Genomic DNA, 72,089 nt, shown 5'->3' with positions numbered 1-72,089 from the left:
GGGCGGGTACAGCCAGGGGGACAGGTTTATGCCTTACCTGTCAGTTATCCGCTGCAATATATCACATTCTTGTCAGTGAATGCGAACCCAAAGTGCGCCAATAGAGGCCACACGCTACACTAAAACACCAGCATACCTGTCCATATCATAGAAAAGGTAAATACGAAAACTACATCGTTTTCGTTATCCCTTACCCCTGTGTATATTTGATACTAATTCTAGTTACAATTTTTCCTTTAAAAAGGATGTTACAACAGCTGGTTACATCATATATATTTGGTTCTATTCCCCTAAAAACTATTACAACTGATTTTACTTTATGTCGGTATTTGCAACCAATGCATAAACATTATCTTAAACTAATCTACAACGGACGGTCTGTATTTGTCCAGATTTGAAAGAAGGAACTAACACAAACGTTATTGTCCGTCAGCTGACAGTTAGATTCCGATTAATAACAGACGGTCGGTTCCTCGTGATCCCCATATCGTCATATCTGTCTCTCAATATGTCTCCATCCTGCCGAAGTACAGACCTAACCAAACATAACCTCTCCGATTTCCTCCATATTGTGTCTCTCGCGTTCGGACGTAATACCTTACAAACAGGCTGTCTCTTAATGGGGGTTAGGGGATTTGATAGACTTGAAAAGAGATCGATTTAAAAAAATGAAAATGGATGGCACGGGGGTCGTGCGGACGCCCCAGGCTTAATGGCGGGTCGAGTAAAGGGGTGACATTCTTGCTGAAATGGCGGCGGGACATAGTTTGTCACTGTCCATTGCTGGCTCAATTAAATCGCCACCGGAACTATATGACAGTAGGGCTATACTTGACCACTGACTAGAGTTACTCTGCCATGAAATTGACATCGGAGACTTCTCACGTAGTTGACATTTTTTTTATAATACAAAATATTCATTAGTGATATATATCACATGGAGATAGGAATCGGGACACGCGATGCTTCATCATACAGTCACGTGTGTAAGAACGTCAGTATGAAATATGATATCCAACACTTTTTACTGGCTGACGAATGGTAGCCTACAGTATCGTGAAACGCAGTTTACCTATAGGCTATTGTTGATAACATCAGTCTGAGGTGAAATACACGTTTTGTCCATTATGTTATAAATAGACTTGACTAAGAGTGTATAGTCTTTGACGCAATGGCAGAAACCAGACTATTGTACACCCTTTTCATGTTTACACGTTGCCAACATAACTTCAGAATATAATAATTTAATTCTTCTGTTTTAGAAAGACTATTATCATTCACTCCAAGCCCTTATTTCACAACCCAGATGTATTTTGACCACACTTAGACGAGTCATGGTCTCAGCGAAGTTATCCCATCTAAAGTCTCATGTTCGAGGCAACTGGACACTTCCTGTAAATTCTTTCAAAACTAAGATCGCGGGAAGGAAGTAGTGGTAGGTTTAAAGCGACGACCATCTCTCCTCGTCCCGCCCACACCATGCTCTGGTCAAACATTACAAGCAGGTAAAAAGCTATCGCGGACTAGCGAACGTGTCTAAGCGATGGGAACGGTGTTTGTCCGTATCTCATTCTGGGGGCAGACAGAGGGCTAGGGGACGCTTGGGTTGAAATGTCATAAATGCTGTTGGGATTGGATAGTAGGAATCAATAACATGAAAGAGGAAGGTATTTCAACTGAAAAAGCTTAACTTCCACCTTTGTGTTTTTTTTAGTTAAAAAACAGTCATCCTCATTCCTTATCCTAAAAGCGTGACCCCATTCCGAGTTTTGAAGAACCACCCTTTTGTCACAAACCCTTAATCTATCAGCTATAAATTCGACCCCAATTCTCTTATCCCAGATATGCGAACGATGGGGTCATTGCCCTATGTCCCGCGTAAATATATGTCTATATCAATCAATCATGTAATATACAACAATAGTGACATGCAAATCTACCGGGAATTAACCGTGTCTCTGTTAATTCATGGCTGAAACAATGTTTCTTAACATTACGCAACAGGGATCTAAGAATAGCAGGATTGTGTCAACGGTTGATTTGTTTCCAATAAATCAAAAATATGATTCTATATTATTTCATAAGCTGTAAGGTCTCAGCAATCAATGCGTCGTGATTGCATAACCACCAGCAAGGACAGGTTGTCCCATTTCGTCAAAGGTATAATCCTGGTTTCATAGGGTTACAATGCGAAACCAACGACTACAACATTGCATTAGACACAGGTAAGGGTAAGTAATAAGTGTTTGTTGCAAATGATTTGTAACTAATGCCCTACGTCGTGACTTTACGTCTGTATATGTAGCCAGGGTACTGTGTATAGGAAGTAGAGCGCAAACCTACAGCTATGCTGAGTCACGTGATCGCGTTACATTCAACAGTATGTCGTTGTTATGTATGTAGAACTAAACTATTTGAAATATCCTTGTTACATTATGTTGTAACATACCACTTTGAACCCTATTACGTCACTTTAAAATATGTGCATTCTTACTTAGCCATGAAAATATACAAAAAGTCAAGATAAAACCCATGAATTAACGACATCTCTCAAAACATGAAACTATCACGTTTTCCTTATTCTAATGTTGTTAACACTGCTAAGACGCGGCAGTTTACACTGTAACCGGAATTAGAAAGTGGACCAAGGTCTTCGCACAATAGTACAATGTTCCTCAAAACAAAGAAAAGTCCAGAAATCCTTGGTACTAAATTAAGAAAATGACCTAAATGATGAAAATAACTGGCAAGAGAAGTAATTCCTAAGATTGCAATCGACAACAAACTTGCACTGCAAGCACAATGTTTGCAGGGGAAGAGACTTGCCATGCTTGCTACCTGGGAACATATTTGCCCTGAGTTGCTTCCGTGCAGGCATGTAACTTGCCCCATCTCTCATCGACCGGCCTCTTTCAAAACACTAGCTGTTCTTTTAGCCCCTGGCGCGTTACCCAACAATGACTTGGCGTGAATATAAAATAATAATGGTTTTAGGGTTTATTGCTGAGTAGCAGCTTGTGACGCAATGTGATGCAATGGTAGGTTTTGGTTACAGTACAAAGGTAATAGTTCCTTTGTGGATTGAAACTTTGATGTGAGGTACTAGCGCGAGACTGATGCTAATACTAAGCTAGGCAAGTGGGGACAAAGTGAAATGCCCCTCAACAGCAAGGAAACAGTCTAACCGTTGTCCTGCTAAGGATACCCCCCCCCCTTCCCCAAAGGAATTGAACCATGTGTATTTTAACTAAAGACAATGGTAGTAGCAAGCATTTGCTGCAACATATCTAAGTTAATTTTGACATTTTAAAACTTGCATTGATTGATTCAAATGAAACAGTGGTACGTAAAGGGTCTGTTCCTTAATACCTTCTCTACTGTGGTTTAATAAAGTTATGGGGAGAGATGAACGCTTCGACTAGGACGGTTCGAGCTGGTATTGTCGTGAGTCATCTACATTTCATACCGATTTCCTCGACACACATATTGTTATCTTTGGTCATGTGACCAAAACAGGCGCTAAAGATGTCATCTCAACACGTAACACTCAGGCCCATGTGGACATATGCACGTAGATACCTGTCTGCTATCTCAGTGTCAACACTGTAATTACACGTGTGATTTCATGTTGAAAAGCTGATCGTGTATATTAATAAAATGAAATAAGATCAGATGCAAATATTAATATATAGATTTCCTTAGTTTGAAACGCGATAAATTTTTATCAGTGTAATTGCATGGCATGAACATATATTTGTAATGTGTGAGAGAATGATATTCCACAAATAGGAAAAGTTTTTAAAAAAACCCCATCAATTTTAGCCGCAAATCCATCTTAGTCCTCTCCAGATTCACATCTGGCAATGCAAATTTGTTTATTTTGATAATAAACTGGTCGGCAACCAAATTGCAATTAGCCACTGGCGCCTCCAATTAACGCTCCCCAATGTACAAGTTAGTCCCCGATGCCAGCTGTCTCAGTCCATGCGTAAATTTACAACCTTCAATTACCTGAATATACATTGGAAATATCTCCCACCAGCTAACTCAACTCCTGACCTAGTCATTGTGCTACCGTAATACTCAAACGTAATCCAAGCCCACAGTAATTAGCTGTGGCGGCAATAAACTGCAACAGATGGCCGACATAGGTTATTGTGACTGCTCATGTTGTTTAGAGCACCGCTAAGAGAAGGTCGGGATGATTACGTTTGGCGGTAGAGTGCGCGCCCCTCACATGACACTTTGCAGTATCGAAATGTCATTGGGGACAAAAGACCAAAATATCCTTTTTATACCACAATACACAAAATTCGAATACCAATCGAACGCAGAATTACGTACAAATGCAAAATTATTCATTGATTATTTACGGAATGACTGACTGTAAACACATTCCTTGAACGTTCATCCCCTAAACTACCACTATTTGAACCTAATGCCGCCCGGGTCTAAATATCTTGCAGATAGAGGAGCAATTTGAATTTCTGCAATTTCAGTCTTATATTTGCTGTTCTGTTTGTGTATCCCGGAGATGTGTACATAACCCATATCGTCCGATAATATATGGAATATCATAGGCATACATTGCAAATACATTTCACTCGAAGTGCGAAAGCGGGATGCCATCGAGCGTGTCAATAACCCGACCTAAGGGGCCAATCCTATGTCAAATTACCCATGTGTTCTACGGAGGAACAGGATAATCAGCGTAGGTCATTACACTGTGACAGAGGAAATGGGAGCTCCCTAAGTAGCCAGTTCCTAGAGGTAGCTTTTCTGTTTCATTAGCCATTTCCTCCGCCACTTCTACGACTCGTTACGTGAACTCGAGGGCCACGGTATTGCCTAGATACCCCACACCAGTTCAGCTTGGCACGTGTGCAACTGTTTTAGTAATTGCTTCCAACTGTTAGGGATTTGGGATTTGACAGTGTCTTTACCTGTTGTCATGGTGATTCGTTAGCAAGTTGGGCTGATTACGTAGCGACATGACCTTTATCAATCGTTTATCTGTTGGACAAATCTGATGCAGCATTGATTGGCGATTGCCATGAGTTACGACGGTGCACAGAAGCTTAGACAATACAATGCCGACATGCATTCACTGTTTCGGACCCCTTCACGAGTCTAGGCTAATTGTCTTTGCTAGTTTTTAGCTTTGTGCTTTGGAACACATTTGCTATTATTCTACTCAAAACAAAATAACCCGAAGTCTTGAGATAAACTAGTCCATTTCTGACAACGGTACCATTGTCAAGAAGACGTTGGTTAATTTAATTAAAATGATAACCTACTTTTTTTCTCCCGTATTACCTCGAATGTAATGAGAATTCCACGTATAAATCTAAACTTAGGCTCACATGTCTTGAAATTACGACAGGTTAGATGAAGTCTACATTATGAACTTCTCTTTGCATCACTTTTACAGTTAGTAGAGTTAACTAAAATTATAGTTCCTTACCATTTCTGCTCTGAGTGTCTCCATGGCCTTGTCTATGGAGTTCTTCTGTCTCCCGTTGCCATTGGCATCGGTCGTCGTGGAGGGACTCTTGTCCCATTTCTCCTTCATAGCTTCTGCCGTCTCTACCCGAGACTTGTAGAATTGTCTGCAAGCGTTCGACAATTCTATTGACGCCGTGTACTTGTCAAAACCATCCTGGCTCGGGACTTGTAGCATAGTCTTTGTATCCAATGCAGTGACAGGCATTTTCACCACTTGTACAGTTCGTCAAACGTCTTATAAATATATGCGATCACTATTGTGCAACAATGATATGCTCCCTCCTCTTATAATTTCTCACATGGGCACAGCTATATCCAAAGTCCTATGCACGAATGATCACTTGTATCTCACAAGACTATGTGTATCACGGCTCTATCAAATTACATCCGTGCTCGTCAACAGCGTGAGTGCTTCTACAACCAGCATGTGTTGCGCTGTGCACTCATAGTGAGCTCGTTCTGAGGTACTCGGCGCTGATTGGTTGACGACGCGCGGTTTGTCGAGGGGCGGGGCTTAGTAAGTTTTGACAGGTGAACAACAATGCCACTTGCTAGGTCCCCAGCTTCAGGTGAAGAGCTTCGAGGCGACTTAATTAAGTCGCAACAGTTGTAAGCGGACGTGATCACAATGTATGTGGTCTGATTACAGTGATTTCCGCGAGAAACTGTAATTTCTGTGGCCTGTTACGATGTTCGGGATGTGACATGCTCTAAATCCAGCATCTAAACTGTCATGACTGTAAGCGTGGGTGCGGGGATTTATGAATTACATATTCTTTGAGAGGATTTATGTCGTTGCTTATCTCGAAAATATGTTTATGGCAAGAAATTAGCCCTCACATATAGGGAATGGGTATCTACCCACATACTCAGTAGCGTAGTGGCCAGTTCCGTTCAGATTTCAGATACTGACCTTACACTTTATGTCTTGTCATATTATCATATGGATAGCAGTTATCGGAATCCATCAAATCCACGATTAAATACAAAGTTCACATAGCATACACTATCGACAAAATAACGACATGGTTTTTTAAATCAATATTTAAAAAATTACATCATTTAAATAAATAATACTGCATGATGTGTAACAGAAACATGAAATATTTCCATCTTTGTGTATGAGCAAGAGTTGGCTAAATCGTGCCAGGTATTTCTATGGCCAGCAGTGTTGACAACAAGCGATTCGCGTCTCCGCTAACAACCCTGTGCGGGTTTTAACACAAAACAAGTCCGGCCTGCGACTCGCGTCAACCAAAACAACTAGAGTTACTTCCCCTATCCTACACTTGCCTCGCCGGCGTACATACAACAGCAGGTTAAAGGTCATATTGAATCGTGCGACGAATGTTTACGATGCTTTGAAAACAACTCGTGTACGTTTTCTTTACATTCTCAAATAAATGCATACGGTCTTTATGTGTTATGACAATATTTGCAGTGAGCTATATTTTCAGTAATGAAACTTGAACATGTATACGTGTTACATCACACATATCGGTGGTAAATAAACATTTGCTCTCATATCACAGCCATACAAACGTCATCATTCTTCTGGTATTCAGAAAGAGATAGGTCGGGAATCTCTCATCTTTGCCCGCTTTCCCTGTTGTGTTGCGATCTCAAATAATTCAGATTTTGTACTTCCTATATAATTTATTCGTTCTGTCATATGTTGGCATTTAAAATGATTTTCAGTGTCAATATCATCATTGCATTAAACCCATTAGATTAAATGATAGGTATCACAAATCAGTCGGCTCAGTTAACACTGAACCAACATCTGTCAGACATATGTTTTCCTTTCCAATTTCAAAATCTTGACACAGGTGAGTGAAAAACCTTTATTGGAGTTATTGAAAAAACAAATCTCCAAGACAATCAATTTCCTTGGATCTGTACAACTGTGAAATGTATGTTAATTATCCGTCATTATTCAACGTCATTAGCACATAACGTGTTAATGACAGTGAGTTGTGATTCTACGCCGGCGGTATCTTATCACTGTCTTGTAAACAACAAGGGTGTTGATTGCGTTTGTCATGACGAACGAGGTCCACGTGCTGTTTTGAAATCCACTATAGCGCCTCATCAACAGATGCTACACTGGCGCCTTGAAGCAGTGCTAATTACATGGAAGACACCTTTCCCAAAATCAATCAATCAAGAGCGCACCTATAGGTTTAATTATCATAGAAATTCAATGATGATTGTCATCTTTATTTCACATAAAAAATCTTTTTATTAAGATAGAGAACGTAGTGTAGCTTTTGTCGGTAATATTAAGACAGTAGTGATGATTCACTTTTTTTTCCAGTTTTCCAACGTTTCGGTGAACACAGTGGCAAAAATTATCAATCTAACTTCTAAATACAAAGCAAATATTATGTTTGCTTTGTGCAGGTTTTGTTGGGTTTATCAGTTAGGGTCAATTTCAGAATGCATACCGGGCTTGATACTTGTTTTATGGTATTATCATAATTTTAATGTTTCACCTTTTTGTATATTTTTATAAGACGTACCGTTTTGTTGATTATTATGCTTATTCCTTATTGTTGTCATTGCTTGTGATGTAAATGCTTACGTGATTTGGTGCTATTTTCTGTAATCTTTTAAGCAAAGAATCCAGATGAGATCTAAAATAAATAATCGCCATTCAAGCAGACTTGTACTGCTTTACAAATAATGACGGATTACATTCATAACATTGAAACATATTGTTAATATCAATATCACATTACATTGATATCGGCTAAGAGGTGATAACGACCAGTAATGATACGTAACGGCGTGACGCACGAGCATTGATAACTCACAGATGATTTCTTTATATATTATTGAGAATTATGAAATAAAAATAATCAGATTCCGGTATATCTTCAATTTCCGAGCAATCCATAATGCGTGTATGCTTACAGATAAACGTCCCCGAGCCCATAATAGGATCTTCTTCTCGATTTCACTGCAAGCCTGAAGCCACGTTACGCTGTCGCGTTATACTGTATTGCACTCAGTTGCCTAATCACACTATAGAACTGTCCCGAGGGGCCGGATTTCACCCCGGGGCTACAGTGTCATGTTTTGGGGGCCGTTAACCCTGATTTGAGGAATCAAGTCTTGTAAGCGTCATTGCTCTCAAGTACAATTTGTGCTTATTCTTTTTAATTATGTTGTTTAATTGGACTTAAATTGTAGACTTATGTAGATGATGGATTATGTTATCCTGCGATCAGTGACATGGGATCTGTGTTAACACAGACGTATTGAGATGCCTGAAACAGAGACACCATTTGTGCTTTGTTAACGTGCATGGAATATTCACTTGTATTGCCATATACCTACTTCTGGTAATTTGTCATTTGATGTTCACGCATGCGATATATATATATATATATATACTATTTAACTATTTAATTATGTATATAAGATAGGTACACGATAAATCGCAAAGAACGATGAAGGACGAATAAAATATTGTTCTATCATGACGTCATTTCTTGACATTCGAATATGCGCTCGCAACTTAAGGCCCGGGTTCGATTTCCCCACATGGGTAAAATGTGCAAAAGGCTCATTTCTGGTGTCTCAAGCTGAAATATTGCTCTAATATTCTTAACAACGGTGTAAAACCGGAGTGACTTTCGCACTACCACACTGCGTCGATGTCATATATGGCGCCTACCATGATAATAGTGCACATGTACTGCCAGTCAAAGGAAAGCACACGCTTGAAAATTGGAGTTGACCAGAAAATTACAAACGTTATGAAAACGTTACGAGACTGAAAACAGTCACCGAAACACTGCAAGCTTATTTACAAAACACAACTATGACACCCGTATCAAATACATCACCATGGAATAACCGATTCATCTTTGTCTCATTTTTAGCCACAGTTAAACATGGGTGATACGTTCCTGTGCCCGGCAGTTTATAATGACGAAAAAAGATAAGTGGCTATATTTTCCCTGCACGGGTACTTTGTAAATACGCCGCAAGAAATGTCCACAACAAACAAACTTCTTAAACAAATCCGATAATTCAATCCAAACATTTATGCTTACATCGAACATATTTATTCTGTGTATAAATCTGTAGGCTCGTTAAACCTACGACACGTCTTTGTTTTGATACTGTGAAATTTTGTCGGCCCAACCCATGTCAGCTCGCTGTCTTATAACACATATATTGATAGACATGCATAGAGATCCCGACTCCATTCTTGTAATTAACACGGCTTAGCGCTACCGTTTCTCCATGTTGATTGAATTAAAGGTCAATTCCGGCGATTATTAAGCGGATTAAGATTGACACGGCGCCGAGGTGAACAGATCCGTCTACAAGCTGATGATTGTCAAAGGCTGGTCAGTTTTGCCTTTCATTGTCGCCAAATTTTAACAATTTAGATTGAGCTTGTCGGAGTTGTGTCGACAGTGAAATCTAATCACGGCTTGTAATGGACTGCAATCACTCCACGTCACGCTATGATTGACACCTTCACCTCGGTGGCTGTATCGATGACTGGACATGACATTTGACCTAAAACTGAAAAAAACTTAATTACAAACAATCTACGAATTCTGTGCAGTCCGTACTATGAGAATAGTGAAATTTGTTTTAGCTATTTGAAAGAGGACGTAAATTCATGAAAAGTATGTACCTGTTAGTTAAGTACAACACGATTAAGGTTGCTGTGAGCGGTATTTCAGTTGTATCTCGGCGTGTCAGGACGATGTGGAAGAGAGGCGCCGTACTGACACAGGTCATATCATAGCATATCATAAGGAGAAATCCCTTAACACAGGTATGGTGTTTATAGGACGATGCTTGAATTCGAACCTCAGGGACGCAGCTACAGGATATAACGGAGCCTGAGACTGTTGTGTCGGAGACACTAAGAACTGGCATTTGGGAATCATTAATAACGAGATTAAATCTACTGGCTCATACCCAAATTTTCGAAATGTATTATCATTCAATAACAATAACAAACGTTTCTTTAATACAAATTTTGGACAAAGTTCTGTCAAATTATGCACCTCCGCCTCAGACTCGGATGTAGTGACCTGAACGGACATAAATTTGACAGATTCATGACTGACAGTCCAGGTTGTTCCTGTGATCACAACTATGAAGACCCGCTACACTACGTCTTTGTTGCAATTATGATCAAGTTAGAAGCCACGTATTATATTACATACAAGGATATGATGTTTATACAGTACTTTACGGATGTGAAGCCCCAACATCTGAAGCAAATCAAGAAATTCTTCTCTCTGTCCATACTTTCATCACAAATTCCGGTAGATTTAAACTTACACAATACACCAAACCCTCACATATAATATATATGCATCTTGTATACATTATGTAGTATTTTAGTTTACGTATAATCCCATCATTCTTACTATTAAATCCGGACACTCCTGATCATGCTTGATAACTGAGTACCAAGGTATTGTTTGTGTAAATATCATGTCAACATCTTGACCATATTTGTTACCTGATTTCTAATTTATGTAAGGAGAGGTATTCGAATAAGCGCTATTTTGTAACCGATCGCAATTTTCAGTTGAAATAAATATTTGTTTATAACCAGATGATTTAAATGTTATGATGATGTGAATATGTCAGTATTACCTGACAGGGGAGTTGGAATGAAGTACAGGAAGAGTAATTTTGGAAATCTATAGATACAAAAGTTATTCCGTGACCATTATTCGTCACTCCGGAATTTGTTATTTCGGATGATTTCACGTATCGTCCAGATTGACGGGGTTTCAGTCTATGTACAACGTTATGTATAGTTATGGAAATATACAGTAGGAGTTTGTTATCTGCAAAGTCGACTTTAAGAAGGAAAACGAATACAACAACGTTGCATTATCATCAGATAATGTGGTATGGTTTGAGACGAGAGACCTTTGCGTCTTTGCGTTGTAGTCGACATGATACAAATCCGCAAGGACAGAACAATTGTTCTCTTACACGTGGCTGATTGACCAAGTTTCAGTTGGGGTTATGGGTCAGTTGGTCACTGCCTTTCACGTCGGTAGTGACACTGACACCATCAACACCATTGTTATCGGTGACGACATCCTCGTTAGCCTAATATTAGAAGCGCCAACCCTATGGTTGGCCGACTTTAAGGTGTTGACCAGCGTGTAATGGCGATGGTCTGGGTGATAGCTGTTTTATGATCCCCAGTTCCGTCTATTGACGGGTAACAAGGCTTCCCAGAGGGGGATAGGCTGTCTGGGAGACTTGACACCCATTTAAAATGCCCTGGTTTCTTTTTCTGAATAACTTGAACATTTCTGAGATGACTGAAGGTTTTTAAGAAATTACTCTACCTGAACGGACGCAGTCTCAGTATTTTATTTTCGGAAAAGAAATACCTACTTTGCTTCACAGCTGGAATCTCGGAAGCACGCGAGAGATGAATCTCACACAGCGCCTTCAAAGGATCAGCGGTGTACGAGAATGGGAGTGGGGACAATAGGGAGCGTTATTGTCGGGGATGAGATAGCATATTCCGGCTGGGATGGGAGATGATACGGGATAAAGATTTTAACTGCTGCTGCTTCGGAATGTGTTGCGTCGATGCATGACTAAAGGCAGGATAATGAGAAGGAGAGCAGGAGTGACATATAATTGTAGAGGTTAACAGCAGTGGAACAACTTGCATTGCCGACCAAGGTTATGGTAAGACGATATAATTTACCTAACTGAGCTGCAATTGAAAATGACTGAATGTCAGCAGGTCATTTGGTGTACACTTCATTCAGCTGCTCAATTCAATGATAAAAATAATATAAAATGTTTTATTAATCAAAGAAAGGGGAAACATGTAATTTGGACCACCGACGATATGTCGAGTTACACATACTTCGAGACAAGCGGAGCGTCGGTATAAAAAAACAAAAGATACCCCGGGGCCGTGGAGAGGCTGAAAATAAAATGGATGAAAGTATTGGAAACTGAAAAAGTAATAAAAGACGAAAAAAAGTCTAAAACGATGTATCAGGTGAATGGAGTTTTATTTAACGAGGTTTCATTATACAAGAACCACGATCCATGTCTTGCACTGTCCTGACCTTCTATGACATAGAGATGTATTTCCAAATACGAACACGAGGAAAGGCACATTTCGATGTGTATCTGAGATGCTGAGAAATGTTGTGTTCTTCAGTTATCATGTGTTAATGTATTTGGAACAAATTCTTCCCCCTTTTATGAAGTTACAAATGTGCTTCATCAACAGAAACATTCTCAACCTTGGATACGCACACACACAGTATCAATTACAACCTTTCAACAAAATAAATATGCAATAATGCCTTCAGTCAACTGAAGGATGCAGCAGCCAAATAATGCATTCAAACGACATCCAACGTATCAAACACAGACTCTCATGTTCACATCATCAGAGACCAGAGGGGACTGAGAACGTGTCTACAACCCCGACCTCAACGTGGGTCAAGTGACCCCTTCCACTGAAGCCCCATACTGAATGAAACGCAGTTCTGGGCCACATAGGTTCGGCGATTTAATGACAAGATTGAGCAACATGAAATTTGGCGCAATAAGCACGAAGTGTCAATTATGCGGTTGACATTGGCGGGGGTTCGGCGGAGGAGGGTAAAGGCAAGAGGAGTACAGCGTTCTTTAGAGGAAGTTGTCAACTCCTCGGCACGCGTTCTCCACCACAACGTTGACAGACGTCCCTGCACACATTGAGTGCATTGCGGAGACCATATGTCGTGGAAATGGACATTAGCATGTGTACATAATCTTTATTAAATATTGTTATCGCTGAAAAAAAGAAATCTCGTCTTTTCCCTCGGATTTTTGTGTTTGATCTTCAAATATTCCACATTGACACACTTGATAAGAACGCGGGTGCACCTGCGCTTGTTGGAGGAAAGTATTGATAGAACAGGAATTAAGAAATGTTTCTAATTCTTTGATTAACACAGAAAAAGAAATAATAATAAAACCTTATTTTTTCCGTATGATGATATCGCAAATTATTTTTCCTTCCTCACATAATGAACTGCAATCAACAGACCTATGAAATTGTCGTCACAAAGACACCTTCTTGCATGAAGAGACATTTGTTCTTTACAATATTCACATGCGTAATAAACAGATGTTTTAGACATATTTTTCTAGACTTTATAATCTCCTATTAGCTTTGTTTCTCTTATAAACCATCGTTAATCCATTCACAGAATGAGCCTCGCAGTAGGTTTCTTCTAACGCCAGGTTTTCGCATTACATTTTCACACCAGGAACTTCTCGTTTGTGTTCACGAGTAACTCTTTATGTATGTATGTATAACACCTGCTAATCCAATGAGTTGCTGCCTCACCCCAGGGCACACAGCTTGGGGGTAGCGTAACCCCTCTTATGCCCACCACGCTTTGTTGCCGTTAATTACAATTTTAACACAGCGGTCAGCATCAATTACCACGCGTTGTTATCTCCCTTGGAGTCACATGGCGTTGGGATCGCTGACAACTCACCAGAGACGTAATCGTTACGTGATGATTGTTAAGGTTCTGATTTCAATCGTGGTTTCATTTTGTGAAAGTAGTTTTCCTTTCTGTCTTGTAGTATATAGTTCCTGTTGCGTAACGGCACACTCGAGTATCGCAGAGTTCAATCGGGGGTGCCCTCCATGTCCACACAACACCGCGTCTTAGATAAATAATATTGAATTACTTCTGATTTCAAGATCAGATGAAACGTATCAGAGCTTAAACGAATGTAACAAAGATCAACGATCGTACGTTATATCACTTTCGTATGTCATGAAGATGTTATGTAGCTTTTACTATCTTAGAGGCGATGAGATGTCAGCTACTCATAATGGCGAGTTGACACGTGGTAAGCGTGATGGGTAGTTAGAAGATAATTGCTTTATCAGAACCTGCCACCCTGTTATTGAAGCCAGTGACTTCCTTACATGGTGTTTACATCGACATTCACTTACCAAATACATCATCAGTAGATCTCTGGTGAAGTAACGGAGAGGTGCTCGTTGTTGCATGGGCTTTATTTGTCCTGAAAACTGGGGCCATTGAATATGAATTGTTGAATGTTGACAAAGCAAATGTTACGGTTTATTTAAGTGGCTATTTTGTTCATCTTATTTGCTGTGACGTTTGGAATCTGTTATTCAGATCATTTGCTGGGAGCCGGGAAACACGCCATGACATGGACAACTTATGCGCATTTAATTTTGGACATAGGGTTCTCAATGCTAAAATAGACAGTTATCATCTAAACATACCTCTTTCACAAATGAAAATTTGAGTTCATAAGAAGATATACATGGAGTTAACTTTATTGTGACAATGAATTCATTAACGAGAGATCTTGAATAATAAAGACAAGACCATTTCCATAATCATAAAAAAATCATTGTACGATTCCGACTAAATCGTTAGCACGTGTTTACGCGATGATACTAGGTATTAGCGAATAAAACCATCTCTAATTTCACTCGGACCGCCTCCGTGGTCTAGTGGTAGATTGTCCGCCCGGAGAGCGGAAGGTCCGGGTTCGATCCCCGGCCGCGTCAAACGAAAAGACGTTAAAAGATGGTACTTGTTGTTACCCTCTCTGGCGCTCGACATTAAAGGGCTAAAACAAGGACTGTAGTCGGAGTCAGTATACTTTGTCTGAGTGGGGTATCCATGTTAAACTGCGGCATGATATCTTAGTGTGCTAGCACTATAAATCGGCATCAGTCCGGACTAGTACAAGCAGCCACACACACACATACACGTGCATGCACGTCGTTTTATAAGCGCAATAATCTTGGACGCGACGTTAAACCCAATTTCACCCACCTCACATCTAATTTCACTCAGATACTGTAGCCTTTTCAAATGGAGACTTACATCACAGATTTGGTTATTTCGAAAGAAACACTCACCTCTGTGATAGTTGTCCACGTTTAACAGGTTTCTGTTCTTTTACGTCACTCCAACTCTCTGAACTCGTGTGTCGAAAGGTACGTTTATCTCGATGTTAGCTGCCCAAACTAAACAGGTTTTCTCATTTGTTACCCTACTCTGTACTCCTGGTATGTCGAAAGGTACGTTTATCTCGATGTTCAGGTGTCTAGACAACACCCTTTTTCTTTACAGCACTTCATTTGTAAACACTGTATGCCCCGTGCAATTCCGTTGGTCTATTTAAAAGTAATGTAAGTTGGACGACATATAATTCAATGGAACATCAGACCTTTAAAAAAGAAGTTAGAGGGCTTGGGTGGCACAGTCTTCGAAGGCACCGCAATTCGCTGTGCAGAGTTGCGTCCCTTAGGCGTTCCAGAAACCTATAAGTTGTCCATGAAACAACAGTTACGTTATGGAACACCTCCATTGACATTAACGGCTTATTTCACAAAGAGTAATGTAATGTTAAGTATTTGTGTAGTTTCAATTCATATGTATAGCCTTTGATGCTTTTTTGGCAGTATTTCCTATTTTGACCTTGTTTTTATCACATGCTTCTTCATTGTCTCAGACCCGTGAAGACCCGGGGTAGAATAGGTCCGTGAAAGACGACTATGCTTGTCGTAAGAGGCGACTAACGGGATCGGGTGGTCAGGCTCGCTGACGATGCATATCATTGTATTCAAACTGCGTGTATCGATGTTCATGATGTCAATCAATGGAATGTCTGGTCCAGACTTGATTATTTACAGACCGCCGTCATATAGCTAGAATACTGCTGCGTGCAGCGTTAAACAACAAACAAACAAACATTGTCTCAAATGGCAAATGTGACTGAGGGAGCTGAACTTTGGCATCTGACAGGGGGTACGGGTGTACCAGTCGTCTAAGGCGCCGTGATTCCCTGTGCAGAGTTCCGCCGATTGGGCGCACCAGAAACCTATGATTGTGGGTTCGAATCCCGGTTCGCCCAGATCATGTTTGTAGGTTGGTCAGCACCATACCCGTGCTCGTTGGTTTCACCAAAGTGGTAAACGTCTGAGACCTGCATCACTTCGGGCTTTCCTCCCACATTAAGCTGACACGCTGTGATATAACTGGGATACTGTTAAAAGCGGCGTTAAACCCAACTCACTCACTCCTTATGATGACATCATATTTTCTTCAAATTAATATATTTCAATGTTTGGTTTTAGTATTTAAGCAGGTGTTTGAATAACCATACTGACAGCTACTTGTTAAGTGTCTGTCTTTGTTGGCATTTTAAAGTGTTGACTGCATATCCACGTGAACTACAGCCTACAGCACCGTGGTACTATTTTCTATTGCTAGAACGTATGTGATAAAAATTGTCGTTTCAAATGCTTCAATATATGTGTTTCATATTCTAGTAGCTCTATGACAAATTATGTCTTTCATGAAACATTAATAATAGAAGGTATTAAATACTCAGCCTTTAGCAACTCGTACTGTCTTAACGAGAAACACATTAGTGAATCATATAAATGATTCATCGATCTATATGGTTCGACCATGACAAAGCATTGGGAGAACCGTCTTCTATATTAATGATAAGACAACAACTGTGGTATGTTGATAGCTATCATTGCCCGGTATGGATCTATACTGAGGGAACGAAAAAAATATGAGTTGCTTGACAGGCGTTAACATAGGATGATTTACGAAGTGCGAGAGTGAAGTAAGTCCATGCCCCTTGGGTCAGTACGGTAGATATCTATCAAGCTGACACAAAAAGTCTCATTTTGATAGTGTTGTAGATATCTATCAACTTGACACGAACTAAGTTTGCTATTTGGGCGGCATTGCAATATTTATTGCGGTTATAACGGTTCATCGTACTCGCTGATCATGTTGATGTGTCCTTGTGGGGTTTTTTGACGAAGAAAGGGTCAGCCAGGTCGATTGATCACAGATGTTATTGGTATGGTTTCTCATGAGACAAGTATATAGGTGACTCACTGACCGTTTATTCCAATGTTAACATAACGAGGGGAATTAATAACTAGAGGCTTTTTGTCCTTTCTTGTCAAATGTTCATCTCATTGTGACACAGGAAGAAAAGACAAATTTTCGGCATATTTTGTTATTTCTTACCGATCTTCAAGATCTTACTCTGAAACCACAAGGAGTTTCGAAATACATTCCATTTTCTCCCTCGGTGTCTCTCGTTACGCGAAGTAACTTTTCTTGGAATTGTTTGTTTGTTGTTTAACGCTGCACTCAGCACTATTCCAGCTATATGACGGTGGCCTGTCAATAATCGAGTCTGGACCAGACAATCCAGTGATTGACATCATGAGCATCGATCCACGCAATTGGGATACGATGACATGCATCAACCAAGTCAGCGAGCCTGACCACCCGATCCCGTTTGTCGCGTCTTACGACAAGCATAGTCGACTCAGCCGCCCTCTACACGCAGCCCAGACAGCGAATGGGACTTCTCCCAGGAAGGGCTGCCTAGTCAAACCCACCCAGAAGTTTTCGGAGAATGTAAAGACTTCCCAACACTGCAGCCTTCTGCATCACCCAGATCCTCAGAAGGGCTGTATTCCTGGTAGCAAACCCGGGTACTCTCCCAATGTCAGTCAACAGATTGGGAGGTACCAACCTAAGGCACCGAGAACAATGGGAAGTCGGACAACTTGGTACTTGGGATGAAAAAGGTTTTTCCTCAATCTTATCAATCACATTAGTGTCAAAATGGACAGAAAATTAATGATATAAATGATTTCATTGGATTTATCTAAACGGGCAATATCAGTTTTTTTGGCCTGGATACCTCTGAGGCTGTAAACGGGCCTTTCCTAAAGAATTTTGTATTTATCATTTTCCATGACGCCCTCTACTTTTACCGGGTCATACCATGTCTGTGTCAAAACCACAAGCATTGCGAAGACGGTAATAAAATGATCGAGCCACCCCATTATGTCGCTTACGATACTGTGTCTGTGCCAAAGCTGGGCATCCACTCACAATGTGTTGGACAGTCTCATTAAATTCATTACATAATCTACATATCATATTTACATTTCATGCAAAATCACACATTGCCGGATACGAGTGGGAAGGGACTGGTCCTGAGCAGCAAACAGAAAGCCTTATTCTTATTATTCTTATTAATTTTATAACCTTATAACAATAAAAAATAATATTAATAAATATTAATATTTGGCATGAAATGTGAAAGCCACTTATGAGACCTACATCCAGGCTTTTCACAGCTCAATTTCGTTTTATTGTTTCAAGTTTCTTGTCCAGAATAAACACGGTAATGCCAAGTATATTAATTCCCCCGACTTGGCATTAACTGATGCTGAGAGTGGTTCTATAAGGTATTTACAACACGCTCGATGTAATCCCTTTGTCACGTTGAGCAGGTGATAGGATTATTACATCTCCCCTAATTAAACATATACCTGTGCCGGGGGGTACAGACGTCTGGATGGGAGACGGAGAATGGAGATAAGGTGTGAATGTTTCGTATTAACGATATTTGGTTGATCCCCAAACGAAGCATTCGGATTTGATACAGACCGTCTCATGGGATTTGCTTTGTTTTTACAATGAAGTATTTTTCCCATGTGGTTTTCGGATTAAAGGGATTAAGAGTGTTAGTTTATATTTTTCGCATCATCAAAGGGTGTGTTTAGACGTACTGCAGGAAAACTCTTGGCGAGTCTTACTTAAGTTTAGAACCTGCAATCATAAACTACCTATTGAAACTGGGAGATGGAGAAAACTACCTTTAACCGAAAGGAAATGCCAACTTTGCAAATTATCTGCCATAGGGGATGAATTCCATTATTTGTTTATTTGTCCATCTTTAGAAAACGAAAGAAAACATTTTTTACACAGATTCTACTACATTAAACCCAATATGCAAAAATTGAATTTACTTTTCAATAATACACAACTAGTGAACATGTACCTATGTGGGGAATCAAACCCGGGCCTTTGACGTGAGGAGCGAACGCTTTAACCATACCACACCCTGAACCGACTGAAGGATACTTTAGAAGTACGAGAGGAGGTGATAAGAATTGCGAAATCTCAGAAACCACGAGGCCAGGAGATCAAAACTTGGTTAAGAAATCTCAGTCAGCTTAAGTTTGTGCAGATAATAATTAGTGTAAGGTTTTCATATAATCTAAGCATGCTAATCTGCTTTGTTTGTTGTTGTTTAACGCCGCACTCAGCAATATTCAAGCTATGTGACAGCAGTCTATACATCTTCACGGGTTTGCTAATCTGCACACAAATTGGACCATCTTTCAAACTGCACTAAAATACGGTGACAATCTCTACGTGGAAGTTATCACGGTATTTGTTAGAATTTTAGGACTACCACACTGATATCCCACTATCCTCTTCCAATAAAACCCAACACCTCGAAACCCTCTAAACAGCCACTCGTTTCCTACTTCACTACTTATTTTCACGTGGAAGGTACCTGCTTTCTACAATGGTGCTATATTCATTTTTGTGTGCCAAATAATATACCAATAAAACAGTTTGACGCAAATGTAAACAGAAGGCTGCACTACATATATCTGTTGCCTTATTGCAGGATATATTTCCGAAAGTGTTGATGAAATGTTTACGTCACAGTGATGTCAGAGCGAACCGGGGGGTCCAAGAATACAAGAGGCCCAACTCCCTAAACTTCCAGTAGCAGCTGGACTGTGTTCGAATCCTATAGATTCTCCTTGTTTTGACCTTTGTCAGCACTAACACGTGGATTTCACCAAAGTGCCTCACTTTGGGATTCCCTATTAAATTAGACACACACACAATGAAGTAACTGAAATACAGGACAGGACCACAATAAGATAAGAATTACCACCATGACGGAGAGATCAGACACCGAAAACATGAAAACATGTTCACTTTGTATATAAACATTATCCGTGCCATCTTCAAAGTATTGAAATGTGAAAATGATGAGCACCAACTATTTCAACCCTGGTAGAGCTCTGTTTAAGCTGTATTTATTTTGAACGGTATAATAAAACAAACCCACACGAATCTGTCATGAAGTGCAGGTGCAGGTGCAGGTGCATTGAGCCTGCATCGCCATAGGCGTTGTGTTTGACGTGATGCTGCCTTCGCGTTGGTAAAAAAACGTGCAGTAGATATTTACGTCCGACTAATTGTGGATCAGAAGATATTACTGATTTTCATGATCTGAAGCAAATATTATGTCCATGGTAATATTCATCACACAACCACAAGTAAAGTACCTATATCACGATCCAACAACTACACTGTTTGTTATTTGTCAGGTGAGGCGAAATGGGTTTAACGTGGCATTCAAGATTATTGCACTTAAAAAGTGACGTGCGTGTATGCGTGTACTGGTCCGACTAATGCGTGTAATTATAAATCCCCATGGTTCGTAACTCTAATTTTCTTAGTTTTTCAAATGCACTTAAGTGGTTTTATAAACTTCTTTTTTATATTACATGCTTTTTATTGTGTAGCATGTGTCTCATAGGCCTTTATAGGCCGACTGGCGTTATTCTTTTTCTATATATCTGCCTGTAGTTTACCAAATCGAAATGTTATTGTATACAACGCCGGGTGCCACTTCAATAAAACAATTTTCTTCTTCTTTTCTACTTCTTCTTCTTCTTCTTCTTCTTCTTCTTCTTCTTCTTCTTCTTCTGTAACATGGATACCCAACCTTTATCCCCTTGATGCCCAGCGACAGGCAGGGTAGCAACGTACCATCTTTTAGTTTCTTTTTGTGTGACACGGCCGGGGATCGAACCACCGATCTGCTCCATGGGCAGACCTACCTACTGGACCACGGAGGCGGTTTGTTATTTGTCTTAAGCCGAACAACTATTTGCATAAAGTTATATGAAATCAAAATAACGTGACGATGGACCAAAAGTAAAAATCGAAACTAACACTTTGAGGTTCATATTCTTCCCACTGTACTACAATATGACACCTGGTGCAGTGTAGCTTACAGTAAACCTCCAGACCTTGAGTGTAGGGTTGTGGTTCCTAAGTTTTTCACTACAATTTTGATGTCTACACCGATGTAATTACGTAACAGGGAGCGGTATTTACATGAGCCAGTTAGGCCTGTTTACCAATCCCTTTCAAGTTAAGTTGAATAAAATATGTTAAAACTAGAGCCCGCTCTTTTCATATGAATCGGATACGAATTTATATTCCTTGGTGCACTCATTTTTTCAATTGATTGTATTGAAAGTGTTTATATTAAACTATTCACGATATAACAGTTTATGCTGTACGTGTTTGATTTCAATCAAAATCAATTATTCATAATGCACATGTATTGAATAAACTATTCCTTATTTAAAAAAAACTGTTGCATATCAATTTATTCGATAAAGACGTAGCGACTCTGAGTCAATTCACCCCCATCAGCACTAAATAATCGTACATGGATCCTATAAACAAACATGGGATGTCTTTGATGTCACAGCAGAGAGACAGTCGTCAGTCCAGTCCCTGGTTCGTGCACTGACAGCAGACCCTGGACTGGGGACCCGGGCACCGACAGCAGATAAGCGTGCTAAGGAAATGTGAAGTATTCGGGGAAACCGGCCAGGAAATCTGGTTTGGTTGATAACGCCATTAAAGTCCTCTTTGATGGTGGAACTCGGTCAGGGTTGTCAACATATATCTATATACATATTACATATGAAGTCTGTTATGTAGTTGTCTTATTCGTGAGTTTTGGATGGTTCTCATGTTACTAGTTACACAGTTATTTGACTGTGCCCGTTTTGGATGTTTTAATGTTACAAGTTATATGATTGACATAATTGTCAAATATGATTTGATTGTGTCCTATTTGGATGTTGTTTAAATTGTGTTACAAGTTACATAATTGACATAATTGTCAGTGGTTATTTGACTGAGTCCATTTTGGATGTTGTTTATATGTGTTACAAGTTATACAATTGTCATAGTTGTCAGTGGTCTTTTGACTGGGTCCATTATGGATGTTTTTAAATGTATTACAAGTTACATAATTGACATAATTGTCAGTGGTTATTTGACTGGGTCCATTTTGGATGTTACAAATTACATAATTGACATAAGCAATAAAGGTCATTTGATTGTCTCCATTTTGGACGTTGTTTAAATGTGTTACAAGTTACATAATTGACATAATTGTCAGTGGTTATGTGATTGTGTCCAGTCCATAAAATAAATCTCACGGAGACCGAGTGACTTATGGATTGTAACATCTTATTCTTCCAATGCACTGTTTTGGTACAGATGGTGGAACCTCAAGCAAGTGGTTAGTCACATCTATAAGCCAACACTGTCTTCACTGTTACTGCAGCTTTTAAATACCACTTAAATATATGATTGACATGACAGTAATAAAGCTTCTTGACAAACAATTCTTCGGTTTGCTTACTTGTATAGTTCTACTAATGGTTAGTATATCGATCAAAATTGCAATACTTTCTCTTCTGTCTGTGTGTATGTGTGTGCGTGTGTGTGTGTATATATATATATATATATATGTGTGTGTGTGTGTGTGTGTGTGTGTGTGTGTGTGTGTGTGTGTGTGTGTGTGTGTGAGAGAGAGATATATATATATAAGTGTGCTACACAGTGGTAACGATGTTTCAATAAAAGTACATGTTCATATGATACATAATATTAATATTAGCCGAAATACCCAATTGTCTAAGTATGATATATCAATAAATGAACATACGTTACATATAATAAACCATTAACCTTGGTACAACGTACATAGGTAGATATATTTCATACTGTGCCTTAATGGCTCAACTCCAATATTTCGTGTGGGTTGACAGGCCAGTTAATAGCCTTGAACTGAATATCAAACACGAACATACAGTCTATACCAACAAAGCAGTTAATCGGTCGGATAAATACCAGCTAACTAGATTCTTCCTACAAATGGTTGGTATTTCACAAAGATAACAAATCTGACGGGCAATCTGTCAGTCATAATCTACAGTGTAAATACACCGCTGTTCTCAATACACTGCCGTGAGATAGCCAGGTAGTATAGCCCGGATGGTATACACTAACAGAAATACAGGCGATCGGGGTTGTTGTGTAGCACGTACCTCTGGCGGGCGATAACGGTTGTTTTATCTGCCGATTGACATGCCCCAACAGCAGTCTAACAGGGAATGTGTGTCATTGGGTAATTGTTTTTTCTATAGATAAGCAACGGTCACCATATGTTACCAACATCCTTAAAAAGACCCAAAACTGTGCCAAATATATTGTATCCTACTTTCCCAAAAAAATATATATAAAATAACGCCCTTGCACAAATTGCATATTTTGTATACTACTCTCCATATACCACTCTGCCTCCTGTTCCCGACGGGAAATTCGGCGTCCAGGAACGTAGACTTGTAATTTATTCTATTCATGTTCTCAGACACCTGGAACCTATCACCCTTCTGATACTGCCAGGAAGTAAAGAGAAAATTCCACGTGCCACGTTTTGTAGGGCGTGTACATTGTTCTTATCTCCCGACCATTGTGAAATGGACATTCCCACGTGGCTGTCATATTGATGGACACCGTTAATTGGCACCGTTGTTCATTTCGTGACCCTCGAGATCTTTGAACTATACTCCAGGATAGAAATAAGCACCATCCTTTCCTCGTGTCCATATATCCTAAAGAACCATGTATCCTTTGGAAAATATATCTATATTAATAAAAGCGACAAAAACATTTCCATAATCATAAGAAATATCTGCTTAAAACAGAGTTCATGGTACGATTCCGACTATATCGGTGCTCGAGTCAGACAAAATATAAGATGTGATAGACAGGTGTTATTCCTAGATATATTTTAATGACATGCTTTGCTATTTTTGATGAATTGCATTTGACATATATGGCATAACATGATCTAAGACTCAGGTTTATTTAATTCGCTAAATAGTTGAGATATGTTACTGTGACCATTTAATATTGATGCATCACTTCGAGTCTCCCATCATGTGTTGGAAGATTAGTTTAATGAGGCTTTTGTCTTTGCAAACACTAAGAACAATATTGTACTTAATGTGTCTGAGATTATTGCCACCCAGCTACCACTTTAGCCATTGACCAGGATGATTGTACGTATAGATAAGTAAAAGCGTCAAAACCCTTTCCATATTCACAAGAAACCTGGCTGCCACCGTGGTCTAGTGGTAGAGCGTCTTCATGGAGAACGGAAGGTCGGGGTTGGGGTTGGGATCTCCTGACATTACCAAAAGACATTAAAAGATGATATTTGTTTACCCTGCTTGGTGATCGACGTTAAGGGGCTAAAACAAGCTACCACTATAAAATCGGGTTTGGTGACTGTATCATGATCATGTGTTTATGAATCACTATCATATAGTGGGGTTACCAGGTGTTCACGAAAAGCTGAGCGTATCCTGCCACCAGTGGCACCCGTCACAAACACATGCAAAGGCAGGGGAATTGTTTGCCTGAAAAAACAACAACACGGGAACATGTGGTGTAAGTCAAAACACAGAATTGCATCGGACATCATTTTTGAAAGATTTACTGAGGCCCTGAATGTTGTAACCTTGATCTGTTTGATCAATGTTACAACATTAAAGGCCTCAGTAAATCTTCTGAGCAAGAATCGTGTGAACTCTTTGAAACCTTCGTAGAAAGAGCATATTACTACTACTACTACTACTACTACTACTACTACTACTACTACTACTTCTACTTCTACTACTACTACTATACTACTACTACTACTAGTACTACTACTACTATACTACTACTACTGATGCTTCTTGTTCTAGCAGCAGAATTTGTTGGTTTTGTAGTACAAAAAAGGTAAAGCGGACATCGTTCAAATTAACTGGTGATAGCAGCATCTGGTGATGGTCACACACGCTTGGACATCAAACAACGTCTTGTATTGAAATGAACAACGTCACACCACTTGTATTGTAACAAGCTCAACGACGTCAAACACAACCAAGCGGAAGTCAACATTATGATAAACAAAACTTTAACTCCATTGAAAACATTAATAATTTCTGAGGAACGAATACAATGACTCAGCCGACAAGGCGATGTATCCAATACATTAAAAAAACACAAGAGGTTGTTTCCGTTTCACTTCCGTGTTTAATCAGATATTACGTCCGACTGACCGGAAGAGAATTTGGTGCGATCCTGTATTCTGTTGCGGAGCGATGTTGACGTTGGATACACTTAGCAATGGCGCACTGGGCCTCCAGGAATAATAAGAATAAATTGTGAAATAAATCCCCCACTTTTTCGATTGTTACCACACGGCACCGGTTCAACACTGCCGGTCCTCAAACAACAGTTGCCTGGTTTGTGGTTGTTCTTAATGTGGTTTATTAGACCTTCACAACAAATATTGAAATACGAGCAATTCCCACTTGTGTCAGCGACTCCTGTTTTCGGGATTGTGTTTAATTCATGAACGGGTTTAGAATTCTGTTCGTGATTATGTTTAGATTCTAGGCTTTATGTCTGTTATAAAGTACGGACCGGATTGTGAAATGTTTATTTTTCTAATCCTTTTGTTAATTCCTTCAGCATTTTCGATCACGTTGACATATTATTCCACTGACATAAAATCACGAAAAACAAATGTAACACAATGGGGGAAAATAAAAGAATGACATATCCTCCGAGATTTCAAAATATATAAAAAGAAATTAAGTTACTGTTCCTAGAAGCATGGGTTCTTGACGGGATAGCAAAATACAAAGCACATGTTTCATTTATTTGTTTGTTATTACTTATTTTGTTTTTGTACTTTCAATTTTTAGTGACGGGAAGCTAGAGTACAGCTTAAGTTTGCTTAATTTATCTTGGAGACAAAACATAGGCCGTTGGCCTATCCGTCATATACTTATTGGATTTTGCCGATGTTTGTCATAACGCATATTGCGAAACAATCAAGCTGTTTCGATTATGATGCATTATATATACAATTAATTATTCGAGGGTAATCCTCTTTCACATTATTCTATTAGTATCACTTTAACAATCAGAGGGTTCAGTGTCCGCTAAATAGACTTGAGTGGAATCCACAATGAAAGTGACAATGAAATCGACACGTGTCAATCACACAAGGCTGTTATACAGATCTGCAGACCAAACAATCCGTGTACCTGACTTCAGGCGGTTTTCGCTTTCGTGGTTATCATACATGGGGTTACTGACCTGAACATTAGTAGGGAACCTTATTAATCTGGACATCGTTGTATGTGAAATCAGCAGATCGTCGTTTTAGGCAGGGTGATAGTTCAGGGGTCAACGTTCAGGGGTCAACGTTCAGGGGATGGGATACTGACACATTGGTATTTTTAAAATAATGTTTCATGATCAATCGACGGGGTCAGCACCAGGGAATAAACAGTCTCCATTATCTGTCGAAACAAATAAGCGTAAAAGGAAAATTAGCGGTGGAAAATATTGCACATTTTGTTGAAAATAAACAATATCTTTTTTTTAAATTACTGCTGTGCACAAGTACAGAGATCTTGCTGCTCATAAGTGAAGACAGACGTTAAATAAATATATCCAGATGATGAATAGGTCTACACAAATAGTTTTGGAAAAATGTATATTCTCACCATCAAATTTTCTTTCACGGTTGTTGTTGTTGTTTGATGTTTAAAGCCGGACTCAGCAATACTCCAGCTATGATGGCAGTCTGTAAATAATCGAATCTGGATCAGATCATCCAGTGATTGACACCATGAGCATCCATCTACGTATTTGGGATCGATGATATGCATCTACCAAGTATGCGAGCCTGACAACCCGATCTCGTTTGTCACCTTTTACGGCAAGTATAGGCCGAAAAATACCATAAAATAAGTATGAGAACATGTATATTACAAATACGACCATGCTGTTATATATCATATAAATCCGTTGTTCTAATCCAGCCCAGACATTACATACCATGCGAGAAGATGGTTATTACAAATACGGCCATGGGCTATGCGCGCATTGTCACCTTTTACGGCAAGCATGGGTTGCTGAAGACGTATTATAACCCGGATGTTCACGGGTATTCACTGCTGTAAACAATCGAGTCTGGACCAAGCAGAGACCGGGAGCATGAACAGCGTTCCAGGCCATCGGAATCAGTAAAATCATCGATTCTGAACACCCGATCCTCTTTAGTGGGCTCGTGCAACCTATTCATCTGAGATATCAACAGGTTGGACAATCTTGGGACAAGTATAATCTCAGACAACTTACTAACCTCACTTTTGTGAGCCAACTGTCTTTCTTGTGGAGAAATTTAACTTCTATATTTTAGCCGTTGCGCTAGACCAATTTCTTTTAAATAATCGTTCATAAAATGAGCTGCTGTTGTAACCGTCTACCCCTTCATTGCAGTAATTAGTAAATTAGTGTGAGCTTCATGGGTACCCAGTATGGTAATGATACACTCATTGGTCTGAATAACTACATTGAACAAACCAGGATTCACAGAACACGTAACGAGTTTGTGCACGTTTGAACTTTTTCATTCTCAAATTACTTTAGAAAGTTTTCCAAATAATGAAAGGTCGTAGAATCTTTGTAGAGCTTTGACTTTGTGTCTTTGACCATCCCCCTCGACTGGTGTTAGGTGTAAGAGAGAGCATGCTGACCCTGGTATGATCATTGCTTTGTCAGTGAGTTTTGTTGAACGCCGTTTTGGACAGAATTGCAGTAACGTCAGTGCGTTGAAGCTTGTGGTGGTAGGAAAGCACAAAGTGATGCAGGTGTAAGACGTTTACCATTTTGGTGAAACCCACGAGCACATATATTGTGCTAACAAACCAAGAAACATTATCAGGGCGATAAGGGATTGGAACCCATGAAACCTGACGCGTCTAAGGGATGCAAACTTGCACATCAATAAACGGCGCCTGAGACGAGTAAACCACCAGTAAATAAACATTTTCACATTATTTCATATTTCATGTGAGGCGTTTGCCAGAAAGGTAAAACTCGCGTGGATGGGTATAGGAGAGCCAGACCAAGGATCGTACTCGAGTGAAACACATGTCAAACAGCCGTGGATCCTGGCATGACTAGGGGACGCAACTTTGTGCGGCGATTTGCGGCACCTAACGTTGGCCACCTATGGTCCCTTCCGTATTTATGTATGTTGACTAGGGTGATGAAGAGATGAGGTGAAATGGGGTTTAATGTCGCGTCCAAGATAATTGTACTTATATAGCGACGTGCATGCACGTGTGTGTGTGTGTGTGTGTGTGTGTGTGTGTGTGTGTGTGTGTGTGTGTGTGTGTGTGTGTGTGTGTGTGTTGTGTGCGTGTTTGTGTGCGTGTGCGTGTGCCTTCTTGTACTAGTCCGGAGTGATGCCGATTTATAGAGCTAGCACTGAGATACCATGCCGCAGTTTAACATGAATACCCCACCCATATACTCCGAGCCTACCAGTCCTTGTTTTAGCCCCCTTTATGCAGAGCGCATCTTGTATTTATATGTATCTAGTCTAAACAGATCCATGTTTGTTTGTTTGCTGTTAAACGCCGCAATATTTCACCTCTAAACAATGGTGTCTGGACCAGACGATCCAGTCATTGACATCATGGGCATCGATCTAAGCAATTGCGAGACGATGACCTGCATCAACCAAGTCGGCACCTAACCACTCGATTCCGTAGTTGGGCAACTACGACAAGCATGGGTCGTTGAAGACCAATTCTAACCCAGATCTTCACGGACAAGACCGATCAGTGATTGATTATGTGAGCAACGTTCTACGCCGTCGGGGCAAATCGGGAACAAATGAATTAAGTATATCCAAAATAGAGCCCCATACAATATTTAATTATCACAACATTAAATGTATGCATACTGATGTTAACAACGACTTAATCAATTGACATGTGTTCAGATACCAAGTCTATAAAAGTTGGCAAGTCCAGATTAATGGAGAAAGTGTCTTGGTTCCTTTCTATTATATTTTATTAACATAAATCAACAACTGGTTTTATATCTGTAAGATAGTTTCATTTCAGAGACGAGACGTTAGTGTATCTGAGACCTTGACTTTTCCTACCACACAAACATAGATAAGTAGTTCTGATACCGCGTCGGATGTGAAGCAATAAAGCCAGACCTACAATGGACCAGTTTCGATAAAGCAGATCAGCAACACATGGAGGCTGCACTCCGACTATTGCTCTCATATTGGTTTCCCTTAATGGAAGTCAAGCAGCTAAGCCACATATTGAGTTCATATGCATAGGCATATGCTCATGTTTATAACGACTTTGCATATCAATATATTATATACTTGTATATTATATATATAATCAGAGACCTTGACTTTTCATACCACACAGACATAGATAAGTAGTCCGGATACCCGGGTCGGATGTGAGCAATATCGCTCAGCCTTGTCACGCGTTTAGCGGCTTATGTCACGTAACATCACATGTGCAGACGAGGCGATAAAGCTAGATGCGCTATGCATCGTTGTCGATAAAACCAGATCAGCAATACACCAGTGTCAACCATGGAGGCTGCACGGCTTGTTGCGACTTTTGCTCTTATTTTTGTTTCCCTTAATGGAAGTCAAGCAGCTAAGCCACACATTGTGTTCATAGTTGCGGATGATCTGGGCTGGAACGATGTTGGTTTCCGTAATCCACAGGTTCTGACGCCACACCTGGACAAGTTGGCCAAAGCTGGAGTCATCCTCAACTCCTCCTATGTCCAGCCCGTGTGCTCGCCTTCCAGAAACTGCTTCATGTCGGGGTACTTCCCCTACCACACTGGACTACAGGACGGCGTCATCAGACCAACTTCTCCTGGATATGTTCCACTCAATTTCACCTTCCTCCCAGAGAAGTTAAAGGAACTAGGATATATCACCCATGCTGTTGGGAAGTGGCATTTAGGCTTCTGCAACTTGAAATACACCCCGACCTACCGTGGGTTTGACACCTTTGTTGGGTATTACATGGGAGCTGAAGACTATTACAAGCACTCAAGAACATTTGATAAATATTTTGGATATGATCTACGCTTTAACACTACCGTATATACGGAACCGGAGGGTAAATATTCAACGCGTGTGTTTGCAGAAAGGGCAATTGATATAATTAAATCTCACGATAAGGACACGCCACTTTATTTGTATCTGCCGTTTCAAGCAGTACATGAACCTCTACAAGTTCCCCCTGAGTATGAGAATTTGTACAAACATATCGAGAATGAAGAAAGAAGAACCTACTGCGGTATGATCAGTGCTCTTGATGAAGCTGTTGCTAACATCACAAATGCTTTAGAGGAAACGGGACTCATTGACAACTTGCTGCTGGTGTTTACCACTGACAATGGTGGGCCTTATTGGCATGCTGCAAACAACCTTCCTCTACGTGGAGCCAAAGCTACACTATGGGAAGGTGGGACGAAAGGAGCTGGATTCATCTACAGTAAAACCCTTCTGAAGAAGACGGGCTACCTCAACACTGGAATGATGCATGCTGTAGACTGGTACCCGACCTTTGTGGAGTTGGCTGGTGGAGAGAACACAGACGCCAACATGGACGGAGTCAGCCAGTACGACATGCTCATCAATGGTGGCCCGAGTAAGAGGAAAGAGTTCGTCTACAACATCTATGACAAGTCCAAATCTGCAGCAATTAGATATGGTGACCTGAAACTGATGCGAGGTTCACCGGGATCTCACAATGATTGGAATCCTCTTCCGCATGCTGATGAGACTTCGGATGTCCCTCTCCAGGAAAACAAGGACAAGTTCCCTCCATATATGTTGTACAATATCACCTCCGACCCAACTGAACATTTCGACCTCTCTGCTAAGTACCCTGAGCTTGTAGCGATGATGAAACAACGCCTTGAGAACTGGGAGAAGACGCGAGTACCAGCTTATCAACCACCAGATGACCCTAAATCAAACCCAGATCTCTATGGAGGCAACTGGAGCCCAGGGTGGTGCTGAATGTTGTATTTTGTTGGCGACCAAAAAGTTAATTTCATTGACAATCGGCGAAAAGAGAGTGATTGATGCTCTTGAACCTTATCCCATCGGTTGTTATGTTGTAATTACTCGTTTATTTATCTTTTAATGGCAAGCCATACTATCAATGAAGTCATGTCTCCCGAACGATTTCAACTTGTTTATTCTATCAATTTGATGTTTCGATACCTTAAAAGCACCTGGCCCTTAACGTCACATTGAAAGTATATGTAGATTGACGCCCATAAGTCTTCATTCATGCGTTAATGTTTTGGTCTTGTCTACACGATCAAGTTTCGATATAGCGAGGACGGATATAGCATCGGTAACTATCTACGATCAGCATTAACGAACATAATTACTTATGTCTGTTGCAGTCATGTGAGTAGCCACCTATAAAAACGAGAGCTGATTTATCTTTATTTTCATTGTAATTTCGGAGTTATTCTTTGCATCAGGTGTGGAGTAGATTTATTCATACTAAAATATTCATAATAGATTTTATATCAATTGTTGAATAATATTTATGGATCCGTATTGTTAAACTACTTGATTTTTTGTATCTCAATTCAACTAAAGAATAATAAATCTTTTTTCAAGTAAAGTGGTGCAACCACAGCACACTTCTTTCGCATCCTTTTCCATGCTATCTGTACTAACAGATCAAGTGACCTTACTTCATATAGAAGTACATCTAAATAAACATATTCTGAAATAAAACTATGCATCTTTTAATACATATTCATAAAGACATCTCCTCAACTTTAAAGTCGTGATTCACAATTTGCACGTGCATGTAAATGCACGGCGCTCAACTACCTGATTTGTTGAATAGCCATATATATTAAGAAGAAAGCTTTGCAAGCAACGTAAATACAGTTCTGTGTCCTTTATCGTGTTATCTATATCTATATGTAATTATAAACGACCCAAACCTTTCCATATTCATAACAAAGATCTGCCTAAAGCAGTGTAGATTGTACGATTCCGACTATATCATGAGCATGTGTTTATGAATCACTATCAAATAATGATGATACCAGGTGTAGCCTGCCCCACCGATGGCACCCGCCACAAACACATGCAAAGGCAAGGCAGATGTTCACCTGAAAAATCAGTTTTGTTACTGATGCGTCAAATCTGGAAATGTCTTCCACATGTCTTCTATAACACTTTTTGAAAGCTTTAGTGAGGCCTTGAATGTTGTAACCTTGATCAAACAACTTCTGAGTAAGAGTCGTTTATAGACACCACTTTACGAGTGACGAGGAATGAATGGTTATCTGTCCCGAATGAAATTAAAGTCGTAAGTCCCGAACCAATGAATTTTGGCGATAAATATACATTTTGATTCATGTATAATAGTACAAGAATGAATTCAAAATGACTTGGCATTGTTGTTAAAACAAATTTCAAACACGTCTCGACAGTGTTCCGTCAGAGGATTTAAACTGTTCAATGGCTGTATAATGTTCACTATTCTTCCAACCGAATTTCCGTCAATCTTCACAAGATCGTTCACTTTTATCGGGGAAAGGAATGTTGGCACTGCTGTTTACGTGCAGGGATAGCACACGATTTAGTCAATCAAATTACTGTACGTACAAATCTTAATTAGATTTAATGTTTTGTGTACATTATCGTAAACAACATGTGTTAATGAAAACATGGATAAATAAAAAACATATTTTTTAGACTGCGTCATGTCGATGATTTTAAATGACAAATCTTATATGGCAGAAACTTGTTTGTGGGAAAAAAATGAATGAACATGATGAATGGGAAAAAAGTAGTTCCGGCAATGCGTTATGAACCAATGAAGTCATAGGATTTCTAAAACAGCCAATCGGCATTAAGCGATGAGCTGATTTATCCATATTTTCATAGTAATCAGGGATGGAGTACATTTCATTAATTGTTGAATTAATTTATATATCCGGATTGTTATACTACTTGATTTGTTGTATAGCAATTCATATATAACAACAAGAAACTTGCCCTTTATGCCGAGTGGAATCTGTTTCGAGAGAAAATCTAGTCTGGTTATTCTCGTGCATTGATAATTTATATTTACTAGTAAAGTAGTACAACCACAATACGTACGTTCGTGTCCTTTATCGTGTCATATATACTAGCGGAACAAAGTAACTGTGCTTCGTATAGAGTTCAATAAAAAATTATTCTGAAATTAGATAATGCATATTCATAAAGACATCTCCTCGACTTTAAGTTCGTGATTCAGTTTACACGTGCATGTTTATGCGTGGGGCACAAATTGGATGTTTGTAAGGAGCATGATACGCATACACGAGTGTTTTAATGTGAACAGCACACAATGATTGTGTAGCTGACAGTTGTTAATAAAAACACCTTTGTTTAACCATAAATAACGCTCAGCAAAGCCACAACCTGCTGTAAATCAACGTCTATACGCCATGGCTATGCTGCAAACAGAAATGGCGCAAAACGAAGTTGCCAGACATTTTGATCCTCATCTCGGAAAATTCCTGGGTTGAGACCAATTAGTGGCAAAATCGTGCGCAACCGGTTGAGAAGGCACAACCTTGGCCCCGACGTCCAGCGAATCACCCGCTTCTGCTTTCACGTCTCTGGTTAAGACAGCATCTGAGGTTCAGAAGACAGGACTGGAACAGTATATATGCTGTTCGCAAATGAGTCCAGGTTTCATTCGGACAGTTCTTAGGACCTTGCAAGTGTCTACAGGTGTCCAGGAGAACGTTTCAGCGACGCTCACGTTACAAAACGTCGTTAGTATGGTGTGGGAGGAAAGTACAAAGTGATGCAAGTTTGGGACGTTTACCCCTTTGATGAAACCCACGAGTACGGGTCCGTTGCTGACAAACCGTGAAGCCTAATTAGGGCGAACCGGGATTCGAACCCATGAAACCAGGCACGTCTAAAGGGCGCGATTTTGCACATCGAAATAGGGCGCCTCAGACGAGTGAACCACCGAGAAATGGCATTATGTGGTAGGACAGCACAACGTGATGCAGGTTTTGGAGTTTTACCAATTCGATGAAACCCACGAGCGTTATGGTGCTAACAAACCAAGAAACATTTTCGGGGCAGAACATGATCGGAGCCCATGACCACTGGCACGTGTAAGGGATGCACATCGAAGTGAGGCGCCATCAAATATATCCAATACAGCTCATGCAAGTCTTTGATACACGGCACGTCTTAATTACTGCAGCTTCCAAAGAAGGTCTCTAGGATCCTTTTTATTATATTGTATTAAGATAAATTAACAACTATCTTTTCCCTCTGAGGTATTTTTATTTCAGTGACTAGTTAGTCTACAAGAGACCTTGACTTTTCATACCACACATGCATAGATATGTTTGTTTGTTGTTTAGCGCCGCACTCAGCACTATTCCAGCTATATGACGGCGGTCTGTAAATAATCGAGTCTAGACCAGACAATCCAGTGATTAATATCATGAGCATCGATCCACGCAATTTGGATCGATGACATGCATCAACCAAGTCAGGGAGCCTGAATCTTCATGGGTCGCATAGATATGTAACCCCGAACCTCGGGTCAGTTGTGAGCGATACCGAAGTGTATTATCACACATATAGTGGCTAATGTCCAACTAACATCACATGCGTAGACGAGGAGATAAAGCTGGCCCCGCAATACACCAGTCTCGATAAACCCATATCAGCATATACACCAGTGTCAACCATGGAGGCTGCACGGCTTGTTGCGACTTTTACTCTCATTTTCGTATACCTTAATGGAAGTCAAGCAGCTAAGCCACACATTGTGTTCATAGTTGCGGATGATCTAGGCTGGAACGATGTTGGTTTCCGTAATCCACAGGTTCTGACGCCACACCTGGACAAGTTGGCCAAAGCTGGAGTCATCCTCAACTCCTCCTATGTCCAGCCCGTGTGCTCGCCTTCCAGAAACTGCTTCATGTCGGGGTACTTCCCCTACCACACTGGACTACAGGACGGCGTCATCAGACCAACTTCTCCTGGATTTGTTCCCATTAAGTTCACCTTCCTCCCACAGAAGTTAAAGGAACTAGGATATATCACCCATGCTGTTGGGAAGTGGCATTTAGGCTTTTGCAACTTGAAATACACCCCGACCTATCGTGGGTTTGATACCTTTGTTGGGTATTACACTGGCGCCGAGGAATATTACAAGCACACAAGAGAATATGGCAAATTTTCTGGATATGATCTACACTTTAATACTTCTGTATATTCAGAAGCGAAGGGTAAATATTCAACGCGCGTGTTTGCAGAAAGAGCAGTTGATATCATCAAGTCTCACGATAAGGACACGCCACTTTATTTGTATCTGCCGTTTCAAGCAGTACATGAACCTCTACAAGTTCCTCCTGAGTATGAGAATTTGTACAAGCATATCCAGAACCTACCACGAAGGACCTACTGCGGTATGATCAGTGCTCTTGATGAAGCTGTTGCTAACATTACGAATGCTTTAGAGGAAACGGGACTCATTAACAACTTGCTGCTGGTGTTTACGACTGACAATGGCGGGCCTTATTACACTGCTTCTAACAACCTTCCTCTACGTGGAGCTAAAGCTACACTATGGGAAGGTGGGACGAAAGGCACAGGATTCATCTACAGTAAAAACCTTCTGAAGAAGACAGGCTATCTCAACACTGGAATGATGCATGCTGTAGACTGGTACCCGACCTTTGTGGAGCTGGCTGGTGGAGAGAACACAGACCCCAACATGGACGGAATCAGTCAGTACGACATGATCATCAATGGTGGCCCGAGTAAGAGGAAAGAGTTCGTCTACAACATCTATGACAAGTCCAACTCCTCAGCAATTAGATATGGTGACCTGAAACTGATGCGAGGTTCACCGGGATCTCACAATGATTGGAATCCTCTTCCACATGCTGATGAGACTTCAGATGTTCTTCTCCAGGAAAACAAGGACAAGTTCCCTCCTTATATGTTGTACAATATCACTTCCGACCCAACTGAACATTTCGACCTGTCTGCTAAGTACCCTGAGCTTGTAGCGATGATGAAACAACGCCTTGAGAACTGGGAGAAGACGCGAGTACCAGCTTATCAACCACCAGCTGACCCTAAATCAAACCCAGATCTCTATGGAGGCAACTGGAGCCCAGGGTGGTGCTGAATGTTGTATTCTGTTGGCTAGCAGGAACCCCCACAGTTAATATCATTGACAATCAGTGACAAAATGCGTGATTGATACTTTTCAGTTTGATCCCATTTGTTGTTGTGTTATAATTACCAGTCAGTGTACGGTTGGTTTAATGACAACCCGTAGTATTAATGAAGACATGGCTGCTTTATCGATTTCAACTTTTTTAATGTTGCGTTTTGAGACAGAGGTTTGCACCTTACTATCACCTGTATCTAAAGGTCGCATTGAAAGAATAAATCAGTTGAAATCCTTCATGAAAGTCTTCAGTTATACGTTAATGTCTTGATGATGTAACCTGTTGGCAAAGGAAATTACAAACCGATGTTTGATTGTGGCTAACATTGAAACAAACAAGAAATGGTTATTTGATGGCGAGATATTTGATACGAGTGTCATAGCTGTGTTTATGGACCTCAAGACTGCAGTGTATCGGCTACTGCTGTCAGCCTAGTGACGTTTCGATAACGTTTGTAATTTTGGGGTTAATTTTTTTCCTGTCAGTTTTTATATCATCAATTTTCGATGTAGCGAGGACGGATATAGTACTATCAACCATCAGCATTATAGAACATATTTACTCATATCTGTTGCATTTATGTGAGTAGCCACCTATAAAGACGAGAGCCTAATTATGTCTGAGTTAATCTTTGCCTCCGGGATGGAGTAGATTTATTGTTGAAATAATGTATAGATGCGGATTGTTAAACTACATGATGTATTGTGAAGCAATTCATGTGTAACACTAAAAACACTTTACCATTAAAGTGGTACAACCACAAGTGTCCTTAATCGTCTTATCAATATCTATATGTATACGACGACAACATAAAGCCTAAATTTTAACCTTGATGTGCCGATAATGTAGGTCCTTTTATCTTGGCCTACTTCAACATCTGCTGGGCGGTTTGGTTGCCTTGTACTTCATTCCTCCGCTCGTCATAACAAAGTCCAGACTGGTATATATTTAGATACAATATGTGAAGGCCCTTCTTAAAGTGGCGTAAAACTATTAGCACTCATTTTCACCCTTCTTATAACATGGGACCCGTTAAGATCCGGGGTAGAGTAAGTAGGTCTTCAGCAACCCATGATTGCCGACAAAGGCGACTATGCTTGTCTTAAAAGGCGACTAACGGGATCGGGTGGCAGGCTCGCTGATTTTGTTGATGCATGTCATCGTATCCCAATTGCGTGGACCGATGCTCATGGTGTCAGTCACTGGATTGTTTGGTCCAGACGCTATTATTTACAGATCGCCGCCATATAGCTGTAACATTGCTGAATACGGCGTTAAACAACAAACAAACAAAAAATCGTATAACATCGAGCATTCCACCCGGCTCACCTCAATCCTATAGAGCATCTCGGCCAGCAGTCGGTGTTCATATTGGAACTGTATGCACAGGTTTTACCAATTCACGTGACTACCACATTACACAACACAACATGGCGGCAGTTGTTCTATATCAAATAGGATCCCTATTTTATATTAACAATAGGAACATATCTTTTATCAAAATCAACCATTGAACTATATGCGGGGTGGTCGGTTTGAACGAAACTTACAGATAAATTATGCAATAAAATCACCGTTGCACGAGTTATTATGTAGATAACGAGTAATCTGAGTGGGTCCAAATGCGAACATCTCAGAATGTCTGTGAAACAATCTGACTGGAGGGCACCTTAGCAATATAACCGTTTTAAGTAAAGTAGCGCCATTAAAACTTGTTGACTTTCTATGTCATATCATTGCAGCGGTTGAAGAAGGAAAGTCAATTCATGACGATGTTTTTACATGACATGCAGAACATGGTTAAAAACTATACAATGCTAAATAGATGCTTATAGCATATACTCAAGTATCGTATACTATTGTAACGACCACATATACCTGATGATGTATACCACATAAATAGTTGGAGAAGTAATATTTCAACTGATACAATCAGTTTATCAGGACTCTCTGTCGAGTTCTAACGACAAACACATTTCAGAGGCTAGATGTTAGTCTATCAGAACCCTTGGTTTTTCATATGAGACATACAAAGATAAATAGTCCTGATACCCGGGTCGAATGTGGGCACGCGTAAGCGGCTAATGTCCACGTAGCACCATATGTGCAGAGGAGGCGATAAAGCTAGATGCACAATGCACCAGGTTCGATAAAGCTAGATGCACAATGCACCAGGTTCGATAAAGCTAGATGCACAATGCACAAGGTTCGATAAAGCTAGATGCGCAATGCACCAGGTTCGATAAAGCTAGATGCGCAATGCACCAGGTTCGATAAAGCTAGATGCGCAATGAACCAGGTTCGATAAAATCAGATCAGCAATCCCCAAGTGGCAACCATGAAGGCTGGCTTGTTTCGACTATTGCTAAAATTTTCGTTTTTCTTTATATATAGAAGTCAAGCAGCTGAGCCACACATTGTGTTCATCGTTGCAGATGATCTTGGTTGGACCGACCTTGGTTTCCGTAATCCACAGGTACTGACGCCACACCTGGACAAGTTGCCCATGTTGACAACGACGTAGACATGCATATGCCCAAGTGCTTGACAACGAAATATACAGGCATATGCTCATGTTCACAACGACTTATGTATGCATATGCTCATGTTGACAACGACGTAAGTATGCATATGCTCATGTTGACAACGAAATATATAGGTATATGCTCATGTTGACAACGATTTATACAGGCATAAGCTCATGTTGACAACGACTGCATATATTGACATGCAATCAGAGGTCTTGACTTGTCAAACGACACATACCTAGATATAAATAACCCCGAACTCCCGGGTCGGATATGAGCAATGCCGCTGTGTATTGTCACATGTATAACGGCTAATGTCCACGTAATATCACATGCGCAGAGGTGCCGATAAAGCTAGATGCGCAATGCACCAGTCTCAATAGACCAGATCAGCAGTACACAGGTCTGCAACATGGAGGCTGCACGGCTTGTTGCGACTTTTGTTTTTATTTTCGTTTACCTTCATGGAAGTCAAGCAGCTAAGCCACACATTGTGTTCATAGTTGCGGATGATCTGGGCTGGAACGATGTTGGTTTCCGTAATCCACAGGTTCTGACGCCACACCTGGACAAGTTGGCCAAAGCTGGAGTCATCCTCAACTCCTCCTATGTCCAGCCCGTGTGCTCGCCATCCAGAAACTGCTTCATGTCGGGGTACTTCCCCTACCACACTGGACTACAGGACGGCATCATCAGGCCAAATTCTCCCGGATTTGTTCCAATCAAGTTCACCTTCCTCCCACAGAAGTTAAAGGAACTAGGATATAGCACCCATGCTGTTGGGAAGTGGCATTTAGGCTTCTGCAACTTGAAATACACCCCGACCTACCGTGGGTTTGACACCTTTGTTGGGTATTACACTGGCGCCGAGGACTATTACAGGCACATAAAATCATTTGACAATTATTCTGGATATGATCTACGCTTTAACACTTCTGTATATACGGAAGCGAAAGGTAAATATTCAACGCGTGTGTTTGCAGAAAGAGCAGTTGATATCATCAAGTCTCACGATAAGGACACGCCACTTTATTTGTATCTGCCGTTTCAAGCAGTACATGCACCTCTGGAAGTTCCCCCTGAGTATGAGAATTTGTACAAGCATATCCAGGACCTACCACGAAGGACCTACTGCGGTATGATCAGTGCCCTTGACGAAGCTGTTGCTAACATTACGAATGCTTTAGAGGAAACGGGACTCATTGACAACTTGCTGCTGGTGTTTACGACTGACAATGGCGGGCCTTTTCACGGTGCTGCTAACAACCTTCCCCTTCGTGGATCTAAGGCTACTCTATGGGAAGGTGGGACGAAAGGAGCTGGATTCATCTACAGTAAAACCCTTCTGAAGAAGACGGGCTACCTCAACACTGGAATGATGCATGCTGTAGACTGGTACCCGACCTTTGTGGAGTTGGCTGGTGGAGAGAACACAGACCCCAACATGGACGGAATCAGTCAGTACGACATGCTCATCAATGGTGGCCCGAGTAAGAGGAAAGAGTTCGTCTACAACATCTATGACAAGTCCAACTCCTCAGCAATTAGATATGGTGACCTGAAACTGATGCGAGGTTCACCAGGACCTCACAGTGATTGGTATCCTCTTCCACACTCCGGTGAGGGATCAGATGACCCTCCCAAGGAAAACGTGTACCAGTTTCCTCCATATATGTTGTACAATATCTCTTCCGACCCAACTGAACATTTCGACCTGTCTGCTAAGTATCCTGAGCTTGTAGCGATGATGAAACAACGCCTTGAGAACTGGGAGAAGACGCGAGTACCAGCTTATCAACCACCAGCTGACCCTAAATCAAACCCAGATCTCTATGGAGGCAACTGGAGCCCAGGGTGGTGCTGAATGATGTATTTTGTTGGCTACCAGGAACGCTACAGTTAATATAATTGACAATCAATGACAAAATGCGTGATTGATACTTATCAGTTTAATCCCATTGATTGCTATGATTAGCCATTAATAAATGGTTGTCATGGCTGCCTTATCGATTTCAACTTCATTTTTCTTTCAATGTGGCGCTTGGAGACAGATGTTTGTACCTTACTAGCATATGAATTAATAACTAAACATGCACAAGTATTCAATCATACGTTGATGTCTTGATGATGTAAAATGTTGGTCAAAATAAAGTACACACCTCTGTTTGATGGTAGCTAAAATGAAACAAACAAGAAATGGTTATTCGATGGTGATATAGTTGATACGGGTGTCATGGTTGTGTTTTAGACCTCAAGTTTGCAGTGTTTCGGCTTCTGTTGTCAGCCTAGTGACGTTTTGATAGCGTTTGTATTTTTTTGGTCAATTCCAATTTTCAGGTGTACACTTTTTTATCCCGGCAGTTTATATTCGAACAACTTCCCTTATAGTTCCATAAAATATAAACCATTAGCATTAACGAACATAATTACCGATGTATGTTGCATTCATGTGAGTAACCACCTGTAAAGACGAGAGAGATTTATCTATTTCCATAGTATGTGTGAGTTAACGTTTGCATCAAGGATGGAGTAGATTTGCTTGTTTGTTGTTTAACGCTGCACTCAGCTTTACGGTCTGATCAGCTGATCACGGTCTGCAAATAATCGAGACTGGACCAGACAATCCAGTGATTGATATCATGAGCATCAATCTACGATAACCACGGTCCCCTCTTAAGACAAGACCAATTCTAACCTGGATCTTCACGGGTTGAGGAAGTAAGATTTATTCATATATATTAAGTATGTTAAACTAATTACTTTGTTGTATAGCAGTTCATATATAAACTAAGAAAGCTATGCAAGTAAAGTAAATACAGTTTCGTCTTACCTGTATGCAAATAAAAGGGACAAAAAACATTCCACATTAATAAGAACTTTCTGCCAACATCAGTGTCGATTGTACGATTCCGACTACATCATTAGCACTTGTTCACCTGAAAACAACGCGAGAATATATCTTCCACGTGTCTACCAGAAAACATATTTTTTGAAATCTTTACTGAGGCCTTGATTGGTAGCCTTGACCAGACAACCTCTTAACAAGAGTTTGACGCTCTTTGCACTCTTTGAACTCTTGGTAAAAAGTGAGTGAGTGAGTGAGTTGGTTTTAACGCCGCTGTTAACAGTATTCCAGTTATATCACGGTGTGTCAGCTTAATGTGGGAGTAAAGCCCGAAGTGATGTAGATCAGAGACGTTTACCACTTCGGTGAAGCCCACGAGCACGGGTATGGTGCTGACAAACCTAGAAACATAATCGTGGCGAACCGGGATTGGAACAAAAAAACATAGATTTCTGGCGTGCCCAAGGGACCCAACTCAGCACAGCGAATCGCGGCGCCTTAGGCGACTTGGCCACCCATGCCCCCCTTGATAAAAAAAGCATGCTCGATTGTACCTCAAAAGTTATTAAATGTAGACACAAGGTGCTGGAATAGTGTTCGACTTAAAGGGTAAGTTGACGTTTGGAAAGTAAAAGTCATCCCTTTTTTCATACAGTCTTGTAGAGAGCATTTTGTCACTCTGAATCTTTATGCATAGATCTAAATATGAAACATATGAGACGGTCTTACTGGTGTCCTTTATTTCTATTTTTAGACAATCTGAAAACCTAAATTTTAACCTCGATGTGCTGATAAAGCAGATATACACGTGTTTTGACCTAGGCCTATTTCGATATCTCCTGGGCTATATGGTAGCCTTGTGGTTAATTCGTTGGTTCGCCACCTAAGTCCAGGCTCGGATATCCTTCCATACAATATGTGTTGACACTTCTTGAGTTCCCCGCCGCCACATTGCTAAATAAAAGCGGTGTAAAAGTATTTGCACTCATTTTCCTCTTCATATGACACCGAGCATTCCTCCGGGCTCACCTAAACCCCAAAGATCATCTCGTCCGCCATTGAGGCAATCCATATTAGAACTGTATGCACTGGTAGTTTGTAGTCACTACCACATTACACAACACAGCCTCCATATCAAATAGTGTCCCCTATTTGTATAAACAATCTTTTTTGATATATGGTCTTTTCTCATAATCGATCGTTGAACTATATGCGTTGTGATCGGTGTGAATGTAGCTATGCAATGCCACCACTGTTGCACGATATCTTATGTAGATAACGCATAAGGTGAGCTGAAATGTGTGTGTGCGTGCGTGCGTGCGTGCGTGCGTGCGTGTGTATGTGTGGCTGCTTGGACTAGTCCGGACTGATGCCGATTTATTGTGCTAGCTCATTGTGATACCACGCCACAGTTTAACATGAATACCCCACTCAGACACAGTATACTGACTCCGAGCCAAGCAGTCCCTGTTGTAGCCGCTTAACAATAAGTTCCAATCGTTTAACGTCTTTTGGTATGACGCGGCCGGGGATCGAACCCCGAACCTTCCGCTCTCAGGGCGGACGCTCTACCACTAGACCACGGAGGCGGTCAGATAACGCACAGGCTGACTGGGTCCGAATAAGAACATCTAACTATTTTAAAACAATCTGACTATAGGGCGCTTAAGCAAAAGAACCGTATTTGGAAAAGTGGCGCCATTAAAATTTGTTTACTTTCTATGTCATATCATTGCTTTCGCCGCAAAGAGCCACGTCACCCAATCATGCCAGGATCCGCGGTCGTTGGTCGTGTGTTTGCCGCATTTATGATCCTTGGTCTGACAATACCATAACCATCCTCGCGAGTTTCATCAAAGTGGCAAACATGTCACAGTGAAACGAGGAAATAATGACAATAAAACTTAAGGAGTTATATCATTCGGTTGTTCACTCGTCTGAGTCGTCGTATTTGGGCTGTGCAAAGTTGCCTCCCATAGACGCGTCAGTGTTCATGGATTCGAATCCCGGTTGGACCCTGATAATGTTCCTTGGTTTGTCAGCACCATACGCATGCTGGCGGGTTTCATCAAAGGATGATGCAGGATGATGAACCCGTTGAAAACAGAAAGTCAATGAGTGAGTGAGTGAGTGAGTTTGGTTTTACGTCGCTTTTAGCAATATTCCAGCAATATCCCGGCGGGGGACACCAGAAATGGGCTTCACACATTATACCCATGTCGGGTTTCGAACCCGGGTCTTCGACGTGACGAGCGAACACTTTAACCACTAGGCTACCCGACCGCCCCAGAAAGTCAATGATTGACGATATTTTTTGTAATGACATGCAGAGCATGGTGAAAAACTATACCACCAGAAGGTCAATAGAGACAATAATCAAATATGGCGACACCTAGACCTGGCCACCCGTGTCCCCTACCGTACATAATCATGTTGACTAGGGTGATGAGGAAGCTGCTAATGGTCATAAGTAAGTTGACTATGGTTTGAAGTAACATGGATTGCTTGAACTGACATGGGGGCTGATTGATATGTGTTGATTGTGTTTGTTTGTTGGTTAACGCCTCTCCCTCCAATATTCCGGCTACAACTGTATGTGACGGCAGCCTGTAAATATTAGAGTCGAGTCGAGACAGATCAGTGATTGATTGTATGCATAACGGTCTACGCCGTCGGGGTCAGATAAATCGGGGACAAATCAATTAAGTTTCAAATACCTAGAATTGAGTCTCGTAGAATATTTGATTATTATGACATTAAACTTATGCATGCTGATCTTACCAACGACTTAATCAGTTGATGTGTATGTCTGTCATACAGACCCTGAAACAAATATATCCAATACAGCAAATGCACGTTTATAATAGTTGGCAAGTCTAGATTACTGGAGTTTCCGAAGAGAGTCTTTAGATTCCTTTCATTATATTGTAGTGAGATAAATTAAAAACTCCTTTTCTCTGCAAAATATTTTTATTTCAGAGACGAGATGTTTGTCTATCGGAGTCCTTGACTTCTCATACCACACATTCATAGAAAAGTACTCCTGATACCCAAGTCGGATGTGAGCAATATCGCTTATCATTGTCACGCGTTCAGCGGCTTATGTCACGTAACATCACATGTGCAGACGAGGCGATAAAGCTAGATGCGCAATGCATCGGTGTCGATAAAACCAGATCAGCAATACACCAGCGTCAACCATGGAGGCTGCACGGCTTGTTGCGACATTTGCTCTCATATTGGTTTACCTTAGTGGAAGTCAAGCAGCTAAGCCACACATTGTGTTCATAGTTGCGGACGATCTGGGCTGGAACGATGTTGGTTTCCGTAATCCACAGGTTTTGACGCCACACCTGGACAAGTTGGCCAAAGCTGGAGTCATCCTCAACTCCTCCTATGTCCAGCCCGTGTGCTCGCCTTCCAGAAACTGCTTCATGTCGGGGTACTTCCCCTACCACACTGGACTACAGGACGGCGTCATCAGTCCAACTTCTCCCGGATTTGTTCCAATCAAGTTCACCTTCCTCCCACAGAAGTTAAAGGAACTAGGATATAGCACCCATGCTGTTGGGAAGTGGCATTTAGGCTTCTGCAACTTGAAATACACCCCGATCTACCGTGGGTTTGATACCTATGTTGGGTATTACATGGGTGATGAGGACTATTACAGGCACACAAAAACATTTGACAATTATTCTGGATATGATCTACGCTTTAACACTTCTGTATATACGGAACCAAAGGGTAAATATTCAACGCGCGTGTTTGCAGAAAGAGCAGTTGATATCATCAAGTCTCACGATAAGGACACGCCACTTTATTTGTATCTGCCGTTTCAAGCAGTACATGCACCTCTGGAAGTTCCCCCTGAGTATGAGAATTTGTACAAGCATATCCAGAACCTACCACGCAGGACCTACTGCGGTATGATCAGTGCTCTTGATGAAGCTGTTGCTAACATTACAAATGCTTTAGAGGAAACGGGACTCATTGACAACTTGCTGCTGGTGTTTACGACTGACAATGGCGGGCCTTATTACACTGCTTCTAACAACCTTCCTCTACGTGGAGCTAAGGATACACTATGGGAAGGTGGGACGAAAGGAGCTGGATTCATCTACAGTAAATCTCTTCTGAAGAAGACGGGCTACCTTAACACTGGAATGATGCATGCTGTAGACTGGTACCCGACATTGTTGGAGTTGGCTGGTGGAGAGAACACAGACCCCAACATGGACGGAGTCAGTCAGTACGACATGCTCATCAATGGTGGACCGAGTAAGAGGAAAGAGTTCGTCTACAACATCAATTACAAGTCCAAATCTGCAGCAATTAGATATGGTGACCTGAAACTGATGCGAGGTTCACCGGGATCTCACAATGATTGGAATCCTCTTCCACAGTCTGGTGAGGGATCAGATGTCCTCCTCCAGGAAAACAAGGACAAGTTCCCTCCATATATGTTGTACAATATTACTTCCGACCCAACTGAACATTTCGACCTGTCTGCTAAGTATCCTGAGCTTGTAGCGATGATGAAACAACGCCTCGAGAACTGGGAGAAGACGCGAGTACCAGCTTATCAACCACCAATGGATCCTAAATCAAACCCAGCTCTCTATGGAGGCAACTGGAGCCCAGGGTGGTGCTGAATGTTGTATTTTGTTGGCTACCAGATACGCTACAGTTAATTTCATTGACAATCAGAGACAAAATAGTGAGTATAGTTTTTCGCCACTTTTAGCAATATTCCTGCAATATCACGGCGGAGGACACAAAAAAATGGGCTGTACACAATGTAGACATGTGCGGAAACGAACCCGGGTCTTCGGTGTGACCAGCGAACACTTTACCCACGAGACCTCCCCATTGACAAAGTGCGTGATGGGTACTTTTCAGTTGAATCCCATTGATTGTTGTGTTACCCGTTAATGTACGGTTGTTGAAGTGACAAGCATTGTCAATGAAGATATGGCTGCCTTATCGATTTCAACTTCTCTATTTTTTCAATGTGGCGTTTCGAGACAGACGTTTGAACCTTACTATCACAGGTATCTAAACGTCGCATTGAAAGAATAAATAAGTTGAAACCCACAAGTCTTCATTCAAACCTTAATGTCTTGATGCTGGACAAAAGAAAAGCGCCCATGTTTGATGGTGTCTAAAAATGGAACAGACAGGAAATGGTTATTCGAGGGGGTATATTTCATACGGTTCTGTTTTAGACCTCAAGTCTTCAGAGTTTCGGGGACTGTTGTCAAATAAGTAACGTTTTGATAACGTTTGTAATTCTTATTCAAATCCAGTTTTCAGGAGTACACTTTTGTTTGATTTATCCAGGCAGTTTATATTGGATCAATTATCGATGTAGCGAGGACGGATATAGTATCGGTAACTATCTACGATCAGCATTAACGAACATAATTACTCATGTCTGTTGCAGTCATGTGAGTAACCACCTATAAAAACGAGAGCTGATTAATCTTTACTTTCATTGTAATGTCGGAGTTATTCTTTGCATCAGGGCTGGATTAGATTTATTCATACTTTTACATCTAAATAGATTTATTCTGAAATAAAATTATCCATCTTGCAAAACATATTCGTAAAGACAACTCCTCCATATATGTTGTACAATATCACCTCCGACCCAACTGAACATTTCGACCTCTCTGCCAAGTACCCCGAGCTTGTAGCGATGATGAAACAACGCCTTGAGAACTGGGAGAAGACGCGAGTACCAGCTTATCAACCACCAGATGACCCTAAATCAAACCCAGCTCTCTATGGAGGCAACTGGAGCCCAGGGTGGTGCTGAATGTTGTATTCTGTATTCTACCAGGAACGCTACAGTTAATATCATTGACAATCAATGACAAAATGCGTGATTGATACTTTTCAGTTTGATCCCTTTGGTTGTTATGTTATAATTACCAGTCAGTGTACGGTTGGTTTAATGACAACCCGTAGTATTAATGAAGACATGGCTGCTTTATCGATTACAACTTTTTTAATGTTGCGTTTTGAGACAGAGGTTTGCACCTTACTATCACCTGTATCTAAAGGTCGCATTGAAAGAATAAATCAGTTGAAATCCTTCATGAAAGTCTTCAGTTATACGTTAATGTCTTGATGATATAACCTGTGGGCAAAGGAAATTACAAACCGATGTTTGATTGTGGCTAAAATTGAAACAAACAAGAAATGGTTATTTGATGGCGAGATATTTGATACGAGTGTCATAGCTGTGTTTATGGACCTCAAGACTGCAGTGTATCGGCTACTGCTGTCAGCATAGTGACGTTTTGATAACGTTTGTAATTTTGGGGTTAATTTTTTTCCTGTCAGTTTTTATATCATCAATTTTCGATGTAGCGAAGGCGGATATAGTACTATCAACCATCAGCATGAGCGATCATATTTACTCATATCTGTTGCATTTATGTGAGTAGCGACCTATGAAGACGAGAGCTTATTCATGTCTGAGTTAATCTTTGCCTCCGGGATGGAGTAGATTTATTGTTGAAATAATGTATAGATGCGGATTGTTAAACTACATGATGTATTGTGAAGCATTTCATGTGTTATAATAATAATAACACTTTACAATTAAACCACAATACACACTTTAGTGTCCTTAATCGTCTTATCAATATCTATATATATACGACGACAACATAAAACCTAAATTTTAACCTTGATGTGCCGATAATGTAGGTCTTTTTATCTTGGCCTACTTCGATATCTGCTGGGCGGTTTGATTGCCTTGTACTTCATTCCTTCGCTCGTCATAACAAAGTCCAGACTGGTATATATTTAGATACAATATGTGAAGGCCCTTCTTAAAGTGGCGTAAAACTATTAGCACTCATTTTCACCCTTCTTATAACATGGGACCCGTTAAGATCCGCGGTAGAATAGGTCTTCAGCAACCCATGATTGCCGACAAAGGCGACTATGCTTGTCTTAAAAGGCGACTAACGGGATCGGGTGGCAGGCTCGCTGATTTTGTTGATGCATGTCATCGTATCCCAATTGCGTGGACCGATGCTCATGGTGTCAGTCACTGGATTGTTTGGTCCAGACTCTTTTATTTACAGATCGCCGCCATATAGCTGTAACATTGCTGAATGCGGCGTTAAACAACAAACAAACAAAAAATCGTATAACATCGAGCATTCCACCCGGCTCACCTCAATCCTGTAGAGCATCTCGGCCAGCAGTTGGTGTTCACATTGGAACTGTATGCACAAGTTTTACCAATTCACGTGACTACAACATTACACAACACAACATGGCGGCAGTTGTTCTATGTCAAATAGGACCCCTTTTTTGTATTAACAATAGAAACATATCTTTTATCAAAATCAACCATTGAACTATATGCGGGGTGGTCGGTTTGAACGAAACTTGCACCCAAGCATGCAATAAAATCACCGTTGCACGAGATATTATGTAGATAACGAGTACGCTGAGTGGGTCCAAATGCGAACATCTCAGAATGTCTGTGAAACAATCTGACTGGAGGGCACCTTAACGATACAACCTTTTTGAGTAAAGTGGCGCCATTAAAACTTGTTGACTTTCTATGTCATATCATTGCAGCTGTTGAAGAAGGAAAGTCAAATTATGACGATGTTTTTACATGACATGCAGAACATGGTTAAAAACTATACAATGCTAAATAGACGCTAAATAGCATATACTCAAGTATCGTATACCATTGTAACGACCACATACACATGATGATGTATAACATATAAATAGTTGGAGAAGTAATATTTCAACTGATAAAATCAGTTTATCAGGACCCTCTATCGAGTTCTAACGACTTACACATTTGATATGTATTCAGTGACTTAGTGTCATACAGACCCTGAAAGAAGTTTGTCTAATACAATCCATGCAAGTCTCTAATAGTTGGCTAATATTGATTACTGTAGTTTTCAACGAAAGTACCTAGGCTCCTTTTTATAATATAAAGATGAATTAACAATTGTTTTTTCTGTAACATATTTTCATTTCAGAGACTAGATGTTTATCTATCAGAGGCCTTGAGTTTTCGTATAGGACATACAAAGATAAATAGTCCCGACACCCGGGTCGAATGTGGGCAATATCGCCGAGTCTTGTCACGCTTAAGCAGCTGATGTCCACGTAGCATCATATGTGAAGACGAGGCGATAAATCTAGATGCGGAATGCACCAGTGGCAACCACGGAGGCAGCACGGCTTGTTGCGACTATTGCTACAATTTTCGTTTTTCTTTATGGAAGTCAAGAAGCTAAGCCACACATTGTGTTCATACCTGCAGATGGTCTAGGTTGGAACGACGTTGGTTTCCGTAATCCACTGGTACTGACGCCACACCTGGACAAGTTGCCCATGTTGACAACGATTTATACAGGCATATTCCCATGTTCTTGACAACGGCTTATATAAGCATATGCTCATGTTGACAACGGCTTATATAGGCATATGTCATGTTGACAACGAATTGTATATCTATCTGTCTGTCTGTCTGTCTGTCTGTCTCTCTGTCTGTCTGCCCGCCCGCCCGCCCGCCCGCCCGCGTGCGTGCGTGCGTGCGTGCGTGCGTAGGTAGGTAGGTAGGTAGGTAGGTAGGTAGGTAGGTTGGTAGGTAGGTAGGTAGGTAGGTAGGTAGGTAGGTAGGTAGGTAGGTAGGTAGGTAGATATTGATATGCAATCAGAGACTTGTCAAACACATACCTAGATATAAATAACCCCGATCTCCCGGGTCGGATATGAGCAATGTCGCTGTGTATTGTCACATGTATAACGGCTAATGTCCACGTAATATCACATGTGCAGACGGGGCGATAAAGCTAGATGCGCAATGCAACAGTCTCAATAGACCAGATAAGCAGTACACAGGTCTGCAACATGGAGGCTGCACGGCTTGTTGCGACATTTGCTCTCATATTGGTTTACCTTAGTGGAAGTCAAGCAGCTAAGCCACACATTGTGTTCATAGTTGCGGATGATCTGGGCTGGAACGATGTTGGTTTCCGTAATCCACAGGTTCTGACGCCACACCTGGACAAGTTGGCCAAAGCTGGAGTCATCCTCAACTCCTCCTATGTCCAGCCCGTGTGCTCGCCTTCCAGAAACTGCTTCATGTCGGGGTACTTCCCCTACCACACTGGACTACAGGACGGCGTCATCAGTCCAACTTCTCCCGGATTTGTTCCAATCAAGTTCACCTTCCTCCCACAGAAGTTAAAGGAACTAGGATATAGCACCCATGCTGTTGGGAAGTGGCATTTAGGCTTCTGCAACTTGAAATACACCCCTGTCTTCCGTGGGTTTGATACCTATGTTGGGTATTACATGGGTGGTGAGGACTATTACAATCACACAAAATCATTTGACAATTATTCTGGATATGATCTACGCTTTAACACTTCTGTATATACGGAACCAAAGGGTAAATATTCAACGCGCGTGTTTGCAGAAAGAGCAGTTGATATAATTAAATCTCACGATAAAGACACGCCACTTTATTTGTATCTGCCGTTTCAAGCAGTACATGAACCTCTACAAGTTCCCCCTGAGTATGAGAATTTGTACAAACATATCGAGAATGAAGAACGAAGAACCTACTGCGGTATGATCAGTGCTCTTGATGAAGCTGTTGCTAACATCACAAATGCTTTAGAGGAAACGGGACTCATTGACAACTTGCTGCTGGTGTTTACGACTGACAATGGCGGGCCTTATTGGCATGCTGCAAACAACCTTCCTCTACGTGGAGCCAAAGCTACACTATGGGAAGGTGGGACGAAAGGAGCTGGATTTATTTACAGTAAAACCCTTCTGAAGAAGACGGGCTATCTCAACACTGGAATGATGCATGCTGTAGACTGGTACCCGACCTTTGTGGAGTTGGCTGGTGGAGAGAACACAGACCCCAACATGGACGGAATCAGTCAGTACGACATGCTCATCAATGGTGGCCCGAGTAGTAGGAAAGAGTTCGTCTACAACATCTATTACAAGTCCAAATCTGCAGCAATTAGATATGGTGACCTGAAACTGATGCGAGGTTCACCGGGATCTCACAATGATTGGAATCCTCTTCCACAGTCTGGTGAGGGATCAGATGTCCTCCTCCAGGAAAACAAGGACAAGTTCCCTCCATATATGTTGTACAATATCACCTCCGACCCAACTGAACATTTCGACCTCTCTACTAAGTACCCTGAGCTTGTAGCGATGATGAAACAACGCCTTGAGAACTGGGAGAAGACGCGAGTACCAGCTTATCAACCACCAATGGATCCTAAATCAAACCCAGCTCTCTATGGAGGCAACTGGAGCCCAGGATGGTGCTGAATGTTGTATTTTGTTGGCTACCAGAAACGCTTCGGTTTATTTCATTGACAATCAGAGACAAAATAGTGAGTATAGTTTTTCGCCACTTTTAGCAATATTCCTGCAATATCACGGCTGAGGACATCAAAAAATGGGCTGTACACCTTGTAGACATGTGCGGAAACGAACCCGGGTCTTCGGTGTGACGAGCGGACGCTTTACCCACAAGACTACCCAACCTCCCCATTGACAAAGTGCGTGATTGGTACTTTTCAGTTGAATCCCATTGATTGTTGTGTTACCCGTTAATGTACGGTTGTTGAAGTGACAAGCATTGTCAATGAAGTTATGGCTGCCTTATCGATTTCAACTTCTCTATTTTTTCAATGTGGCGTTTCGAGACAGACGTTTGAACCTTACTATCACAGGTATCTAAACGTCGCATTGAAAAAATAAATAAGTTGAAATCCACAAGTCTTCATTTAAACCTTAATGTCTTGATGCTGGACAAAAGAACGCGCCCATGTTTGATGGTGTCTAAAAATGAACACAGACAGGAAATGGTTATTCGATGGGGGTATATTTCATACGGTTCTGTTTTGGACCTCAAGTCTTCAGAGTTTCGGGGACTGATGTCAGATAAGTAACGTTTTGATAACGTTTGTAAATTGTATTCAAATCCAGTTTTCAGGAGTACACTTTTCTATGATTTATCCAGGCAGTTTATATTGGATCAATTATCGATGTAGCGAGGACGGATATAGCATCGGTAACTATCTACGATCAGCATTAACGAACATAATTACTCATGTCTGTTGCAGTCATGTGAGTAGCCACCTATAAAAACGAGAGCTGATTAATCTTTATTTTCATAGTAATGTCGGAGTTATTCTTTCCATTAGGGCTGGAGTAGATTTATTCATACTTTTATGTCAATTGTTGATTAATCTTTATGGATCCGTATTGTTAAACTACTTGATTTGTTGTATCGCAATTCAACTAAACAATAATAAATCTTTTCAAGTAAAGTTGTACGACCACAATACAGTACATTGGTGTCCTTTATCATGTTATCTGTACTAACGGAAAAGAGTAACTGTGCTTCATATAGAGTTACATCTAAATAAATTTATTCTGAAATAAAATTATGCATCTTGTAATACATATTCATAAAGACATCTCCTCCATATATTTTGTACAATATCACCTCCGACCCAACTGAACATTTCGACCTTTCTGCTAAGTACCCCGAGCTTGTAGCGATGATGAAACAACGCCTTGGGAACTGGGAGAAGACGCGAGTATCAGCTTATCAACCACCAGATGACCCTTAATCAAATCCAGCTCTCTATGGAGGCAACTGGAGCCCAGGATGGTGCTGAATGTTGTATTCTGTTGGCTACCAGGAACCCCCACAGTTAATATCATTGACAATTAGTGACAAAATGCGTGATTGATACTTTTCAGTTTAATCCCATTGATTGCTATGATTAGCCATTAATAAATGGTTGTCATGGCTGCCTTATCGATTTCAACTTCATTTTTCTTTCAATGTGGCGCTTGGAGACAGATGTTTGTACCTTACTAGCATATGAATTAATAACTAAACATGCACAAGCATTCAATCATACGTTGATGTCTTGATGATGTAAAATGTTGGTCAAAATAAAGTACACACCTCTGTTTGATGGTAGCTAAAATGAAACAAACAAGAAATGGTTATTCGATGGTGATATAGTTGATACGGGTGTCATGGTTGTGTTTTAGACCTCAAGTTTGCAGTGTTTCGGCTTCTGTTGTCAGCCTAGTGACGTTTTGATAGCGTTTGTATTTTTTTGGTCAATTCCAATTTTCAGGTGTACACTTTTTTATCCCGGCAGTTTATATTCGAACAACTTCCCTTATAGTTCCATAAAATATAAACCATTAGCATTAACGAACATAATTACCGATGTATGTTGCATTCATGTGAGTAACCACCTGTAAAGACGAGAGAGATTTATCTATTTCCATAGTATGTGTGAGTTAACGTTTGCATCAAGGATGGAGTAGATTTGCTTGTTTGTTGTTTAACGCTGCACTCAGCTTTACGGTCTGGTCAGCTGATCACGGTCTGCAAATAATCGAGACTGGACCAGACAATCCAGTGATTGATATCATGAGCATCAATCTACGATAACCACGGTCCCCTCTTAGACAAGACCAATTCTAACCTGGATCTTCACGGGTTGAGGAAGTAAGATTTATTCATATATATTAAGTATTTTAAACTAATTACTTTGTTGTAAAGCAATTCATATACAAAATAAGAAAGCTATGCAAGTAAAGTACATACAGTTTCGTGTTATCTGTATGCAAATAAAAGGGACAAAAAACATTCCACATTAATAAGAACTTTCTGCCAACATCAGTGTCGATTGTACGATTCCGACTACATCATGAGCATGTGTTTATAAATCACTGTGAAAAAGTGATGATACCAGGTGTTCGCGATAATGTGTACTCTCCCGGTGGCACCGTCACAAACACATGCAAAGGCGAGTCACTTGTTCACCTGAAAACAACGCGAGAATATATCTTCCACGTGTCTACCAGAAAACATAATTTTTGAAATCTTTACTGAGGCCTTGATTGATAGCCTTGACCAGACAACCTCTTAACAAGAGTTTGACGCTCTTTGCACTCTTTGAACTCTTGGTAAAAAGTGAGTGAGTGAGTGAGTTGGTTTTAACGCCGCTGTTAACAGTATTCCAGTTATATCACGGTGTGTCAGCTTAATGTGGGAGTAAAGCCCGAAGTGATGTAGATCAGAGACGTTTACCACTTCGGTGAAGCCCACGAGCACGGGTATGGTGCTGACAAACCTAGAAACATAATCGTGGCGAACCGGGATTGGAACAAAAAATCATAGGTTTCTGGCGTGCCCAAGGGACGCAACTCAGCACAGCGAATCGCGGCGCCTTAGGCGACTGAGACACCCATGCCCCCCTTGATAAAAAAAGCATGCTCGATTGTACCTCAAAAGTTATTAAATGTAGACACAAGGTACTGGAATAGTGCTCGACTTAAAGGGTAAGTTGACGTTTGGAAAGTAAAAGTCATCCCTTTTTACATACAGTCTTGTGGAGAGCATTTTGTCACTCTGAATCTTTATGCATAGATCTAAATATGAAACATATGAGACGGTCTTACTGGTGCCCTTTATTTCTAGTTTAGACAAACTGAAAACCTAAATTTTAACCTCGATGTGCTGATAATGCAGATATACACGTGTTTTGACCTAGTCCTATTTCGATATCTGTTGGGCTATTTGGTAGCCTTGTGGTTAATTCGTTGGTTCGCCACCTAAGTCCAGGCTCGGATATCCTTCCATACAATATGTGTTGACCCTTCTTGAGTTCCCCGCCGCCACATCGCTGAATAAAAGCGGTGTAAAAGTATTTGCACTCATTTTCCTCTTCATATGACATCGAACATTCCTCCGGGTTCACCTAAACCCAAAAGATCATCTCGTCTGGCATTGAGGCAATCCATATTAGAACTGTATGCACTGGTAGTTTGTAGTCACTACCACATTACATAACACAGCCTCCATATCAAATAGTGTCCCCTATTTGTATAAACAATCTTTTTTTATATTCGGTCTTTTCTCATAATCGATCGTTGAACTATATGCGTTGTGATCGGTGTGAATGTAGTTATGCAATGCCACCACTGTTGCACGATATCTTATGTAGATAACGCATAAGGTGAGCTGAAATGTGTGTGTGTGTGCGTGCGTGTGTATGTGTGGATGATGCCGATTTATTGTGCTAGCTCACCGAGATGCCATGCCGCAGTTTAACATGAATACCCCACTCAGACACATTATACTGACTCCGAGCCAAGCAGTCTCTGTTGTAGCCGCTTAACAACAAGTTCCAATCGTTTAACGTCTTTTGGTATGACGCGGCCAGGGATCGAACCCCGGACCTTCCGCTCTCAGGGCGGACGCTCTACCACTAGACCACGGAGGCGGTCAGATAACGCACAGGCTGAGTGGGTCCGAATAAGAACATCTAACTATTTTAAAACAATCTGAATAAGGGACGCTTAAGCAATAGAACCGTATTTGGAAAAGTGGTGCCATTAAAATTTGTTTACTTTCTATGTCATATCATTGCTTTCGCCGCAAAGAGCCACGTCACCTAATCATGCCAGGATCCGCGGTCGTTGGTCGTGTGTTTGCCGCATTTATGATCCTTGGTCTGACAATACAATAACCATCCTCGTAAGTTTCATCAAAGTGGCAAACATGTCACAGTGAAATTAGGACAAAATGACAATAAAACCTTAGGAGTTATATCATTCGGTTGTTCACTCGTCTGAGTCGTCGTATTTGGGCTGTGCAAAGTTGCCTCCCAGTGTCAGTGTTCATGGATTCGAATCCCGGTGGGCCCTGGTAATGTTTCTTGGTTTGTCAGCACCATACGCGTGCTGGCGGGTTTCATCAAAGGATGATGCAGGATGATGAACCCGTTGAAAACAGAAAGTCAATGAGTGAGTGAATGAGTGAGTGAGTTTGGTTTTACGCCGCTTTTAGCAATATTCAAGCAATATCGGGGTGGGTTGGGGGGTGGGGGGTGGGGGATGGGGGGGGGGGGGGGGACACCAGAAATGGGCGTCACACATTATACCCATGTCGGGATTCGGGTCTTCGACGTGACGAGCGAACACTTTAACAACTAGGCTACCCGACCGCACCAGGAAGTCAATGATTGGCGATATTTGTACATAACATGCAGAGCATGGTGAAAAACTATACCTCCAGAAGGTCAATAGAGACAATAATCAAATATGGCGACACGTAGACCTGACCACCTTTGTCCCCTACCGTACATAATCATGTTGACTAGGGTGATGAGGAAGCTGCTAATGGTCATAAGTAAGTTGACTATGGTTTGAAGTAACACGGATAGCTTGAACTGACATGGGGGCTGATTGATATGTGTTGATTGTGTTTGTTTGTTGATTAACGCCTCTCCCTCCAATATTCCGGCTACAACTGTATGTGACGGCAGCCTGTAAATATTAGAGTCGAGTCGAGACAGATCAGTGATTGATTGTATGCTTAACGGTCTTCGCCGTCGGGGTCAGATAAATCGGGGACAAATCAATTAAGTTTCAAATACCTAGAATTGAGTCTCGTAGAATATTTTATTAGTATGACATTAAACGTATGCATGCTGATCTTACCAACGACTTAATCAGTTGATTTGTATGTCTGTCATACAGGCCCTGAAACAAATATATCCAATACAGCAAATGCACGTTTATAATAGTTGGCAAGACTAGATTACTGGAGTTACCCAAGAGAGTCTTTAGACTCCTTTTTATTATATTGTATTGAGATAAATTAAAAACTCCTTTTCTCTGCAAAATATTTTTATTTCAGAGACGAGATGTCTGTCTATCGGAGTCCTTGACTTTCATACCACACATTCATAGATAAGTAGTCCTGATACTCGGGTCGGATGTGAGCAATATCGCTCAGCATTGTCACGCGTTTAGCGGCTAATGTCCACGTAACATCGCATGTGCAGACGAGGAGATAAAGCTAGATGCGCAATGCATCGGTGTCGATAAAACCAGATCAGCAATACACCAGTGTCAACCATGGATGCTGCACGGCTTGTTGCGACTTTTACTCTCATTTTCGTTTACCTTCATGGAAGTCAAGCAGCTAAGCCACACATTGTGTTCATAGTTGCGGATGATCTGGGCTGGAACGATGTTGGTTTCCGTAATCCACAGGTTCTGACGCCACACCTGGATAAGTTGGCCAAAGCTGGAGTCATCCTCAACTCCTCCTATGTCCAGCCCGTGTGCTCGCCTTCCAGAAACTGCTTCATGTCGGGGTACTTCCCCTACCACACTGGACTACAGGACGGAGTCATCAAGCCGGCTTCTCCTGGATTTGTTCCAATCAAGTTCACCTTCCTCCCACAGAAGTTAAAGGAACTAGGATATATCACCCATGCTGTTGGGAAGTGGCATTTAGGCTTCTGCAACTTGAAATACACCCCGATCTACCGTGGGTTTGATACTTTCGTTGGGTATTACACTGGCGCCGAGAACTATTTCAATCACACAAGAGAATATGACAAGTTTTCCGGATATGATCTACACTTCAACACTTCCGTATATACGGAAGCGAAAGGTAAATATTCAACGCGTGTGTTTGCAGAAAGAGCAGTGGATATCATCAAGTCTCACGATAAGGACACGCCACTTTATTTGTATCTGCCGTTTCAAGCAGTACATGAACCTCTACAAGTTCCCCCTGAGTATGAGAATTTGTACAAGCATATCCAGAACCTACCACGCAGGACCTACTGCGGTATGATCAGTGCTCTTGATGAAGCTGTTGCTAACATCACGAATGCTTTAGAGGAAACAGGACTCATTGACAACTTGCTGCTGGTGTTTACGACTGACAATGGCGGGCCTTTTCACGGTGCTGCAAACAACCTTCCCCTTCGTGGATCTAAGGCTACACTATGGGAAGGTGGGACGAAAGGAGCTGGATTCATTTACAGTAAATCCCTTCTGAAGAAGACGGGCTACCTCAACACTGGAATGATGCATGCTGTAGACTGGTACCCGACCTTTGTGGAGCTGGCTGGTGGAGAGAACACAGACCCCAACATGGACGGAATCAGTCAATACGACATGCTCATCAATGGTGGCCCGAGTAAGAGGAAAGAGTTCGTCTACAACATCTATGACAAGTCCAACTCCTCAGCTATTAGATATGGTGACCTGAAACTGACGCGAGGTTCACCGGGATCTCACAGTGATTGGTATCCTCTTCCACACTCCGGTGAGGGATCAGATGACCCTCCCAAGGAAAACGTGTACCAGTTCCCTCCATATATGTTGTTCAATATCTCTTCCGACCCAACTGAACATTTCGACCTCTCTGCTAAGTACCCCGAGCTTGTAGCGATGATGAAACAACGCCTTGAGAACTGGGAGAAGACGCGAGTACCAGCTTATCAACCACCAGATGACCCTAAATCAAACCCAGCTCTCTATGGAGGCAACTGGAGCCCAGGGTGGTGCTGAATGTTTTATTTTGTTGGCTACCAAAACACTGCAGTTAATTTCTCTCTGACAATCAAGGGATTAATACCTTTCAGTTGAAAATCATTGTGATTTTTTTCCACTACATACTAATGTGTCTTTTAGAGGCAAGCCGTAGTATCAACGAAGGCATGACTGCCTTATCGATTTTAACTTCTTTGTTCTTGTGGCGTTTCGAGACAGATGTTTGTAGCTTACCAACCCCTGGACCTAAACGTCGCATTGGAATTATCCATAAATTGACATTCACATGTAATGTCTTGATCATGTGTATACGATCAAGTTCGATATAGCGAGGACGGACATAGTACCGGTAACATTGTCATCTACCATCAGCATTAACGAACAACAAGGGGTCGGGTAGCCTAGTGGTTATAGCGTTAGCTCGTCACGCAGAAGACCTGTGTTCGATTCCCGACATGGATACAATGTGTGAAGCCCATTTCTGGTGGCACCCCTCCAACCTCACCCCACCCCTACCCCCGCCCGTGATATTGCAGGAATTTTGCTAAAAGCCGCGTAAAACCGTCACTCACTCACTCATTCACTAACGAACAAGATTACTCATCTCTGTTGCATCCAAGTAAGTAGCCTCCTATTAAGTATATTTATCTTTTTTTCATCTTAATGCCTTAGTAGATTTATTCATATACTGAAACTCTATGAAAACGCATATTCGATTTTTGGTGATATTTAGCAAAATGGAAACAAACATCAAATTAAGTTGTTCTGGCTATTTAGGCATGAGATAACTAACACAACTCTTTCGCCGTTCAGCCCGTATTGCATCCAATGTGTTTGAAGAGGGACTTGAGCAGAAAATTCATCTTGTCTGATTTCGAGATAATTTTGCGCTTTCATCGTGTCTCAGGACTTGTATATTAATAGTTGAATTATATATATCCGGATTGTAGGCTCGGATATACTTCGACAGAATATGTGACCCTTCCTGGTGTCCTCCACTTCCACTTTGATGAAATAAAAGCAGTGTAAAAGAATTATCTTGTCCAGCATTGTGAGAATCAAAAGTGGAACTATAAGCACTAGTTTTACTAGTTCATGTGACCATCACATTACACAACCTGGCGGCAGTTGCTTCATATCAAATAGTATCCCTAATTTGTATTAACAAATCTCTTCTTATAATCAATCGTGGAAATTTTGAAATATCGCTACAGTTATAACACGTAAATTTGTTTGTTTGTCTGTTTGGCGTTTAACGCCGCACTCAGCAATATTCCAGCTATTGGACGACGGTCTTTAAATAAATGTATCTGAACCAGACAATTCAGTGATTGACTTCATGAGCATCAATCGACGCAATTGGGATACGATGATATGCATCAACCAAGTCAGCGAGCCTGACCACCAGATCCCGTTAGTCGCCCCTTACGACAAGTATGGGTTGATGAAAACTTTCTCTAACCCAGACTCTTCACGGGACGATAACACGTGAAATAACGAAATAAATCAAGTGGGGCCGAACGTGAAAATGGGATTTGGAAAATAAGTTAACCGTTTTAGGTAAATTGACGCCATTAAAATGTATTAATATTCTGTGTTATATCATTGCATGTTTTGAAGACAATTTTGACGATAGTTTAACATAACATGCAGAACATAGTTCAAAATTACACAACGTTACCACCTAAAGGTTAATTGAGACATAATTAAGTGTTGTTTATAATGTTAACCTCCACATATACCTGATGACATATAACACACAAACACTTTGAGCAGTAATATTTTGATGAGTAAAATCAGCTAGATTTAGAACTGAATATATCATGTGAACCAAAACAATACAGAAAACGTGAACTTGATGCTGAGAGATTGTACAATATAAATTGATCGAATTCGTAATTTGCGTGTTTGTTTCTGTTCTTTATTAAATGTTAACAACAATTTCATTGTTTTCTGTCTCGGCACAAAACATGAAGACTTCTGAGACATCATGATGACTCTGACTCTCACTCTAATTGTAAGGACTTTAACGAGGTCACGGCTAAAAATTGCTAATTATATTGGGTTTGTCAATCCGGCACGTTCAACATGGTATTTACGAGTCATGAGAGACGCCAAATTTAGCGTTATTGGTATTGGACGAGATTTCCCATTTTGACCTTGGGGATTTCAAGAGTCCAAAGGATCTCCTGATCACACGAAAGGGTTGTGGAATTGCAAGGATAGTAATCTCGCCATTTTAACCGTTGTTTAGAAACTCAAAGACGAGTAAACACTAGAAAACGATTATCTCATTTAAAGTATCTCTTGGACGTATTTAAGGCTTTTAAATTCATATTTCCATGTGTTGTTGATGGAATCTCTGAAGTGCATATCTTCAACTATTACAAACAAAAGCTATTTGAAATGGCATTCTCCTTTGTGGAATCCGTTTCCATGTTTCCGTTATGGAACATGTGCTAAGACACTTGTTTAGAATTGAAAAGAATAGAATATTCAAAAACGTGATTTTGAAACAAAAGTGTTGAGCAATTCTATGATCAAACGGTTTTTGCTAGCATGTTTAGAGTTTTTCCTACAGAATACAAACACAGGTAATTTTACCACCGTTGTTAAAAGGCGTTTTGATAACCACATATTGTCGTTGGGTTTCAGCAATAAACACAAGGTTCAAGAAACTTTTCAAATTTCATAACTTTTACTTAAAAAGGAATCAAATGAGTCACAAGGGTGCAAAAAGCGTTTCATTATATCACCGTCTTTCTGTTTTTAAAATAAAAATGGTTACTACTAGTCAGATAATGCTCGGCACTGAATCAAAGTCTCTTTAAGATGCGTTTGGCGTGGCGTTTGTTGTTAAGATGCCTGAAATAATCATATATCGCCAACTCTCATGCACAAATGATTGACATTTTCGCTTCCACTCAAATAAAAGATTAAAGTCGGTGCACTCTTTCTGAAATATAATTACATACTACTCCACTTTGATAAGGATATTTTCTTTCCACAATACTTAAAACTGCCCCCTGAGAGGGTATAGAAGTCCATATCATTCGAAGTACGTTATTCCTATCATAGTTTTAATCGTAGAATGTGTGTTCTTTTAAATTTTGGCTAAATTTCCTTATCGTCGCCAACAACTGAAGGGTTGATGTAAATCCTGCTGTGGTCCATGCAGGTATCAAAGGTACTATAAGTCCCCATGGGCCCTAGGATGGTGATCTACCTTCAGATGCTGGCGATCTATAGCCCTTTTTTATATTGTATTGTAATATATAGTGATATCTTTTTATGGTTGTATACTAGTTTTAAATACTGATCTGTGATATTCTAGTTATTTTACTGTCCATCGATAAAAGGTGTTTTTAGTTTTAATATATGTATTAATAATATATAGCTTTTTGTCACGATATGGCTGAAATATTGCCGATGTGACGTTACATATTAACTCAATCACTCACTTAAAACTGATTCTCATAACATGTGAACTGTATATTCAAATATATCGGACATACCTGAGTTTTACAATTGAGGAGTATAGTATATTGCTGACAAGTAGGTAGCCAGAGAGTCGTCAGATCCGGTATTGCAGGTTGACATGGCTTCAATTCTAACAACTTGGTTCACATTTTCAAATGAATGGTTAAAATAGTTCTTTAGTTAATTTCAACAAGTGCACCAACATAGAACAAATGCTTTACACACAGCTGATGTGACATCATGCAAGATTGCAACTTGTATGATGTGTAATGGACATGGTGTCTGTAAGGACATTGACATAGACATATACATTGAACCAATTTACATCCTGGACAGTTCAGGTCATTCATTTTGTTTGTTTAGATTACTTACAAGCTTTCAAAATAGTCCTTTACTTACATTTGCAGGCACGCTCATACAGACAAGATCAATGTATTGACTTATCTAACGGATATTTATACCAAGCAAGTTTAACATTGAAAACGCACGCACGCACGCACGCACGCATGCACGCACGCACGCACGCACGCACGCACGCACGCACGTACGTAGAAATACATATAAATACAAATAAAATTGGGAGGTAGTCTAAATGTGAATTAATTGTTCCTTTTGAGGTAAAAGGTTAGTAGACACCTTATTTTCTGTTCACATTTGTTTTTGAAAGTGGATGAAAATGCAGATCTACAAAACAAGGCGTTTATTTTGTCTCGACTAAATATCGCAATTTTCACAAAGTATTTATTTCCTTGAATTTCGTGCAATAACTAGGACGATTCTGACCCACAATATTTGGTAATTTGGTGTTGTGAACATGTGACTTAAAAATGATTTTACCACATTTTAAATGAATAAAACACAGACAGATGATTAGAAAATTAATAATAACCAATTAATAAATCAAATAATCTGTGAGGTGAAAAGGGAGATCAGCTTGTGCTCAACTCCTGACTATGCCGTTCTTATGATGTTAAACACACTTGAAGAAAATGTATATTTTGGAAGTAAATTTCATATTAATTTCAATTAACAACACATCATTTTATAATACATTAATTACATAGATATCGTATCTAGCCATAAAAAAAGTCTTGAATATCAGTCACAGTTGAACACTTTTTATGAAATCATCTCGTATAAATGAATAAAGACGCTATCTTCGACCTCAGAATAAGAGAAATATACTTGACCAGATTGCAATAACTCTGACCAGGGAATTAATATGGGGACATGAATTGTGTCTATTCCACATGGGTAAGACCATAACATTAGGTTATGTCAGGGATATTCTTGTTTTCTCCAAGGTATCCGTGCTGAATTCTTGACCATGACCTAGTGCCTGGTCCAGGAGTGGGTTCTCGACACCTCGGCTTACTTTAGACTTTACACCTGTCTGTGCAACTAAACGTGGATGTGCCATTACTAAGAATAGGATTGGATTCTGGAAATTCCATCGGGGAAACAATCATCTTTGTATTCGCATTATGGGCGGAACTGCCCTTGCCCTTGTCGTTGGTCCAAACCACAAGTGTATTCTAAACATTAGAGATAAAGTCCCACTTTATGTAATCCAGGTGATAAATATCTAAAGAGAACAGTTAAGCTTTAATGCTTTCCCCTCCCTGTCGGGCACGTGTATAGGAAAACAGACAATGGGTACACGGGTATGTGTGAAAAATCTTGGGGGCACTGCTAGAATTTGCATCTTTGTGACATCCACTGGGGTGGGTACTGAATTAGTCCGGTAAAAGATACTTTGTTCTGCCCTAATTCTGCGGCCAGACGCGATTATTATGGAATTATCAGAAGAATGAAACCACCTTCCTCTGTGTGAGATGTCACGCCATACCGAGCATTGTTCTACGACACAAAGACTAAGTTTACAGCATATCCGGAAATCACTCTCAAAGTATGTTCACAGTATATCCGGAAATCGCTCTCAAAGTATGTCCACAGTATATCAGAAATCGCGCTCAAATCATGTTCACAGTATACCATGCACTTACTCTCAAATTATGTTCACAGTATATCAGGAAATCACTCTTTAAGTATATTCACTGTATATCATAACTCGCTCTCAAAGTTTGTTCACAGTAGATCATGCACTTACTCTCAGAGTATGTTCACAGTATATCAGGGAATCACTCTTAAAGTATGTTCACCGTATATCATACACACACTCTCAAAGTTTGTTCACAGTATATCATGCACTTACTCTCAAAGTATGTTCACAGTATATCAGGAAATCACTCTCAAATTATGTCCACAATACACCAGGAAATCACTCCCTCAGACGGCATAGCAAATATCGCCAATGTCCATTGCCCAGATAGAGAAACGTACTGTGTTGATCTGCATTATGAAAACATTATGAGATGCCCAATTTGTCAGGAAAGTGCCATGTTTATTGATCAAACATCCTCAGTGCATATTGTTCTGGAAATGAACTTTTACCTGATATCATTTGTTTGTTGGCACGTTAACATAAGTTTGTATTTTTTGCCAGAGCGCGAAGAATAAATTGGAAACACAACCTAAAATAGAACCTTCGGATTTCCTTTTGGTACATGCACGTCTAATAACTCCATTAATTAAAACTGTTTGGGGCACTTAATTTTAGATATGATTAAATGAGATATATAGTTATGAAAGACGTTTTCACTTGTTATGAAAGATGTTTATATTACTTTTAATTGTTGAAAAATTAATACCGCAGATAAAATACTACTTAAGAACAGGAACACCCTCTTCCCTTTTTGATCAGAACAATTACTCATTTTAAACCATCAAGTTGTACCCCATACACGTATATAGTAATCAAATCAGGCGTTTGATTTGAAAACTTCCGTGACACACAATGTCCAACAGGCTACAGATGCGCTGTCTGCCTGCTTTGCCAGAGAAATGAAGTGAGCTATGTGACCATCATCCCTTTGATGGTTGAATCAGTCATTTGCAGTTTAAATATTTAAACCATTCACAAACGCTATGTTTTTATTGACAGAAAGTCCAGTGCCATCGTGAGTACATCAGAGGAAGAAGTAGAACTACATCCTTCTCGAGTGGCAGCTTTGTAAATGTTACACCTTGTATTGAAACTCTGACATGTGATTGTTGCCATAGCTGAACATTGAGGAAACAGGTGAACAGCGCGGTCGTCAGTCACTCTCAGTCCAATAGCACAGGTAATATAATCTTGTTAGAAATTTCGCTGAGGAAATGGTTTAGCTGTCTAAACATCATTTTATTGAGATTAGGTGTACAAAATTGCTGAACCTGCTTTGAGATGAAACATTCACAATAGGAGCCGAAATTTATGGATTAGTAGCTTTAAACTCCTTTCCTGGCTTTCTTAAGTTAACAATTTCTGTTGTTTGAAAACCAACTTATCGTATTTACAAATTCTTGTATATCTTTCTGATAAAAGGAAAAGTTGCGTTTGTCCATCTATTGTAAAATCCTTTAAAATCGAAGGTTAGAATTTTGAGACAACCACAAATCAAATTTGCTCAACGTCGGCTGCGTGTCGTCTTGCGACACTTCAGGACGTACTTCCGGTTAAAGCAATCCGCCACATTTGTTGTCAAACGTCACTTGTTTGAGCGTCGGGATATTAACACAAGACAGCGTGGCCACGGGACAAAGACGTACTGTTACTTCCTCACACTTTTAGGGATGGAGTCCCTTATTTGACAAATGAAATGCTTCCACTTTTTCCTGATACGCTGCACTACACTTTCGTGTATTTGTCAAATAAACAGGTGATCTTTTGCCCGCATACAGAATTTAATGCTGAAGTACCATACCTCCCACCATTCGTGACTGACCATCTCTGCAGATGTTCTGTGTTGGGGAAACCAGGTATCTTGAGTAACAGGTGCTGAATTAGCTGTGTAGACAGTCATTCTTTGCATTGTGGCAAAACACTAATCTCTTTGTTTCTTATTTTGTAACCTTTGAAGTATGCTGGGATTAGTGTATAGGTTGAAGTATATGAAGTGATGTTGCTGTGTTATCTGGTTTTCTAGGTTTCTCTATTCGCATGATTTTTCAACACAATGTGAAATTACACGTGCACGTGAATAGGAATTGTCAACATCTAAATGATTCTCTCCGTTTTTATTTGAACTCAGGTTGACACCACTGGCCTGTAATTGGTGTAGGCACATAAGACCTTGGAATGAGTGAGCTTAGATACCAGATTAAGATTCTTGTTCATATCTGAACGGCGATAGATATCACAGGCACATCTTCTACTCATGTGCCTGTGATGTACTAATGCTTGCTTTAATCAAGAATTTTCAATTGATGACAATCTTTATGGTACATATGACCAGATAGACATTCTAATTTTCAGTGATCCATTCATATATTCCCCTTTTACGCCCAGTGGATCTACTTTCGTCGTATAATCGTGATGTTGATATTATATATTTTGTTCAAAATTGTTAACACTAAATGATTGGTGATTAAGTAAGACTGCCATAGATATAGTTACCGTGGTTAAATATGGAAACGGCTTGGCGTCTGGCTTGAAAAAATATAGATATTAAGTTGTCTATTCACAAATCCTTTTGATGAAATTATTATTTCCTTCAAAAAATTGTTTCGGGCTTCATACAATATATCCACATGGGAACACCATATTTTAGGGGATATCAGGATTTGACATAGTCAAAGACGATAATGTAATTGCATATCAATATATTGAATCCCATAAAGCGTATAGAACAACGTGCATATTGTGTATCGTGCCATGTCTATTACTGACATTACCACCAGGGCAGGACACCCGGGGTCAGCGGTTTTGAATTTGTCTTTTCCTATGACTCCGCAAGCATTTGAGTCATTGCATTCATATATGAGTGAGTGAGTGCGTGAGTATGGTTTTACGCCGCTTTTAGCAATATTCCAGCAATATCACGTCGGGGGACACCAGAAATGGGCTTCACGCCTTGTACCCATGTGGGGAATTGAACCCTGGTCTTCAGCGTGACGAGCGAACGCTTTAACCACTTGCCTACCCCACCGCCCCATTCATATATGATATGTTCTGAGTGTATGCAATCGTTATAAAACGTACCTAGTAGCATTAACTCTGAAGTTAAACAATAACTCTGATTAATCGAATTTCTGTAGAACAATTTACACATCGCCTAGTTTCACAAGAAGAAACAGACGCATATATATGGGTATCATGTGGGAGACTGATAATGTACATTAGTGAAACTTCGATTGGTATATAACGTATCTAACGCCATTGATAATGTGTTTGTTTGTTGTTTAACGCCACACTCCGCAGTAGTTTAGCTACATGACGTGACATGCATTAACCAAGTCAGAGAGCCTGACCGCTAGATCCCGTTAGTCGACTCTTATGACAAGCATGGATTGCAGATGACCAGTTCTAACCCTGATCCTACCCAGGGTGCTAATGTATGCTGCAAAGGTCGATCCTTTGTTCTCTTGACTACATAATAGGGGGTATTTGAGATCTATGACGCTGTACCATATTCATTTCATTATTCCCAGTTTCCTTAATCCATGACAGAGATTCAGAGATAAATAGAAAAAAACAGATGAGAAACACTTCCACCATAAGTACGTTATCGTAAGCAAGAACTCAATATAGGATGGCTTTTCATGGAAAGACTTGTGTTTAAATGGATATGGATTTTATCCTCCTCAATGCCATAATATATCTCCTATGCATGCATTATGGTTCCATTGCTGAGCTGAATTTCGTTTCTGACATTGAAAGGCAAATGAATGATTCGGGAGTAGACCTTTTGAAAAACATGAGTAATTGAGAATGCTGCAATATCACTGCAGGGGACACTAGTAATGGGCGTCACACATATTTCCCATGTGTGGAATCAAACCCGGATCTTTGGTTTTGACGAGCCAACGCGTTAACCACTTGGATTTTCAACCGCACAATTGAGCATATCTATACGTACATGGGCACACACTGAAAGGCGTGTGACATTATTTAACATCATGGCTCCCTTATTGTGTAAATGACAGAGATGACCACATCTGGTTTGGTTTGGTCACAACGTTAGATCACGACGGGTTATCATGACGTACCCTACCGGGTGATCATATCACACCTAGACGGTCCATCATGACGTGGCTATTCGGTCAGTCATACCTTGCCTCGGTGATCGCGTTGTAACATACAGTTTTGTTTGTTCTCAACGTTAGATCACGACGGGTTGTCATGACGTACCCTACCGGGTGATCATATCACTCCTAGACGGTCCATCATGACGTGGCTATTCGGTCAGTCATACCTTGCCCCGGTGATCGCGTTGTAACATACAGTTTTGTTTGTTCACAACGTTAGATCAAGACGGGTGATCATACCGTGGAATACCTGGCCTGGGTGAATGTGTCGTTACTTTCAGTTTGGTCACAACGTTTCTAAACGACGGTTGATCATACCTTGCCTTACTGGGTGATCATGTCATGTCGTTCCCTAACGGGGAATCATATCATGACGAGGCCTTCCGTTTGACCATACCTTGCCTTACTGGGGATCATATCATGTCGGGCCCTACCGGGGAATCAAATCATGCCGAGGCCTTCCGTTTGATCATACCTTGCCATACTCTAGAGCCCGATAACCTTCAATCTGAACAGACACAGCTATACATGGAGGCCAAACATTACTGTACCATATCATACAAACTCAGCCAGCTTACAGTGGAGACACGCCAAGACTTGTGTTTTAACTCCCACACAGCATTATATCTCTATTTTCAGCAGTTAGATACAAATAGTGTGTATGTTATCTCCAGATGAATAGAACGCTAAAATATTTTTTTAATCTAAACTGCTCCCCGAAAACATTAATTTGCAAAAACCTACTGTATTACTTTAATCGGATCTGTTTGATTTAAAAAGAAATCTTAACGTGTAAATGAGATTAAATCGTAGTTGACCCTAAGTCCCCTTTTTGCCCATGAGTTCGGAGCCAATTTTTGTTGTAAATTCATCTATCCTGCTTATTGCAAACAGTTTCAATCAGCGTATAGGCACAATTCCGTGTTTGCATATCTATGTTTACCCATCACCATCACTCAATGCTTCGACACCTATGCTGAGACCAATTTCAAAATCGGCATGTTTCGTGTGAAGGTATATTGCTGGTTCTATGTGTTCAAAAGAAAGTCAAATACCTTTGCACTTTGCTAACACATGTAACAAGTGCATGACCAGAGTCTGTTTATACAGGTTCCACCGGGAGCCACCGGGTGCATTCTCTTCTCGACTGAGCGGGATATCAGGACCAATTTAGATTAAGTTCTTGACAATCAATTTTTTATTTAAAAATCTACAATTAAATTTATCATATTTATTTGGGTAACTTTAGTCTGTAAACCTATCGACAACAGCATTCTCAGATGGATCTGTATCTTAGCAGCACGTTTTAAAGATTACTGAATTGATTAGTGTGGTTGTTCCTCTGTTTATGCTTCAAGTTTAGAACAATATCAGGAGTAAGCACTTTTTTGACGAAGCGGGGATTATTTTAAAGTTGAATAACATGTTGGCGCAAAGTTCACTCTGGCAAACTGTCTCTATAATATCAATCACAGATTTGTTATTTGTTTTCTTTCGGAACAGAGAAATTAGCTTATTTTCCAAAGCAAACATCATAAGTGGGTTTAGATCTTTGACAACATAAACCCATACAAGAGGGCTTATATTAAATGATCTTCAGTAAAAGTGTTGCATCATATGTTGAATATTAAAATTTTGTTATTTTGTTGGCATTCAGTTTCTCTATTTCATCCATATTTAGTACGAAATATCAACCTTTTTGCGATATTTGATATCATGGCAGGACATATTAACTGTATAAATATAGAAGATTCGGGTGTTAATTAACTTTTTTGAGTGGTATGTATGACAGATTAACTATAACAGTATGAAAGAATCACTGTTCTTTAACTTCATGGCCTATTTTCATTCATTTAAAAAACACACTGATAAACTATAAACCTATAAACCTGGTAAACTTGGTAAAACATGTAGCTGGTTTCGTGGATACATTTTTATGAATGTTACAAATATGTTGCATCACTTTTAGCAAGTAAAAAGTTAAGAGGCCCTTTGTACAACCCAAGTCTAATCATACATTAACGTTAAATGATGTCTGGACATTTACTACCGGTATTTACAGTGCAAACGGTAAAGTAATTATTTTATCGCTTGTTATAGTAAACAGCTATGGGGAAAGCATCCATCCCTGTCTCACGCAAGTAGTGGTGTCAGTTTGCCGAATTTACCCTCTTGTTTAATGTCACTGTGTCGGTTTGAACGAGCGAACGCAAATCAACATAGTGACTCTTTTATGTTTACTGGACTGATACAGTCGAAATTGACACGGACAGCTGTAAAAAGTTTGACTTTTGAATGTTGTCTTTGACCAGCCTGAATGACCGCTATCGGAAGTTGACCAGTACTTCCGCATTCGCTTATTGCACAGCACACTCGTGTTTAGTATTTACACACACACTGAAATGTCTATATGTTTCGTTGACTTTCAAAAACAAGGGGAGAAAAGGCGTTTAAATTCTTTTATTCGGTGTTTAAATTCGCCATGGACTTAAACGAGCCTGGGATTATATTTGTATTGTGTTTATCATCATTTGCCATCGATATTTTTATATATATAGCTATAGAGTCGGAAAGAGGAAAAGGTTTGCACAACGGTCAGCTGAAAAGAAATAAGCCTTTAAATTCAACCGTCTTTTTATTGAACCCTTATTCAGAGCAGGTATCCTTAAGTCCACTGTTCAAAGAGTACCACCATTAGCTACTGTGGTATTTAAGCCCCACCTGGTGGCATGTCCAGCATAACGACAACTCTCTAAGCCAGAAGATCACGTTCTGGCGATTTCTGGCACCTCTGTTATCCATCAATCCTATAAAAAGGATGATAGCAGAGGTGCGCTTGATTTAAGATTGAGTTGGAAGGACTTTCAGCAAGGCCTAAAACTGCCAAGACAATAAACTGATCTAGGCTTAATTTGGAAGCGAACTGGACTATCAACATGAAATCCAAAAATACCAAATCCAAACCGGATT

The 72,089-nt window shown here is 40.5% G+C and overlaps 1 protein-coding gene and 6 pseudogenes across 1 annotated transcript in view; 6 read left to right on the top strand and 1 right to left on the bottom strand.

Annotated features, from left to right (window-relative positions):
• LOC139478395 (leucine rich adaptor protein 1-like) overlaps window positions 1-5,909 on the bottom strand; it is a 12,801-nt gene extending 6,892 nt beyond the window's left edge. The window contains exon 1 of the mRNA XM_071260839.1: window positions 5,465-5,909. Within this exon, the coding sequence (XP_071116940.1) occupies window positions 5,465-5,710 (246 nt within the window). The 5' untranslated portion in view covers window positions 5,711-5,909. The remainder of the gene's footprint in view (window positions 1-5,464) is intronic.
• Window positions 5,910-30,036: 24,127 nt separating this feature from the next.
• Window positions 30,037-31,961, top strand: LOC139478988 (arylsulfatase B pseudogene; annotated as a pseudogene).
• A 3,254-nt stretch (window positions 31,962-35,215) lies between these two features.
• Window positions 35,216-36,913, top strand: LOC139479057 (arylsulfatase J pseudogene; annotated as a pseudogene).
• A 2,686-nt stretch (window positions 36,914-39,599) lies between these two features.
• Window positions 39,600-41,284, top strand: LOC139479133 (arylsulfatase B pseudogene; annotated as a pseudogene).
• Window positions 41,285-45,231: 3,947 nt separating this feature from the next.
• On the top strand, window positions 45,232-47,715 carry LOC139478991 (arylsulfatase B pseudogene; annotated as a pseudogene).
• Window positions 47,716-50,936: 3,221 nt separating this feature from the next.
• On the top strand, window positions 50,937-53,679 carry LOC139478639 (arylsulfatase B pseudogene; annotated as a pseudogene).
• Window positions 53,680-58,021: 4,342 nt separating this feature from the next.
• On the top strand, window positions 58,022-61,340 carry LOC139478823 (arylsulfatase B pseudogene; annotated as a pseudogene).
• Window positions 61,341-72,089: the final 10,749 nt, after the last annotated feature.

Source organism: Haliotis cracherodii, unplaced genomic scaffold, assembly GCF_022045235.1.
Source record: "Haliotis cracherodii isolate W230 unplaced genomic scaffold, xgHalCrac1.p SCAF_4, whole genome shotgun sequence".
Lineage (NCBI taxonomy): Eukaryota > Metazoa > Mollusca > Gastropoda > Lepetellida > Haliotidae > Haliotis > Haliotis cracherodii.
Note: the sequence above shows the minus strand (reverse complement) of the source record. Positions and strands in the feature narration are given on the sequence as shown.